The following is a 72,089-nucleotide window of genomic DNA, read 5'->3' on the forward strand; positions in this document are numbered from 1 at the left end:
GAATAATATGGATAAAATAATCCAATTACTCGAAGCGTATGAGAGAAGTTATCGTAATCAAGTGAAATGGAGAATAGAGATGCGTCTTATCTCTTGATGTAGTAACGATTGATTTCCAGATTTTAAGGAATAGAAAATCATCATAATTTAAATAAGATTTGATTTTTTGGAATTTGCGAAAATTAGGATTTTCTTTGATTAAATGCGTAATCTGCCTATATTGCTGCGTCCGATATTTTGCTATAAATTGACCTCTTCCGTTTCATTATTCTCATCACTCCTACATCTTCTTCCTCATTTCATACTTTCAAAAGATTGTGAAATGCTTCATCCAGTTCTGATTCTTGATATACTCCTAACTTTCATATCTGTCATTCTTCTTTTTCATCTACCACCAGAGAAAATTACTTTCTTCTACCATTACCTTGGGGTTATAGTGTTTTTCATTCTCATGTGTCTTTACATTGCTGTATGTATTGATATACACGGTTTGTAAATTTCGGAGTTGTTATCGGGCCTATATTCATCTTTATATTACGGAGCTTCATGCTTTCGTTTTCTCTTCCCGACTTTAAGTCAAGCGAATAATGGTCCAGAATTCGGAGGTATGAATCTGAATGAACATAATTAATGTTCTAAGAAAGAAATGGTAATGGCATAATCTGACTTGTCAAATTACCAGAATACCTCGAAAAAGACCGAATCATCAAGAAAAATATTTTCTTCATATGTTTGGAGGTTAGATAGAATGAAAGAGTTATGTAACATGGTTCATGATGAGGTATGATCTGTGAACCTTTATCACGTTCCATTAGAAACTCAACATGACTTACTGTAATATAATCACGTTGATCAAGTGTCATTATATTATACTAATTCGTGCTTCAGTTCCCAACACTACTTCAAAACATTCATATTTTAAACTTGAAGGTTTCAGAATTTAGAAACTAAAATAATTTCTTTTATGATGTAACACAGATAGCACGAAAAGGTAATGATTTCAGATAAGAATGGTTTTGAAAATATCTTCAGAAATATAGAGGATATTTATAATGAGGGATACGATGATATCTTAGAATATTTAAGATAAGATGATGATGAAGAATATTGTCCACAAAGGTTTTAGAGTAAGGAGCAAGGTATTTGCTAAGGATTTCAGTCGACACTGAATCATTTGGATTCTTTGAAGACAGGTTCAGTCTTTATGATTTATCCACAGCCTCCTTCATACTTTGCTCAATCCGTTATCTAGTTCCAAACCTTCTCTTTTTTTCAGTTTTACCACCATACTATTCTTTATCATCAAACATTTGACTGTTAAGATCGTTTACAGTTTTTGCTGCTTCATCAGCATTGTTCTAATTTCAGAGAACTAGTTCATAGTTTGGGATGTTTTTCAGAAACTTCACATTCGAAGTATGTAAGTCTTGAAGATAGACATTATATATATATATATATATAACTATTGGCGTAGAATTGCTGCAAAATTCGAGATATTGATTGCTAATTTCCGGTAGTCGGTATGGCAATTATTGTTACAAGATGTGGATGCGTACATGATAGGGTTTCAATGAGTATAATGATTTTTCGGAAGGTCAAAGATCAATGAAGTTGTTGGTAAATTTACTGCTAATGTGGTGGAACACGAAAGATTCCCCGATAACAAAAACGTATATGTCAAAGTTATAATAAGGCTAATCTGAAAAGTCAAAGTTGACTGGTTGGAGTGTGGTAAAACTGGATACTTTGAAAAGGGATTGCAAGGTTTATTTTCAGTAATAACAATGCTGAAGGATCTTTCACATTTTTGAAGTCAAAGTATAGCTTTGAAAGATGTAGAGATCTAAGAATGATGTCATCCGTTAAATCTTGACTTGGATTCTGATCCGTCAATATCAGAATATGTAATTGAATTTGTATGAAAACGATTGTATATCACTGTGAGCATAGTTAATAATTTTTGAATCAAAGTTGAAGAATGTACAATATAACATATTAATTGTGAACTTATATATTTCCCGGGAATTACCTACCCGTTAAAGATTTCACGAGTAATAATTTGTACAAAAGAATTTTTATTACCGTCTTTATGAAAATATATGTATGTATATTTTCTTCAGATGTAATACAGATTTGATGAGTTAATATCATATTAAGCTCATTTGATTTTTGACTTGAATTAGAAATGAATAATCTCTAAAACATTAAAGATTTAATAATCTTTACAGAGTATTTCACTAATGTAATCAATACTCAGTTTTATTGATATTTTCTCAGTGAATCATGTTGGTGCTCATGGAACTCTTGCTAACTTCGCAAGGTACGAATGATGTTTTCTAGAAAGTTTCGAATACATCGAAGATGAAAGTATAAAATCAACCATATAATTGAATAATATACTTATTTTATTATGAAATAGAATTCATTGAGTTGGAAACAGAGATTGTAGTTAACGATGGTTAAGTCATTAACGAAGGATGTACATCATAGCATATTAGTAATATGAATTAACCGAGTAGTACCTACCAGTTAAGATTCACACGTAATAACTTGGTACGAAAAGATTTATTTTGATTTCAAAATTCATATATATTAAATATACATAAAATTTCTTCAAGGGAAATGAGTTAATACTTCATCGGTTATTATTGCTGGTATTTCTTGGTAACTACGGTGCGTATGACGTTGATGCTCGTGGAACAGATTGTGAAGTTGAGGTTTGCGATGCGGATGTTGTTGGTGGTGGTAATGGTACTGTTGGTGTTGTTGTCGGTGGTACTGTTGATGCCGGTGATGCTGCTGGTGCTTGTAACCTTTGCACCATATTCTCCAAAGCCACTACCCGAGCACGAAGCTCGTTGAATTCTTCTACTACACCAGGATGATTGGTGGTTCGGACGAGCGGATGAATAAGATCCAGAATTTGAGAGAGTATATGATCATGATGAGATATTCTGGAGATGAGAGAAAAAATGGTATTACGAACAGGTTCGCCGGTAAGTGCTTCAGGTTCTTCGCCAAGAGGGCAATGTGGTGGATGGAAGGGATCGCCTTCTTCTTGTCTCCAATAATTAAGAAGGCTACGAACCCATCCCCAATTCATCCAGAATAGGTGATGGCTGATTGGTTGATCCATTCCGGTTACACTGTCTTCGGAATTCAGGTGAATATCCATATCGGAATAGCTGTCGGAGTTTAAGGAATTTGAACTAGATACGGGATCCATCTTGTATAATTAGGGAGATGATTTTTGATATGAATTAGATTATAGAATTTAGTTTGGTATTCTTCAATACATAATTTACATATGTATATATAATACCAAATTCCATAAATCACGGATAAATTTTCGGAAGATGTCTGGAAAAGTTTACAGTAACAGATACACTAAGATATGAATTTTTGTCTATACACTATTTATGCAATAAATGCAAGAAAACGTGTCTAGACTTAAGAATGATAAACATGTAATTTCCGACAAGAAATGATAAGCAAAACTTTTAACATGCAGACACGGTCGAAGTCCAGACTTACTAATGCATCTCAACAACTATCATTTAGACACACTAATGCAAGACCTGGTTCGCTAGGACCAATGCTCTGATACCAACTGTGACGATCGCTCCAAATACATATGGACGAACACGTCATTCATCGATTTCATTGCGAGTTATTTGACCTCTATATGATACGTTTTGTAAACATTGCATTCTTTTGAAAAGGCACACCATAAATGAATATTTAAATCAAAGGTTTTCGACATCTGATGATTTCTACATAAAGACAATCATCATAAATAATAGTTTACAATAGTACTTCCGTTGACAATGCAGTCAAAATAAGATACATGGTGATGATTTGGTGAATGCAACGTTTCCTTGAAAAATATGCCATGTAAGACTCCATGCACATAGCTTGTCTAACATATAAGCAAACAGCGGAAGACTTCTAGGGAACCTGAGAATAAACATGCTAACAAGTGTCAACATAAAGGTTGGTGAGTTCATAGTTTTAATGTTTTGCATAATCTGTACATAAAGGTAGATCACAAGATTTCAGTTGTTTCATCCAGAAACGTTTATCAAAATATTCTACGAAATTGAGCACCCTGGTAACTAAACTTAACGTATATATAATTTATACCCTTTGTATAATCATCTTAATAATACACGCAAACCAACGTGTACGCTTCTCAAATAGCATACGTCCGTTAAAAGGCTAGTGCTCTAGCTCGGACGGGGATATCAAGCCCTATGGATCCATATACTACTACTCGCGCCCACCAGTTCTTATAACTGGCAGTTACTAGTTACCAAAGCTAAGGGATTTTCGGTTCAAACTCAGTGTAGAATTTAGTATGTACTTGTATCCATTGTGTTTAAAATAAAGTGCATGTATTCTCAGCCCAAAAATATATATTGCAAAAGCATTTAAAAAGGGAGTAAATGAAACTCACGCATATAAATATTGTAAAACAGTTAATAAAGCATTTGCATGTATTCTCAGCCCAAAAATGTAATGAGTAAAAAGGGGTAAATGAAACTCACGCATATAAATATTGTATAACAGTTAATAAAGCATTTGCATGTATTCTCAGCCCAAAAATGTAATGAGTAAAAAGGGAGCAAATGAACTCACCTTAGCAGCATATAAAGTCGTTCACCAAAATGTGATCGAAACTCGAATTACCAAATAATCGTAGATCTCAACGTATCAATATTGAGATTCAATATTGTAGGAAAGTACGTAGACGTAATGGAGATGATAAACACTAGGTTTGACTTGTGAATATTACCCACGAATATTACCCATAACCTCCATAGCTATAACCCATAGTTTCCTTAGCTTTATCCCGCTCGAAAACCATTTTTGAAATCGTTTGAACATAACCTCGTCGTAGTATTTTATGTATAATACTAATAATAATAATAATAAGATTAATAATAATATTAACCTTAATAATAATAATAATAATAATAATAATAATAATAATAATAATAATAATAATAATAATAATAATATAAATAATAATATAAATATATATATCAGAGAGAAAGAAAGAAATAAATATGAAGGTGTAAGAATTCGGACAGAACTCGTGGCCTTTTATAGACTTGGCCAGATTTTTTGCCTCCATGAGATCGCATGGATTTCTAGGCTTGTGGCCATGCGATCGCATGGCATCAGATTCCAGCCCACATATGATTTTGTCCTAACTCTTGTCGACATATTAAATAAATATAAATATAATGTATATAATTTATATAATTAATTATATATTATATTAAATTCACGTGCATAGTTGACTTGTACTTTTTATTCCGATAAGTCGTACGTCATCACTCGACTTATGTCCTGGTTCCCGTTTTTTTGAATGTATTTTCGTACACTTAGAAAACTTGCATTTTACATTTTGTGACACGTACCTTTGTCAAAATATAAACTTAATCATTGATAACTATGTCACTCTAAGTGTAGCTTTAATCAATTAAGTGTTTTGGTTATTTGCTTCTATAAATCATCGTCTCGTAGTATATACATATACACATATATATATTTTTTATTTATTTATTTTGAAATAGTGTTTTACTGTAGCAATTCACTGTAGCAATTCACTGTAGCAATTCACTGTAGTAAATAGTGATTTTTGAAAAACCTGTAGCATTTTGGGTACTGTAGCAAATTAGTGTTTTACTTGTTCATCTTAAACGTTTTAGTTCACTTATCTAAATATCCATCGAATTAACAAACGAATATTACTATCGTTTACTAAATAACTTGAAATCATATATATTCAAATAGATATATAAACCAATAAGTTTAATGTATGGTATCATGCAATTAAAACTTTGTTACGTTTTCAAGTTATAGTAAATATATATGTATCTATTTACATATAACGGTTCGCGAATCGTTGAGAACAACCGAAGGGTATTTAAATATATAAAAGTAGTTCAAAAATTTTGAGATTCAGTTTTACAGACTTTGCTTATCGTGTCGGAAATGTTAATCATACAAAGATTAAGTTTAAATTTAGTCAGAAATTTCCGGGTCATCACATGTAGACCGCGAGTTATCGTATTCAAAATAGTATGAAAAGTATATGCTTATCCGTGGGCACCCGGTAACTAACTTAACGTAATAGTAATACCCCCTAAAAGTACACTTGGCGAGTGCGTATGTCCTCGAAGTATCAAACACCCTTTAAAAATGCTAGCGCGACTAGCCCGAGTGGGGATGTCAAACCCTATGGATCCATATCTAATATTCGCGTTCACCGGTTCAAAACCAATGATTAAATGTTACCGTGCTAAGGGGAATGTTTATGCTGTTATATAAACCACACATACAATAAGTTTAAGTTCTCGTGTCAAGTAAGTAAAACATAAAAAAAAACGCATGTATTCTCAGTCCAAAAATAGTATAAGTAAAAAGGGAAGCTATAACTCACAGTGAATAAGCAGTAAAAGTCGATACGAAACGTATGCAGGTAGTAAGTCGGTCCGAAAGGTCGTAAACCTAAGTCAAAGGTCACTAGGTCAGTATGTTGTCCCAAAAGGTTAAAAGTGAATAAATTAAGTTTAAGTGTCATCATCATCATCATTCATCAACATAAAAGCTAAGTAAGTTTGACAAGAATAGAGATCGAAACAATAGGCTGACTTCGGTCAGCTGCTACGACCTCTATACAAAACGAAAAGATGCTTAGTCAGTGGCTACGGCTCCGTATATGAGTCCACTAACCGCTGACCAATTTTCAGAACCTAACTCATATTCGTTTGACCGTGGCGACGGTTTAAGTGTGAGTAGGTCAGAAATTTCAGCACAACGTTACAAAGGCGTAGTGACTTTCGGAAGGCCATAAATCCTAAACCGTATATCGGATTAAGACGAGGCCTAAACGAAAAGTCATCTAATCGAAACGAACTAACTGAAAAACAATTTTCCAGAAGTCCAGAAATCTAATCAGATCCTGAAAAACAGTAAACAAGTGCTCCGGTGGGGTTCTTGGTGCTTGATGCTCATCACGGTTCTCATCCTTGATGCTTGTAAGCTTCAAGTGTACAACTCTTTGATGGGTTAGCATCACCTTGACCAAGTATCAACCATCAACACACAATATGTTAAGACCAAGTAAGAACACAACTCATTTAAGAGTCTTAGATGGATGATGAACCAAGGTTACATCATATCATTAGTCTTAACATAAATACAAGTTCTATTTACAACTAAAGCTACAAATTTTACTTCAATCAAACAAATATGAACACAATCTTAATCAAATGAAGTGATGGAACCCTAAGCTAGAGAGCTTGGATCCTTTTCACACAAGTTATAAGATTACAAAGCTAGAAAGCTTGAATCTTTGGTGTTCTTGAAGACCTTGAAGCATAAAGCTTAGATCTTCAAGTTACATGAAGACCACAAACACAAGTTTTGATCTTTATAACATAGTAATGAGAACATAAGTGCAAAAGAAATGAAGATTCAAAGCTAGAAAGCTTGAATCTTGGTTGTTCTTGAAGATCTTGAAGCATAAAGCTTGGATCTCACTACTACATTCCGGCACTTTTAGACGTGTGGAAAAAGTATTTTGACGTGTTCTGTAACACGTCTATATGTGAGGGCTCCAAATGAGTGTACTCATTTAGTGCGGTTCAAGGAACTGCTCTAAAAACCAGTATTTAGACGTGTTGTAAAATCGTTAGATTAGGCTATTCCGTTTTTGTCTTTTAGACGTGTTCCGTTATCTTCAATTAGACGTGGTCTGTTAGTTTCATTTAGACGTGTTCCATTAGTTGCAATTTAACGTGTTCCGTTACCTACTATTAGACGTGTTCTGTATTTTTCGTTAGTCACTATTAGACGTGTTCATCTAGATGTAATAAGACGTGTTCATCTAGTTGCAATTAGACGTGTTATTGTAGTTGCAATTAGACGTGTTGATCTATTTGCAATTAGACGTGTTCCGGGATATTTTTTTAAACCCGCCAAAAATTTTAAAATATTTAAAATTTTAAATTTTTAAAAATTTAAAAATTAAATATTTCAAATTGCCACCAAATATAACAGACTTCTGCATGTAGACGTGTTGTATTGTAACAGAAATTTAAAAATTAATTAGACGTGTTGAATTGGTTGTGCTAGTAGACGTGTTGAATTGCAGAATTGCGGAACTGGTAAATACTGGTAAATGTAACAGATTAACAAGAATAAAACATTAATTAATTTTATTAATAAAGAAAACCCAAATATACATATAAATTATCTTCATAACATTCACAAATGAAAAATGTCATAAATCTAAATCATCTAGGTATTACAAATGAAAAAAGCTGACTACTAATCCATTTCAAAACAAAGCATCCTTTAGCTCAAAAAATCCACCTGCTCTTCAAAAAATCCATTGATTTGCTTTACCTGTTTTGAAAGAAAAGTAGTTTGAACATGCATGAATATATGGACTTTAACAATAATACCAAATCTCCAAGACCGTTGACACGCAATATCAGATCACATAAAGGTTACACATACCAGACATCAAAAAGGAGACCACAAATGCCATTTTTCCATAATATTGTCGAGATCGATTGTAGATAAACAACGTTCATCCCATGATAGCTGTAAATTTTATATATGTATATAAATATACATATATACATATATACATATATAATATAAGCTTTTTGTAACATATACCTAAAGATAAAGTTTAATAATTCATAACTTAAAATACTTACTTCATCAATATTAATAACTTCCTTTTTTATACGACTATGTACGATCGAATGCATCCAATTGAGCACATAATATCCACACTCCCAACTGCTGGGTTGTTGATTGCACTACATTATAACCACACATTTATACACATGTATTAATTTAACATGTAACACGTAATGAACATGAAAATATGGATGAACAACTTGGAGGACTGTTTGTAGACAGCTAGGATGACTAACCTTAACTACATTCCATTGTAAAGGTCCCCAAGCCCTATTCAAAATTAGACAAATAAAAGACCAAATGATATTGTGTAATGTGACATAATGTAAATGTAATCAAGATTTAGAAATAATTCTAAATCAACAACTATTATTACATGTGTAAATGTAAATGTAAATGTAAATGTAAATATAAATGTAACAACTATTATTAATTTAGAAATAATTCTTACTGCATTATGCAGTCTGTGATCAGATAATCATCTTTCGTCTTCTTATGAGTCCTAGAATCAAGTATGATTCCTTTGTACTCAGTGTGAGATATAAAAACCAACACCCAATGGCCACTGGCAAATTAAAATACACTCGTTAGACGATACAATTTTTGTAAGCAATAATATATAAGGAATGATTACAAACTTCTGATTATATGGTGCGAAGAAAGACTGTTGAGTAGAGTTGAAGGCGGTCCTCAAGTACTTGATTATAAAATCTTTGTCTGAGGTGATAAATGTTCCACATATATAATAAGGGTTCATTAAACCATATGGTTCGGTAAAAGCTACTTTCATAAGCTTGTCTAGACCCCTAATATGCGGAAAAAAATAAAAAAAATAACATGTCAGCTCAAAACCTGAAAACTATAGTCAAACGTGCATATGAATTGTTAAATGCACTTACAGCATGAAGGAAAAAATGATGTTGCAGTCCAGGCAACCCTTTGTCCAAAGTGTGATGATGTCATCAGCACCAATCGTACTTACGCACTCTTCGGGTACGCCAAAACTCCTGGATTTGCTTTAAGAGTGAAACCAGTGGTAGGATCTTCTCGACTCATCCATCTAGTATACGCAGCTTGTACACATGATCTGTTGGGTAGGAGATGTTCCATTGAAAGCAGCTTACTATACAATTGTTCTCTCTTTTTTTGGTGTTGCATTCCTGAATCTCCATTGTTATGTGGATGCACCTGCAACACCACATCAGATAACTTAAATTATATAGGTATATACGTATGATGATGTAACTTAAATTTGATGAGCATATATATACCTGCTTACTACCAGTACCAATAGACACATTGCTTTTATCTATTCTATTTTGTAATCCCACCCTCTTTGATTTCATTGCACTATCCTGATAACAATCGAGGCAAAATTAAATATAACACTTAAAATCAGTTTACCAATACAAGAAATTATGTAAGCAATTATACATGTACCTTGTTTTTCTCTGAAGGACGAAGTTTCAAGAGAGGCCATTGTATCATAGCCCCAATAGCCTCTTTTAGTGTATTAGACTCAAGATTTTTATCTGGTATTGGAAGCAATGTAGATTCAAATCTAGGCAAAACAAAGTTTATGGACACCTTCATGTAGCACGGAAGCACACGCTTTCCATGTATCAAGGTAGTCTCATCGGTTGGATGCATATACCCCTAGCACAAGGTGTAGGTTCTGAAATCGTGGGGTGGAACAAAACGATTTCTGTCTTCACCTATAAAGTTACACACATGAAATTTAAATATATTTATAGTAAAAATTATACAAGTATTCAGAGTATCCAAATATTGGCAGAGTATTCAACTATACAGAGAGTATTACATGAAAAAAAATTATTCAGAATATAAACATTAATAACCTTTTTTTGTTGAAATTCCATTAGTCTTTGTGGTGTCACCACTTGAACTGTGTACTGTTTTTTTTGGGCACTGATGTCATTTACATATGCCTCCAATTCATGAATGAAGATATAATTTATAATACTTAGATTAACACAAGAAATGGGTAAGTAAGCTCTACAGTACATGTACCTTGGTGACGCGAGTCATTTTCATGAGAGGCCATTGTATAAAACTTCCAACCACATCACCTAAAACCTCCTTCACTGTATTTTTAACAAGTCTTTGACTGGTATTGGAAGCCTCAATAACGTGTTGTCCTTAGTAAAGTTGTTTATTTTCACCTTCATGTAAGAAGGAACAACTTTTTCCCCATTTACTTGAGTAAATTCGTTGGCTGGATATAGTGTACCCTGACCACACACAAGAGACTCTAAACGATGTGGGTTAAATAACAAGATTTCAACTTCGTCCTGTAAAAATTAAAAACAACAAATATAATATGTAGAGTATTTAATACTTTAAATGTGTATTGAATTATCCATTTAGCTTTTGAAATAAAAGAAGACCAGTTACCTTTATGTTTTGCAAGTCTGCAAATGGTTGGTTTTTGACCCTTTGCTCTTGAACTCTTGGTTCATGAATCACTTCTTTTTGCATGCCTAGTGCATCCACTTTCTGTTTTTTAGCCACTCTATCTTGTTCCACCTCTATTTGCTGGATCTCCACTTGTTTCTCCACAACTGGGTGATCTTCCATTCCCCGTTTTCTCTCAACAAACTTGTCATTCAACACCACCTGTTCGTTTACCTGTTCCAGTTTGTCTACCTGTAAGACTTCCAGTGTGTCTACCGGTTCGTCGACTTGTTCGTCTACCAGTTGCATATTTCCTGTCTTGTCATGATGTTCTGTCGGGTAATGATGTTCAGGTGTTGTAGCTCTTTCATGTGAAGTTTCATGTGTTCCTGTTTTTTCTCTTTCCAGTACCACCACCCTTTGCACCTCCTGAGCCATAAATTCCTGTACCTTTTCCATTGTTACGAATTGCTCTCCCTTTTGTTTCTTACCAAATTTGCTATATCCTAGCATGCTGCTAACACCTCTGGTTCTACCGCCGTGTTCTTTTCCCACATTCACTAACAAGGCATCATCACCTTTTTTATCTGTATTAACCTGGAACAAAACAAGAAAATTAATCGGTTATAAAACAATTCTAGGTTAATAAGGCTATAAAATCAATTTAAAGTATATTACAATTTTATCTACAAGGGACACATTCGTATCTGGAACTATTGGCCTCTTCGATTCTTTCGTTCGCTTCATCCTTCCGAGTACATAATTCCTTGTAGCAGGATTGGAGATATCGTGGTATACGGTACGCCTTTCAGGATCTTTTTTCTTCGACTCCCATTCTTCTTTATGGCCTCGATAACCTGAATGACCTACACAGGCGTAATTATCTTTTGATTGTTTCAAGGTGTTTGCTCTGCCTTTTTCTCCTAATTCCTTTACAATTTGCATGGGATTAAAAAGCACATTAGTTGCCATCAATTTAAAAATGTAATTCCATACATGTTTAAAAGCAAATGCATAACACTAACCCTTTTTGCTGGTGTGTTTTCAAGTTGACAAAATTCTGTCCATTTTACTGGAGTTATGAAACCGTAATCAGGCACTTCTTGATAAGGAAGCTTGCCTTGAACCTTATACATTCTTAACTTGGCCCTGAATCTCTTAAAAGCCCCGTTGCAATGATGAAGCCTTTGTTTCTTCGCAAAATCATCTTTGATAAAATGATGTTGCTGTAAATGTTGTTACATATATATAATTAAACATTAGTTTAACAAATTCTGATACCTTTATGAAACAAAATTCTTATAAGTTATGATTTGATACCTTTATGTCCAACCATAACGCGTCTTTCTCATCGTCAGATACTACTTTCCAATCATTCTCAAGAAAATCAATCCTACGCCTTGTAAGAACACCTATGTTACTGGCAAACAAAGCTTGATATTTTCCTATAGCATGCCCAAATTCGTCAAATTCAACCACAAATGGAATCACTAATTTTTCTTTAAGTTTGCTAACTCCTCGTTTAGGCCTATTGTTTTGGCTCTGTATACATTAAAAAAATCAATAATAAGTAGCTAACAATAATAACAAGACTAATACCTTAACAATACTAGTAGTTCTAGGTATGCATACAATAGAATTGAAATCATAAACGTACCATGATGTTTGATGTTTCAAGTTCTTGAATTTATCGAATTTAGGGGGTTTCTGCAGTTACCTACAGAGTTCGTGGGAGTATGGATCACTGCTAGGGTTTGTGAAAATAATAAAACAGTGAATGAGATTGGCGGTTTGTTTCAATTATGATCGGGTTGTTTTGTGTCAATTAGTGGTGTTAATTAGGTTGGCGGTTAATTTAAAATTTTCGAGACCAAATTGTGGGATTTGTCCATTAAGCTGATCTGATGATGAAGAAGTTTAGGTATTTTACCTATAGTAAAATATTTGGTATTTTTAATACACCGTACTACGCTACTTGACCCGGCCCAGGCAAAAATGATCCGGTATTTTTAAAAAATATCTGTTTAAAAAAAAAGGCAATACAAAAAATCCCTCACCTTCTCAAGTACCTCATACTGAGTATCTTTTCACCTGCCACCATCTCTGTACTTGCAATAACAATCAACTACAACCATCTCCGGCCATGTCGAGATCAGGTTAATGTGTTTTCTAAAACCAAATTTTGTTGTTTATTAACTGTAAGCACATGGTTTTCCGAATTGAAAACCTAAAAAATTTTGAACAAAGTTTATCATCACATTTGTTTATTGTAAATCATTAAAATCAAACAACAGATCTACACTTCACATGTATTTATGCTTTTTTATTTAAACCTGAATCCATTTTATCTCACATTTATGTGGATATATAATATCAGTGTTTTTTTTTTGGAATTACACTCATGCAGGTGTGAGTCTGTAAATTTATTGTGTTATACCTTTAAGTTCATACCAAATGTTCATTTATGATATTGCACATGTATATATTATTTGCTAATTATCTGCAGATTCCCAACAGGTTACTTAGGGATTGATTTATGTTAAAGCAATATGTATTGTGAACTTTCAAGCTACAATACCAATATAGTTTGCTTAGGTTTCAAAATGACAGCTTATACATTTTATCTAACCATTTTAAATCTAACAATTGATCTGTGATGTAATTGAGTATTTTGTTCTTTGTTTTCATATTAATGAATTGAATCACAAATACAGCTGGAAACAATGATGCCTCTACTAGTCAAACACGTGCACTCGCCCTTGACCAGCTAAATAGAGCTGAAAGGTACAACATATGGAGCACCATTGATGTTACATACATCTTCTTCGACATACCAAGGGGAACTTTTTGGGTGAGTTAGATACTTTTTTAGAGAAACAGTTAAACGTATTTGTGTATATAGCAATGACAAATAATTATGAAATCATTAACAAATAATATGTCAATGTCATTTAGGAACTACCCGAGGACTTTAACCACATTCGAGAACTTGAGGCTGGCTGAACCTATATATGCTTGGATTTGGAAGGGATATTTCATTGGTGGGACATAAAACAGGCCACAGATGTAACCAAAAAAAAGCTTTTTGTTTCGAAAGGTTGGGAGTAATTTGTGGCTTTGAATGGGTACAAAGTGGGTGATAGGTGTATGATTGGGTTCTCACGTCGGTACAAGAGTTTTTTCATGGTCATGGATGGACGCCACCCACTTTAACAATCTCATTAGGGTCAATAGTCTTTTGATAGTGCAGATTTAATAACTCTAATTTGTGGAGTAGTTGTAGTCTATGTACGATTTGCACATGTACATGTTTTGATAACTTTTTTAGTTCCTCACCGGAGTACAATTTATGTTTTAGATTTACTAATGTATGTAAGAATTTTATATTATGATATGTAAATTATGTTCGTATTTAATAGTCGATGTTGATGTTTGGTAAATTACTATCGTAATCGCATACAATTATTGTTCAATGTGTAGGTTCTTTAATCTTGTTTACTAATGGAACATTGTAGTGCACAATAAACTATTTTGTCTAATTCAAGTTTGATCATATTTGAAGTTGCGCGTCACAAGTAACAACCTTAAAAGCTGGTTCACTTGTCATGGTAAATTGTATGTATTTGGCTTTTTCAATGTAGTAAATGTAGAATATTTTCTAATGAAATGTATGTTTTAAATGAGTCTATTGTTCCATCATTGGTAAATGCTTAAAATTGCATTGAGTTGCAAATTTGTAATCAAAAGTAATGCAAGAAGTAATTATTACTAAACTGCATGCATCATTGGAAAACATTACCGTATCCAAAAGTTTACAACAAACACACTTAAATACATGGTACAAGTGCAACAAAAAATATGTAACCTAACAACATCCAGAATGTACAACACTTATACACCAATAGTAAGTACAATTGTTTAAATCAACCAACTAAAGATAAAAGTTTTGTTGCTCCAGATTGTACGTTAGTTCATAATATTGACCAGGAATCAGGCCATTGATTGATCGGTACTCTGGAAAACCGTAAGTAACTGCCAGATTTGGTTTCTTTTTCCTTGTCTCCTGCTTCAAACGCCACTGGAATTCATCACCATCATGATTAAAGCAACTCACATAACACCCACTCCTCAGTCCTGGGAGTCCAATAAACTCCGTTGGAAGACGCTAACGAAAAAGAAAATACATATTTAGCCAACAGTTTAACCAAATTATTATTCTATAATGATGAAGCATAAAACGTTGATATGTAAAAAGATAAGACAAGTAGTGTACCACCATTTATCAGTTGATGAATGTTAAACTTTAAATAGATAAGAAGCGTACAAACAAGTTACCAGACGGTATTTTGATAATCACAACACGATTAGGATGTTGATGTTGTTGAGGCATTGGTTCATCTTCTGAGGTATCACTTTCAGTATCACTGTCTGAACTGTCATCATTGTAAATGATTTCAGGAATGGATTGGGAAGTTGATCCTCTTTCCCAGTTAGTAGAAACATCATCGTCCATCAGCTGAAAAGTCAATAAACAACCCTTTTCTACACCACGATGGTCATAAAGTACCAGCTCAAGATTTTCCGAATCAGTTGCATAAAAGACCATACAATCACCAGACGCCACTTTAAGGTCTGTAAGCAACTCAGACCATCCTTCCTACAAAACAACATCGTCTTCAACTAAGATTACCACCACCCTTTTGTTGTACCATCTTTGAAAGTGAACAATCATTTGTTGTTTGGGTCCAGAGTTTCCGAAAGTAGTTGTTAACCATTCCTTTGGCAGTATCTACATCCAATAAAAAATAATGCTATTTTTGTTAAAGAAATATAAAACTAATTTGTTAAGATAATAATCATGTACACATACTAAATGTGTGTTACATATGCGAGAGAGAAAAATGAACATACCAATCCTGGTTCATTTGGATTGTTGACGAATTTCATGAATGAAGGGAAACGTCTGTATGGAGCATTTGCATACACTTTTTCCTGAATTCGAGTCAATACTTTGAAAGATGTGAATGGACCATAAAAATTCTTTTGAAACAGGTCAGGTGAGTAAATAGCCAACTCGTAGTTTCTTTTGTCAATTCCAGTCATTAGTAGGATATCACCTTCTCCAATATCAAGATCATTCATGATCTTCAACCAGCCATCGCCAAGTATCATACGGCTACGATCATTCATCGAAAATGTAACTTCAGATTTATATCCTAGCAGGGTGTGGATGATAACAGAATGTCTTGGAAACATGGTATCATAATGGTCAACATACCATTCATGCCCCAAAGCCTATAACAAAACATAATAACCTGATATGTCTTACAATGGTTTTGCTGTATAAAATATATAATTTTAAGGTTAAAACAGCAATGAAACAATACCAGTTCAAGCTTATCTGCTAATCGTATTATGTGGATGAACGATGGTGGACGATTGTAGGTAGCCATAAATGAAAACTTTAGAGATTATTTATGCTTCTGTAAAATCAACATATATGTACATATCAGTTATGTAGGTAACAATAATAATTATGGTCAAATTAACACAACTAGATTTAGGTATAATAGTCTGATATTTAGGGCACTTCGTCTTTAACACAAAATATATTAGACTCTTTCCGCAGCATCTATTAACCACTTTTAAACCCTATTGTGTCCATTTTCTGAATAATCTAAGACAAAATGTGCATGTATATAACCTAATTTTCAATTATTGTTTCCTAATAACACAACTCGATTCAAGTATAATAGTATGATTTTATGGTCATTACGTCAATAGTAAGAATATTCGAGTAAAGAACAATTAGATAACTAAAAAAACCATCAATACCTGTATTTGAGACGATCCTTCAGCCGTGAGGACGAAATCAATTTCGTTCGTCAAATAATTGCCGTTCTATGATGATGGAGTAGGGTGTTTCCGGTGGTTTGATGATGAAGTGGGATGGTTTAGGGTATACAAAGAAGTTGGATGGTCTGGTGATCGCGGTTTGTTCCCGGTATTAATACTGAAAAATGTGCATATACACACACACACACACACACACACACACACACACACATATATATATATATATATATATATATATATATATATATATATATATATATATATATATATATATATATATATATATATATATATATATATATATATATATATATATATATATATATATATATATATATATATATATATATATATATATGTGTGTGTGTGTGTGTGTGTGTGTGTGTGTGTGCTTGTTTTAGAATTATTTGTATATGTATTGTATAGATTGGTATTATTAATTTAAAAGGTAATAACATAAAGTAAATTTTTCATGGTAAAAAAAATTAACAAAAGACATAAAAGACATGTTGCATAAGTCATTAAAAAATATACTCGTGTGTGTACAAAAAAAGGTAATCAATCATAGGTTTTAACAATTTTTATGTGTCTGTAACCTCGTCTCCTTCCTGATGGTCTTCTCTAAAGTAGATTGTATTATTTCCAACAACAACTTCATTCGTAGGTTGAACACCGACTGAAAATGGCAGTAACTCATCAAATTGGTCGTACTCATCCTCATCAACAATGTTCTCGACACCAATAATCCGTCATTTTCCATACTGAACCACATGCCATCTAGGATCCTTTGGGTCTTCTATAAAGAATACTTGAGTAACTAGTTTTGCTAGAATGAATGGTTCTTCTTTATATCTATTGGTGGAAAGATTAACAGTTGTAAAACCATCTTCATCAACTTGAACACCGCGGTCATTATCAACCCACTTACACTTGAACAAGGGTATAGTGTACGAATCACCATAACCTAATTCCCATATTTCTTGAATGACACCATAATAAGATTTTTTAGCGATCCTTGATCTTTCTTCACGATTGACCATGGTGAATTCCGTCGACGAGGCTATCACCGTGACACCGCCATTTTGTGTTTTACTCTTCTTGTCTTGAGCTTTAGTGTAAAAGGTGTACCCATTTATGTCATATCCTTGATATTGGAACACATGTTTAGGGGCGAATCCCAAAGCTTCGACTGTTTTATCAATATTTGGAAGTGTCCTCCTAACTTTGTCTTTCAACCATTCTGAAAAAGTTATTTTATGTTGATTTGCCAACCACTTTGCACTCTTTTTAGGGTTTTGTTGTCTCAAGAACGCCATGGGTTCTTGTATGAACGGATCAATAGATGTAGTGTGTTGTAAGACATTAAAATGAGCCTCTTGATAATCGGCAACATTTGAATAGCCTGTCTTACGCCCAAGTGTCCCTTGACCTGCTAGTCTTCCTTCATGACGACTTTGTGGAATCCTGACACTTTTAAACCCATCCATATAGCTTGTGCAGAATCCGATCACCTCTTCGGATGCATATCCTTCAATGATACTGCCTTCTGGTCGATTAAGGTTCCTTACATAACCTTTCAAGATACCCATATATCTTTCAAATGGATACATATACCGTAAGAAAACTGGACCACATGCCTTTATTTCTCCTACAATATGAGATACCAAATGAACCATGACATCAAAGAAAGAAGGTGGAAAGTACATATCGAGTTCGCAAAGAGTAAGTATGATATCTCTTTGATATTCATCCAGCACATCAGGATCAATCACCTTTGAATGAATCATGTTGAAAAATAAGCATAGTTTTGTTATTGTGTGTCGAATACGGTTGGGAAGAATTCCACGAATTGCGATAGGAATCATCTGGATCATTAGTACATGACAATCATGTGACTTCATACCAAGTAACTTCAAATCTTTCATCGAAACCAACTTCCTAATGTTAGCAGAGTATCCTGATGAAACCTTAATACCATGTAAACATTGACAAAATTTAGTTTTCTCGACCTTCGACATAGTATAACAGGCCGGAGGAAGAAACTTGGTGGGCCTTCCATCAATATCTTTAGGTTGTAGCTCTGGTCTGATATTCATTAATTCCATGTCCCTTCTAACTTTAATTCCATCTTTTGTTTTTTCAGGAATGTTCAACAGTAACCCTATCAAACTTTCACACACATTTTTGTCAATATGCATAACATCAATACAATGTCGGACTCGTAAATGCTTCCAGTAGGGTAATTTCCAAAAAATAGACTTTTTCTTCCAAATACCTTTTGGAGGACCAAAACCTTTCTTTCCCAACACAACTTTTATATTAGCAACTTTGGAGAGTGTAATTTCTCCATCCAACGGTGCTGGTAGTTTTCTATCCTCTATAGTACCATCAAATAAATCCACCTTTTTACGATACGGGTGATTCTCAGCAAGCTCTCTCCGATGCCCCATAAATGCCGGTTTCTTACAATTTGTGAGCCATATCGAGTGAGTATTTTCCTCACAAATAGGACATGCCTTTTTCCCCTTCGTACTATATCCAGACAAATTACCATAAGCAGGAAAATCATTAATGGTGCAAAAAAGCATTGCCCGTAGTTGGAAGTATTATTTCTTGTATGCATTATAAACGTGTATGCCGGTACTCCATAATTCCATCATTTCATCAACTAATGGTTGCAAATAAACATCAATGTCGTTTCCAGGTTGCTTTAGGCCTTGAATCAAAAGAGACATCATTATGTATTTTTTTTTCATACATAGCCAAGGCGGTAGGTTATAAATGCATAGAAGAATAGGCCACGTGCTGTGACGGCTACTCAAATCTCCGAACGGATTAATTCCATCTGAACTGAGTCCGAACCTTATATTACGTATCTCATCCCCAAATTCTTTAAAATCTTTATCAAAATTTTTCCACTGAAGTGAATCGGCCACATGTCGCATTTTACCATCATTTTTACGATCTTCAGCATGCCAATGTAATAATTTTGCATCTTTCTCATTCGCAAATAATCTCTTTAATCTTGGTATGATAGGCAAGTACCACAATAATTTTGCAGGAGGTCCATTTTCCGACACATCACTATCAACATTATCAGTCGGTTTTCCACGTTTATACCTAGATGTACCACATACCTTACATTGATGAAGGTCTTTGACTTCATTCCTGTATAACATACAATCATTTGGACAAGAATGTATTCTCTGTATTTCCAATCCCATTGGGCACATTAATTTCTTTGCTTGGTATGTTGAAACCGGCAACTCATTACCTTCTGGTAGCATTTTGTTCAACAACTCTAACAGGCTAGTGAAACTTGTGTCACTCCAACCATTGTTTGATTTTAAATTAACCAGTTGTATCACGGCCGAGAGTTTTGAAAAATTCATACAACCGGTATATAAAGGTTTTTCAGCGTCAACAAATAGTTGTTGTAATCTGTCATGATACTTATCAGCAACATTATCCTCCATATCCAAATCGTCAAACATGTCATCAAAATTAACATTATTGTCACTATTGTATGAATCGTCTTCATTATCGGTATCGTTATCCAAAACAGACGGGTTAAGGTCAGCTAGTGACTCACCATGAAAAGACCAACATGTGTATCCTCTCATAAATCTGCGTGCAATTAGATGACTTTTGATATCGGTTGAATCAGCATACCACCGTGCATTTTTGCATTTCTTACAAGGACAACTAATTGCAGTCTTTCCTTTTTCTAGTTGATCAGTCTCGGCAACTGTAATAAATTCATCTACACTATCCATAAACTCAGAGGTAGCGCGACCTATCTCGTACATCCAAGTATTCTGATCCATCTACAAGCAACATTGAAAAAGTTAATACATTATTAATAATTAAGAATGTAAAAAGTTGGAAAAGGGACTAGAACCTACGACCTCCTCTCTACCAAGCAACATCCTAACCATCTAAGCAATTGTGTTAACCTGACTGATTTACATTTATTTTCTATAAAAATATCACGTATCGTCTACTGTTAAAAAAAACCCCAAATCAAAATCAATTGAGTTTTTATCGATCATAATCCCGTTACCTCATTATCATTTCTCTTTTGTTACCTCAATTGAGTTTTTATCTGTCTGTGTTCTAAAAAAAACCGCGAAGTAACCCAAATCACTTGAATCTGTAAACCCTAATTGTTCGATACCCTATTCGATTTCTATTCCATTATAGATTCGGTCTCAGCACGATTCTACTTTGCTACCATGCCTTACACGAAGCAACTTATCACAAGAGAAAAAGAGTGTATTTCAAAGGTTAATTCCTATCAGTAATTATAATTAATAATTAATTTTGTATATTTGATAATCTAAATTTATTACTTTTTTTGGTTCAGAAAAAAACGTGAATATTATTGTCGCGCATTTAGTCTTTGAAATGGGTTTGGTTATGAGTTCGGTCAATTTCCTTGTTATTGCATTTTGTGTATGTGTGATATGTTTGCTGTGTTATTCATAACACAATAATAAGACTGCATGTGTTTGAAATGATATTAAGGTGTATAAGCCTGTGTATAAGCCTGTGTTTGTTGTACTATTATCTTAATTTGTATATGCAGGTGCTTAGATGTGTATCTTTTCTATTGCATTTGATGTGTATCTTTTCTATTGCATTTTGTGTACAGATGCAACAAAAAAATAAAAAAAGAAGTGTAAATAAACTGAAAAAGAAGTCAGTGGCTGTTAAGTTGAAGATTGAATTTGACGAGTTTGGCCAAGCTATTGGAAAAACCCAAGCTATTTTTTCGAGCAAGATTGGCGTCTTAACTAGGATTGGAAGCATGTGTCTCCTGATCAAAAACAAACTTTATGGAACAAAATAAAGGTATTAAAATCTAAGATTTTGTTTAATTACTTTTTATTTATATATGTTACAACATTCAACACTTACATTAGATTACGTTATACAGGAACTTCATAATATCGAAGGCGATTTTGCACGAAAAACAACACTGCAAAAATGCAACACAGCGTTTACGAGATTCAAGCACAAGTTAAGAACGTATATGGATGAAGGCAAGCTTCCTTATGTGGAAGTAAAAGATTACGATTTCATAACTCCAGAAAAATGAGAAAAATTTTGTGAACTCGAAGATACGCCTGCTAGACGAGTAAGTGCTATTCAACCTGATTTGTATCAGGTTTGGAGGTACATTGTGATATTGTAACGCTTTGAAAAAGGCATTTAATCGCATTAAAACTGTGTAGGAACTAAGAGAAAAAGGCAGGAAAAATGCTTTACAAAAAGAAAAAGAAAAGTATGCTCGAGTTGGTCGTTCGGGATATCGTGGGAAAAAAACACAATGGGATACAGAAGCAAATGATCCTCATAAACGTACACCATACCACAATATCAAAGATCCTGCAGCGAGGTATTACGTGCTGGGCAGGATGAAGCCGGATGACAAAGGGAAGACGACAGTAGAAACATTTGCGCCGCTTATAGAGAAAATTGTAATATATTTATATTTGAATTTTTAGACTAACCAACTTATCATTTTTCTATAATTGATTACTTGTGTTTTTTTTTCCAGGTTAGGACAGATAAAGAAGGCGGGAATGCCTTGTTAACTCATGTGGGGAAGGAACACGGTGGTCGAAAAAGGGGTATAAGTAGCACAATAGGATACAGCAAAATCATAAAGAAATAGAAATCAGACTATAATGGAATGAGGGTAACTGATTTAACTGATGTTATGTTTCTTACAATATTTAAATGCTTACTTACTACATTTTATATTTCATGTTTGCTAATCAGAAGTCTCACGAAAACCAAAAGCATGATGATGAAGAGAATGTTGTTGATGAAGATAATGATGATGAAGAAGAGAATGATGATGAAGAAGAAGATGTAGATGATGAAGAGAAAGAAGATGATGAAGAGGATGTTGATGAGAATTCTGATCATGAAGATGATTTTGATGATGAAGAGAAGTCTGATGATGAAGATGATAGTGATAATGGAGTGGAAGGTGCTAATGAGAAGTCTCAGGAAAAGGAAAAGCTTGATGATGAAGAGGATGAAGAGAATGATGATGATGATGAAGAAGATGTTGATGATGAAGAGAATGATGAAGATGAAAAGGATGTTGATGAGAAGGCTGATAATGAAGATGAAGGTGATAATGAAGTGGAAGGTGCTGATGAATGGGCTCAGGAAAATGAAAAGAGTGATGATGGTGAGGATGTTAATGATGAAGATAATGATGATAATGATGAAAAAGATGTTGATGATGAAGAGAATGATGAAGATGAAAAAGATGTTGATGAGAGGGCTGATGATGAAGATGAAGTGGAATGTGCTGATGAATGGAAAGTTGATAATTTAGTGAAAGGTGCTGATGAAGGGGAAGGTGAAAATGAAAAGGATGTTGATGATGATGAGGATGTTGAACATCAGAAATTCACCAAAAAAATAGTGAAACAATCGAAACACATAAAGATAACTGATTTAACTAAATGTTGTTTTTTTTCTAGACTTTTAAATTACTTACCACATTTAGTTATTCATGTTTGTTAATGAACAGGATGTTGAAAAAGAAATGCCTGATGAAAATTTAAATGTTCATGACAACATCAATGAAAAAGAAGATGCAGTGATTGAAGAAGATGCAGAGTATGTTTCATATGATGATGTCCAGATGGTGATGAACGAAGACGAAGAAGAAAATGTGGATAAAGAAGAAGATTTTGTGGTTCAAGAAATAAAAGATGGAGTGTCTAAAAAGGTTAATCAAGCAGAAAAAGTTGCAGAGTTTTCTGATTATATTGATGAAGAAATGTTGATGGAAGAAGTTAATACAGAGAAAGATCCACTGATTAGACATATTGATGCAGAGCTAACAAATTTCAGAATGAAACCCAGTCCTCCACCAAGAAGAAGGAAGTCTGAAAGAATCTTATTACAGAAGCTTTCAAAAAATGTTTTCGTCAAAGATGGCACAGGTATGAGTGAGAACAATCCAATAAAATTGTAATTTGTGATGAATATTATTGATGCTAATATAACTATGTTTTAAATGTATATTTGTGATTCTACTTTATATTGGATCTAATGAATATTTGTGATGCTCCTTTTGTATGAAGTTTTGATCTGCTAATATAATTGTCTTTGTTTATGGTAATTTGCCAATGCAACTGTACTTAGGGTTATGATTAGGGTAAAGATTGTACTTTGGGTTATGATTGCCACTGAAGGTGGTTATAAGGTCAACATTGCTTATCATATTGGTTACTGGGTCTGATATGACATGTATACTACCTCATGGGTTTTTTTCTAAATTGGTTTCTGAATTAGGCATATATATATTAGAATAGGTTTATATGTTTGGTTTTCTTTTGGTTGCCATATTGTGCAGCAGGTAAATAATCAGGTTATCCAGGTTTTGTTATCCAGGTTTTGAGTTGTTATTACTTCACCAAACATAGCGTTGAGTTGTTATCCAGGTTTTGTTTAAGCTGACCCGGTTGGTTCTGCTACTACTATCAGGTTGTGTTTGCCTATTATACCTTATATCTAAAAGGTATCGTCCAAATGAATAGTAACCCCAAAATTTTCACAAACTACCCCCACTCTTTTACTTACTTACATTTTAGACCCAAAAAAACATATAATAGTTAACTTTATGGTTTTTTACAACCTTATCCCAAACTTTTAAGATTTTATACTTTAACCATTAAACTTCTCATTCATTATAAATCGACTACATACTTTATATACTACCTAATAGACAAAAACGATTAACAGTCACCAGGGGTGCTTTCTTTCTTTCACTTTTTTCCCCCTTTTCCACCTTTTTTTTAAAAAAGCCCCCATAGTTTGTTCAAATATTAAAATCGACCCCCAAACAGGGGGTAAAGTGTCAAATACTCATTTTCATAAAAAAATTTAAAAAAACTACACCCAAATATTCAACGGGCCATATCTTCTCGCTCGCACCGAGTTAAATTTTTCTGACACCATCGTTAAACTCGAAACAATTTTAGGAGCACACTGTCACTAACTATACGCAAATCGGACGCTTTTTAAAAAATGCTAAATATTTGAGGTACTTCTCATACACGTCAATTTTGCGTTAAATTTTTAAAAGTCGACAATTCCATAGTGAAACGCGGAGATGTACATATATTGTTAATTTAAAATAACATTTAAATCTTTCACGGATTATACCTTTTAGTTCGACTCGAGTTACGCTTCAACGATATCATCTTTAGCCACGAAATAATTTTACAAACTAAACGCAATACAATATATTGAAAACCGAACCCCGGCGCGAAGCGAGGGTTCGAACACTAGTTGTTACTATATAGTATAACTTTCTTTCATTGAATAATAAGGGTTTATATGTTATAGGTTACATATAGTGTGTTTATATAATGTTAATAAAGTTTATATGTTGTTAATATAGTGTTGTATGATGTTTAGAATCGTGTTGTGTAATCTGGCGTGTTAAAACAGTTAGATGGTTGTGTGTCGTTTGTTTGTCCAGTTCTGCACTACATGACTACAATCGTGTTGGGTAATCGTGTGAATCATGGTGTGTTATATAGTCAAATTCTAGTGCTATAGATCCAATGAAACATGTGTTATAAACCTGATTTATAAGCCTGATTAAAACATGTGTGAATCATGTGATATATTTGTACAAACTTTCAGAACAAATGCCCAAGTGTATAAAGTAAAAGCAATATTCAATTACCTCTGATATTTTGAAGTCTCCATTATCTTTGAATCCTGCGACGAAGCTAAACAAGCAAACAAGAGCAAGCCGAAAAAAAAAACTAAAAAAACGTGTGTTTTTATATTCATGAAAAGATTTTTTATATTTTATATTATTTATAACTTCAATATAAATCTTATTTATTTAAGGTATATAAAATTTTATAATATTATAATTATATTATATATACTTATCAAAATCCATTCCTAGTTATCAAATTATTTCCTAACTCTTCTGTAACTAACTAACTTCATATTAATTAGACGTGCTTGTTTATTAACCCGTTCAATATGAAACCCTAAATAACTCGTTACATTGTTTGTTTAATTAGACGTGTTTGGTAATTTAGGTAGACTAATTAACAGAACTTTAAGGGTTAGGTTGATTAAACGGAGATCGTTAACATATATATCACGTTAACTTATTTAGACGTGTCACAGTTAAAGGCGTTAGTTACAAACTAATTAGACGTGTGTTTTGAAACTTATTAGACGTGTTAAGCATTTAGACGTGTTCCCGGCAAATCTAATTAGACGTGTTGTCAATTAGACGTGTTGTTGTTTCATATAGACGTGTTCCTGGTAGACATAATTAGATGTGTTGTTAATTAGACGTGTTAGTTGGAATACTTTTTAGACGTGTTGTCAATTAGAGGTGTTCCCGGTAAAAGTAATTAGACGTGGTTACCAATTAGAGGTGTTAAACTTATTTAGACGTGTTGAAGATAACCAATTAGACGTGTTGTGAATCTTAATTAGACGTGTTCCGTGTTTTTTTAGGTAGAAATATTAATTAGACGTGTTCCGTGTGATAAATTAGACGTGTTATATAGTGAACACGTCTAAATGACGGGCTCTAAATGAGCCGGAATGTAGTAGTGTCTTTAAGTTATATGAAGATTACAAACACAAGTTTGAATCTTTATAACAAAATAACAAGATTAAAGCTAAAAGATTTAGATCTACAAAATAGGTGAATATTCAAAGCTAGAAAGCTTGAATCTTCCATGTTCTTGAAGAATTCAAATCCATGTTTGAATCTACAAGATGTAATCAAGATCAAAAGCTAAAAAAAGCTAGACCCTTTGATGATGATGATGATTTCGTGAGAGAGAAAGGAAGAAGAAGAAGAAGAAAAATCAAATACTTACACTTTTTAGAGAGAGAAGAACTAGAAAGAGAATTAGAGAGTAAGTGTGTGTAAATTACGATTGAAATCAAGTGTGAAATGGGTGAAGTAAGGCTTGTATTTATAGGTGGTGAGGAGGTGGGAGGGTGGTGATGGTCGTGGGTTTCAAGGGGGGACAAGGGGGACACCTTTTTGCTTTTTGGTTAATGGTTGTCTAAAGTTGGTGCTTATGTTAGGATCCCATGCAACATTAAGGATAATACTTGACAAAAATGCTAGTATGTTCCCTCTAATAAATGGGCATTTGTCTTACTTATTAATGGGTCACTAGTTATTTATAATTGGACTAATTAAATAGTCCACTAGCTAGTGTAGGGTGGGCTAAGGTCCAACAAGGTAGAAATTCCAACAAGACTAACTAGTGTGCTCTAGTGAATTACTAAGCGTAATTAAGCATCCAAAAACCCAAGTAATTGTTATTATAAAATAACAATTAGTATTTTGTAGTCATAATATTCCGATTACGACAAAAGTTAAACGTGTACGCAATACGTAGTTCGTTAAAAATGTCAAGTAACACTAACGGTCATAAAGTCTTCCGGGGGTTAAGTTAAGTAACCTACGTACTTAAAGGCACGTTTTAATATATAAACAAAAGTAATCCACACGTAGTAAGATCCCAGAGTAAAATATAGTTCAGTACGCACAAATAAAAGTTTTGTGAAAGCACAAAGCACAAAAGCAAGTCGAAAATGTCGGGTCGTTACTTTACCCACATGTTAATGAAAATTTCGTCCCAAAATTTTAAGCTGAGGTAGATGGTAGAGTTATGAAGAGGTGAGGATACTTCTGCATCATTTGATCCTCTCGTTCCCAAGTAAACTCAGGTCCTCGTTTTGCATTCCATCGGACTCGGACAATCGGAATCTTGTTGCGTTTCAAGGTCTTGACCTCACGGTCCATAATTTCGACAGGTTCTTCCACGAAATGAAGTTTGTCATCAATTGTAAGCTCCTCAAGTGGTATGACGAGTTCTGGTTCCGCAAGACACTTCTTCAGATTCAACACGTGAAAAGTAGGATGAACATCGCTCAACTGAGTCTGGAGATCCAAACGGTAAGCAACGAGTCCAATACGCTCTAAGATCTCGAAAGGACCAATATATCGCGGATTTAACTTCTCACGCTTTTCGAAACGAATTACACCTTTCCAAGGTGCGACTTTCAACATAACGCGGTCACCCACGTTGAATTCGAAGTCTTTTTGTTTAAGGTCGGCATAACTCTTTTGACGATCACGGGCCGTCTTGAGCCTTGCTTGGATTTGGACAATCTTCTTCGTTGTCTCATGGACTAACTCGGGTCCGGTGATTTGCTTCTCACCTACTTCGGCCCAGAAAATAGGAGAACGACACTTGCGGCCATACAACGCTTTGAAAGGTGCGGCATTAATGCTTGCATGATAGCTGTTGTTGTAAGAGAATTCGGCTAGCGGTAAATGCTTCTCCCAAGTTTTTTCGAAATCTATAACACAAGCACGCAGCATGTCCTCTAAAGTCTGAATCGTGCTTTCGCTCTGTCCGTCGGTCTGCGGATGATATGCGGTACTCATGTCAAGACGTGTTCCCAAGGCTTCTTGTAAAGAACGCTAAAACCTAGAAGCAAAATGGGTATCACGATCTGAGATAATCGATAAGGGTACACCGTGTCGAGATACAACTTCCTTTATGTATAATTGCGCCAGTTTCTCCATCGTATCAGTTTCCTTCATGGCTAGGAAGTGAGCAGATTTGGTAAGACGGTTAACAATAACCCATATGGTATCATAACCTCCTACCGTCTTCGGTAGTTTCGTGATGAAATCCATTGTTATTCCTTCCCACTTCCATTGCGGGATTTCAGGTTGTTGGAGTAATCCAGATGGCTTCTGATGTTCTACTTTGATCTTGAAACAAGTCAAACACTTTCCAACATAAGCTGCAACATCCCTTTTGAGGTTCGACCACCAATATTGAACCTTGAGGTCGTGGTACATCTTACCAGCTCCTGGATGAATCGAATACCTTGACTTGTGGGCTTCGTCTAGAATAAGGCTCCGTAGATCCCCATAACTAGGTACCCAAATTCTTCCGGCAAAGTATCGGAGTCCAGTCCCCTTAACCCCAAATCGAGAAACGAGAATGTTCAAGTGCTCTTGAGAAATATTCTCCTCATTGAGTGTAACATCCCATTTTTCCCGTACATATTTAAAGGTACAAACTTAATCGTAGTATGCTTGTAACTCGTTCGTTTATGTGATTAAATAAATTGTTGTGTTAGTTGTTGTATAAACGTATATGTATAAATACTTGGGAATGTGTGCATGCATGAGTTTGTACATGAGTTTTAATGGTGATAAGTTATGTGAGACCTAAATATGAAGTTTAGACGTGCATAGAAAGCGTGAACAAGGTGTACAAGTGGAATAAATCGTTAAGTTGTGTAATTTGTCGAATGGGCCAGTTGAAGGCCATTGCCGCGCCGCAGAAGCCTTTGTCACGCTGCGACATTGAACTCAAACCAGAGTCAGGAGGCATGATAAGAAGGGTCGAGTTTTCTTTTAAATGTCGTGCCGCGGAGTAGAAGGCCGCGCCGCGACAAATAACTATAATCTGAGTCAGGAATGATTTAAGACATCTCGTAAAATATGTTAACTGTCGCGCCGCGACAATTGGGGTCGCGCCGTGACCCACTGGGTGAACTGGTTCCGGATTTTTGTTTTAAAATAAGTGGTTCAAGGGCAAATTCGTCTTTTTACATGTAGATCCGATTAGAGCATTAAATCTCCATCACTTATCCATTTAATTCATTTCCTTTTCTCTTTTCTTTCTCCAATTTCTCTCAAAACATAAAAACCCATTTGATTTCAAGTGAGATTAGTGAGTGAAGGATTGAGAGTTGATCTTTGGAGCAAGAATTAAAGTTGTTCTCCTTGTTCTTAGCTATAAGTGGATAGTGTTGGTAAGTTTTAACTCTATGTTTGAGTTTTAATTGGTTTATGCTAGGGTTTGGTTCATTTGGAACTTGTAAGACCCATTTGGGGGTAATATGGGTGAATTTAGGTTATGTTGATGAAAGGGAACCCTAAATAGCTATAATCTAGGGTTTAGTCTTATGATTTGAGGTTGTAAGTGTTAAATGGTGTTTTTAGTCACTAATGCACTAGTAATTGAAGGAAGAATTGTAAATGGGTCATGTTTGACTAAAATTGTAAGTTTAAGTATTAAAATGGGTCAAAAGAGTAATGTTGACCTAGTTTGGGCGAAATGGGTATGAATTACCCTAAGTTTGTGTTAGTTAAAGTTAGTAGACTTTAAATCACTAGCTTTAGTGATTTAATATGTGTCTTGGCCATTTATGGGCGGTTTTTGTATAGTTGGGTTATTTAATGCGAATTGGGTCATTAAATGCTCAAGTGTAAGTAATGTGGTTAGCTCCACTAGTTGTGTATTGAAAGTGTACTTAATGTATTAGGTACATTGCTTTGAAGTTCAGAAGTGCATAATCATCATCCTTGTATTAAGGTGAGTGGAATAATTATGCGTGTACGTATATAATGTATTTATTTGTGTAGTATGAATGTGGCATTGTCGCGGTGTTCAAGACACCACATTCTATGTAACGAGTAGTATTGTCGCGTTGTTCAAGACACTGCTCATTGTTTGATTGACATGTAGTATTGTCGCGGTGTTTAAGACACCACATTGTCATGGGAGTAGATGTCGCAGTGTTCAAGGCACCACTCATTGTTTGGATTGACATGTGGAATCATCGCGGTGTTCAAGACGCCACATTGTCATGGGGGTGAGTTAGTCGCGGTGATCACGCGGTGTTTAAGTAACACTAATGGATGTTATGAACTCCGACGGTCTTTTACGAGTACCGTTCCCTTGTATGATTGGTTAACCATGGGTGTATGAATTTGTATTTAGCATATTAAATTGTGAACCATATGCTACTATGGTTGCTAGCTTATTGTGAATTGCGGATAGTAGTTTATGCATTATGTTTGCATGATTGTCGAATTGCTAGCTTGTATGCGGTATGGTGTAAGTGATTGCAAGTAAGTAGATTATATATGAACATGTATAATTATTGCATTCACTAAGCAATTAGCTTACCCCTCTCGTTGTTTATATTTTTAGATGCAGGTGCGGATAGGAGAAAAGGGGTTGTTGGGCATTAGGTGTCCTTTGATGGTGTTTCGTTGGAGCTTTTGGAAGTTGGCCTAATGTTTTGGGTAGTTTAGTCCCAAACCATGCTCGAAGTGTCGTTTGGATTATAAACTATCATTTGTAGTGGGTCGAACTTGTATTAAACTTAATTAATGGCCTTCGTGCCTTGTAAACATTTAAATTGTGGTACGTTTTAAATGGAACTTATGGAATGGTTTACATATTTAATTGGCGCGTAAATGTGTATTATTTAAAAAAAAAAAATTTATCGTATGGAATACGGGTTGAGTTGTTTCAAGTGGTATCAGAGCATGGTCTAAGGGATTTAGGCGACTTGAGATAGGTGCCTAGACTTAGACTTTATTGTGTATGCGCTTTTATGCAGGACTTATAGGACTTCGGGTCGGATAGGAAATTGTTAGTGCTTAGGTTTATGTGATCTAACCTTGCACTAATTGTTTTGTGTTGTAGTGGTAATCATCAAGCGAGATAGACGTTGTACTAACGAGTTAATGCGACGTGCTCGCGTAGCAATGACTAGCTACCATTGTTACGGGTGCAAATCGTGTCAAACAAGCGATGTACGATGATTGTTGAGCAAGATGGGGCGGTAAGGTATATATGTATATATATGCGTGTCATGTCTTTTCATTCGTTGTTTAACCTCTTTCGTTTTATAGAATGAAGATGAGAAATGGACACGACACCGATAATGGGGGCACGAGCGAGGACCCCGAGTTCACGGCCAAAGTTGAGGCCATCTTTAAACGTCAAAAAGCGGAGTTTCTCGAAGACGTTAAGAAGATGTTTCTAGATACGATCGACGAGCAACTAGTTAATGTGGTTAGGGAACAAGTTAAGCTTGTTCTACAGGGGGATAATGTGGGGAGACGGGACTTCTTCTATAAGAATTTCAAGGACTCTCAACCTCCCACCTTCGATGGTGAACGGGACCCACTTAAGAGTGCTCGTTGGATCTCCGATATGGAGGGGGCCTTTCGTACATGTGAATGCCCTCTCGATAAAAAGACGAGATATGGTTGTAGCATGTTAAGAGGCGATGCTAAATTGTGGTGGGAAGCGAAAATCCAAGTCTATGGTGAAGAACAATGCATGGATTTTACTTGGGACGAGTTCAAGGCGGAGTTTTTCGACGAATACCGAACTTCGGTCAATCTTACTAGGCTTAAGGACGAGTTACATTCCTTGAGGCAAGGGTCGATGGATTTGAACACTCTCAAATCCGTGTTTTTGTCCAAGACCCAATTTTTCCCGGAGTATGTCGGGAATGATAAAATGTTGAAAGAGGATTTCTATCGAATCTTGAATGATAGTTATCAAGAGAAGATTAGTGTGAAAGTGGTGAAGAGTTTCGATGAGTTATTTAATATGGCCAAAGGTTTTGAGGCGCTCGTGTTAAGAAAGAGTGGCTTTACTTTTGGCAAGAGGAAGTTCGAAGCTACAAGTCATTCGAACAAGAAGAGTAAGGGTGCAACCGGGAGTGTCGGTAGTGTGAAGAAAAGTGTTCCCTGAGAGTTCCGTTATTCTTGTCACAATTGTGGACGAAAGGAACATATGGCCCGTGATTGCACCAACCCTCCTTCTACAACCAAACTCACTTGTTATAATTGTGGTAAAGAAGGGCATAAGGGGCCGAAATGTCCCAATTTGAACAATGATCATGTTAAGAAATTGGAGAAAGCGGCGGGTACGGCTAGGGGTCGCAACTACTTCATGGTTAACTCTAGTCCGGCACGTATCCTTTTTGATAGTGGTGCTAACTTGTCGTTTGTGTCTCCAAGATTTGTGCCTAAGTTGAATAAACTGCTAGCTAAGTTAAGTCATCCAGTAGAAGTCAAAATAGCGGATGGTAAAACGGTGCTAAGGGTTGATGTTTGTAAAAATTGTAATGTTGTGTTTGGTACCGAAACTTTTGAAATCAATCTCATTCCGATGACTTTGGGTGATTTTGATATTGTTGTTGGTATGGATTGGCTCGATCGTAATAGAGCCGATATTGCATGCCATGATAAATTCATCTGTGTGAAGACCCCAAGTGGGGGAGAGTTAATTATTCATGGCGATAAGCGAAGAAGACTTGTGCCGATATGCACTTTTGCACGGGCACGTCGTTTCCTTGTTAGTGGTGGCATGGCTTTTCTTGCCCATGTAGTTGATACTCGTGATGAGCCACCACCCATTCGTGAAATTCTGGTGGTTAACGAATTTGAAGATGTTTTTCCGGATGAGTTACCGGGTGTTTCGGCGGAAAGACAAGTTGAATTTTGCATCGAGTTGGTTCCGGGGGCTACCCCCATTGCTAAAAATCCTTATCGTTTAGCGCCGACGGAAATGCAAGAGTTGTTAAATCAAACTCAAGAGTTGCTTAAAAAGGGTTTTATTCGACCGAGCTCCTCGCCATGGGGTGCTCCAATTTTGTTTGTGAAAAAGAAAGATGGAAGTATGCGGATGTGCATCGATTATCGGGAGTTGAACAAAGTGACGATCAAGAATCGTTATCCATTACCTCAGATTGACGATTTGTTTGACCAACTCCAAGGTGCAACGTATTTCTCTAAGATTGACTTACGGTCCGGCTATCATCAAGTACGGGTCAGTGAGGAAGACATAGAGAAAATGGATTTTTGAACGCGTTATGGGCATTTTGAGTTCGTAGTTATGCCTTTTGGTCTTACGAATGCACCGGCGGCATTCATGGATCTTATGAACCGAGTGTGCCAACCTATGTTGGACAAGTCGGTAATTGTGTTCATTGATGACATACTTGTTTATTCTAAGAGTATGAAGGAACATGAACACCACTTGCGTGAAGTGTTGAAGACATTGCGGAAGGAGAAGTTGTATGCTAAATTCTCTAAATGTGAATTTTGGATAAGGGAAGTTCAATTTCTTGGTCATATTGTGAATAAGGAAGGTATTCAAGTAGATCCGGGAAAGATTGAAACGGTGAAGAGTTGGGGACGACCGACTACGTCTACGGAAATCCGAAGTTTTCTCGGATTGGTCGGTTATTATCGTTGGTTTATCCAAGACTTTTCTAAGATTTCTTCTCCTTTGACGAAGTTGACAAGGAAGAACGTAAGGTTCAATTGGGGAAATGAGCAAGAAATTGCTTTTCAATTGTTAAAAGAAAAGTTGTGTCAAGCTCCGGTGTTAGTGTTGCCGGAAGGGGTAGAAGACATGACGGTTTATTGTGATGCTTCTTTAAATGGGCTCGGGTGTGTCCTAATGCAAAGGGGTAAAGTCATCGCTTACGCCTCTCGACAATTAAAGGAACACGAAAAGAGATACTTGACTCATGATCTTGAATTGGCAGCGGTAGTTCATGCATTGAAAATTTGGCGCCACTACTTGTATGGTGTCAAGTGTACGATTTATTCGGATCATAAGAGTTTGAAACATCTCTTTGATCAACTAGATTTGAATTATCATCAACGTAGGTGGATGGATGTGGTAAAGGATTATGATTGTGAAATACTTTATCATCCGGGGAAGGCGAACGTGGTCGCGGATGCGTTAAGTAGAAAGAGTCAACATCCGGCGATACGAGTAGGATCGTTACGCATGATTATTACTAACAATTTTCTTGTAAAGCTTGGTGAGATTCAAATTGAAGCTTTTGTTCACAACAAGCATGAAGAGCGGATTGTGGGGCAAATGGAGTCTATTACTTTAGGCCCGCATGGTTTGTTGTCTTTTCAAGGAAGAGTGTGGGTGCCTAAGATGGGTAGTTATCGACAAGTGCTCCTTGATGAAGCACATAAGTCAAAGTATTCCATTCATCTGGGTGCAACGAAAATGTACCTTGATTTAAAGAAGGAGTATTGGTGGCCGGGCATGAAAAGTGATGTTGTTAAGTATGTTAAACAATGCATCACATGTTTGCAAGTTAAAGCCGAACACCAAAAGCCGTACGGTAAGTTGCAACCATTGGAAGTCCCGAAATAGAAATGGGAGCACATTACCATGGACTTCATTACCAAGTTACCAAAGACGACGAGAACCCAATATGATATGATTTGGGTGATAGTTGATCGATTGACGAAGAGTGCTTTGTTTCTTCCCATTCGGGAAGCGATATCGTCGGAGACTTTGTCCAAGTTGTTTATCAAAGAGGTGATATCGAGACATGGGGTTCCGATATCAATTGTTTCGGATCGAGATACTCGTTTCACGTCTCGGTTTTGGAATAAGTTTCATGAAGATATGAGTACTCAATTGAAAATGAGCACGACGTATCATCCTCAAACGGACGGTCAAACCGAGCGTACGAACTAAACGCTGGAGGATATGTTAAGGGTGTGTATTATTGATTTTGGTGGTAGTTGGGATGAGCACTTACCATTGGTGGAATTCTCGTACAATAATAGTTATCACACAAGTATTGGAATGCCACCTTATGAGATGCTTTATGGGCGTAGGTGTCGAACTCCTATTTGTTGGGGTGAAGTGGGACAATGAGAAATCGGGAGTACCGATTTGGTCCTAGAGACGAATAGTAAGATTGAGATGATTCGGGTTCGACTTAAAGCGGCGCAAGATAGACAAAAATCTTATGCCAATAAAGGTAGACGAACGATCGAATTTCAAGAAGGTGACATGGTGATGCTTAAGGTTTCTCCATGGAAAGGTGTTATTCGGTTTCGAAAGCGAGGAAAGTTAGCTCCTCGATTTATTGGTCCTTTAAAGGTTTTGGAATGTGTTGGTGAGGTTGCTTATAGAATAGTGTTGCCCGAAGAGCTTGCGGGGATCCATAACACATTTCATGTTTCCCATCTTCGTAGGTGTCTTGCGGATGACTCGACTTGGGTGCCGTTAGATGAAATTACGTTGAATAATAAGCTAGAATACGTTGAAGAGCCGATAGCCATTCTTGATGAAAAGGTTAAATTGTTGCGTAACAAAGAAGTTAGAACTTACAAGGTGTAATGGCGACATCGAAAGGGTTCCGAGTTTACGTGGGAATCCGAAGAGTTTGTCTTGGTTTATCTTCCGGCTTATCATGTGGCTTGGATCGCGAGGACGCGCTCCGATTCAAGTGGGGGAGAGTTGTAACATCCCGTTTTTCCCGTACATATTTAAAGGTACAAACTTAATCATAGTACGCTTGTAACTCGTTCGTTTATGTGATTAAATAAATTGTTGTGTTAGTTGTTGTATAAACGTATATGTATAAATACTTGGGAATGTGTGCATGCATGAGTTTGTACATGAGTTTTAATGGCGTTAAGTTATGTGAGACCTAAATATGAAGTTTAGACGTGCATAGGAAGCGTGAACAAGGTGTACAAGTGGAATAAATCGTTAAGTTGTGTAAGTTGTCGAATGGGCCAGTTGAAGGCCATTGCCGCGCCGCGGAAGCCTTTGTCGCGCCGCGACATTGAACTCAAACCAGAGTCAGGAGGCATGATAAGAAGGGTCGAGTTTTCCTTTAAATGTCGCGTCGCGGAGTAGAAGGCCGCGCCGCGACAAATAACTAGAATCTGAGTCAGGAATGATTTAAGACAGCTCGTAAAATATGTTAACTGTCGCGCCGCAACAATTGGGGTCGTGCCGCGATGCACTGGGTGAACTGGTTCCGGATTTTTGTTTTAAAATAAGTGGTTGAAGGGCAAATTCATCTTTTTACATGTAGATCTTATTGGAGCATTAAATGTCCACCACTTATCCATTTAATTCATTTCCTTTTCTCTTTTCTTTCTCCAATTTCTCTCAAAACATAAAAACCCATTTGATTTCAAGTGAGATTGGTGAGTGAAGGATTGAGAGTTGATCTTTGGAGCAAGAATTAAAGTTGTTCTCCTTGTTCTTAGCTACAAGTGGATAGTGTTGGTAAGTTTTAACTCTATGTTTGAGTTTTAATTGGTTTATGCTAGGGTTTGGTTCATTTGGAACTTGTAAGACCCATTTGGGGGTAATATGGGTGAATTTGGGTTATGTTGATGAAAGGGAACCCTAAATAGCTATAATCTAGGGTTTAGTCTTATGATTTGAGGTTGTAAGTGTTAAATGGTGTTTTTAGGTTCTAATGCACTAGTAATTGAAGGAAGAATTGTAAATGGGTCATGTTTGACTAAAATTGTAAGTTTAAGTATTAAAATGGGTCAAAAGAGTAATGTTGACCTAGTTTGGGTGAAATGGGTATGAATTACCCTAAGTTTGCATTAGTTAAAGTTAGTAGACTTTAAATCACTAGCTTTAGTGATTTAATATGTGTCTTGGCCATTTATGAGCGGTTTTTGTGTAGTTGGTTATTTAATGCAAATTGGGTCATTAAATGTTCAAGTGTAAGTGATGTGGTTAGCTCCACTAGTTGTGTATTGAAAGTGTACTTAATGTATTAGGTACATTGCTTTGAAGTTCGGAAGTGCATAATCATCATCCTTGTATTAAGGTGAGTGGAATAATTATGCGTGTACATATATAATGTATTTATTTGTGTAGTATGAATGTGGCATTATCGCGGTGTTCAAGACACCACATTCTATGTAACGAGTAGTATTGTTGCGGTGTTCAAGACACTGCTCATTGTTTGATTGACATGTGGTATTGTCGCGGTGTTTAAGACACCACATTGTCATGGGAGTGGATGCCGCGGTGTTCAACGCACCACTCATTGTTTGGATTGACATGTGGAATCGTCACGGTGTTCAAGACGTCACATTGTCATGGGGGTGAGTTAGTCGCGGTGTTCAAGACATCACCCGGGGGATTGGTGATTACGCGGTGTTTAAGTAACACTAATGGATGTTATGAACTCCGACGGTCTTTTACGAGTACCGTCCCCTTGTACGATTAGTTAACCATTGTTGTATGAATTTGTATTTAGCATATTAAATTGTGAACCATATGCTATTGTGGTTGCTAGCTTATTGTGAATTGTGGATAGTAGTTTATGCATTATGTTTGCATGATTGTCGAATTGCTAGCTTGTATGCGGTATGGTGTAAGTGATTGCAAGTAAGTAGATTATATATGAACATGTATAATTATTGCATTCACTAAGCAATTAGCTTACCCCTCTCGTTGTTTATCTTTTTAGATGCAGGTGCGGATAGGGGAAAAGGGGTTGTTGGGCACTAGGTGTCCTTTGATGATGTTTCGTTGGAGCTTTTGGAAGTTGGCCTAACGTTTTGGGTAGTTTAGTCCCAAACCATGCTCGAAGTGTCATTTGGATTATAAACTATCATTTGTAGTGGGTCGAACTTTTATTAAACTTAATTAATGGCCTTCGTGCCTTGTAAACATTTAAATTGTGGTACGTTTTAAATGGAACTTGTGGAATGGTTTACATATTTAATTGGTGAGTAAATGTGTATTATTTTAAAAAAAAAATTTATCGTATGGAATACGGGTTGGGTTGTTTCATTGAGAGCCTCATCTTGAGCTACGCGGATCTGGTTATTGAGATTCATCTGAATGGTGATGTTCAAGGCACGGACACGAAGTGGTACCGTTCTCTCCTTTCGGCTCAAGGCATCGGCTACAACATTTGCCTTGCCAGGGTGGTAGCGAAGTTCACTATTATAGTCGTTCAACGTCTCAATCCATCGACGTTGTCTCATATTCAGCTGCGTCTGGTCGAATATGTGTTGGAGGCTTTTGTGATCGGTGAAGATAGTACTCTTGGTTCCATAAAGATAGTGTCTCCACAGTTTTAGTGTAAAGACAACGGCTCTAAGCTCAAGATCGTGCGTTGTGTAATTTCACTCGTGTATCTTCAGTTGTCGAGAGGCATAAGCAATAACTTTCGTTCGTTGCATTACTACACAACCAAAACCATTTTTCAAGGCATCGCAATAAACAACAAAATCATCACTGCTTTCGGGAAGAGATAGGATAGGTGAGGTGGTCAACTTCTGCTTCAAGGTTTGAAATGCTGACTCTTGCTCGGTTGCCCAAACGAACTTCTTCCCTTTGTGAGTCAGTGCGGTTAATGGGCGTGCAATCAGAGAGAAACCTTCAATGAATCTTCGGTAATAACTGGCGAGGCCTAAAAATTGGCGGATATGAGTAGGAGTAGTGGGAGTTTCCCACTTGCTGATAGCTTCGATCTTTGCGGGATCAACTTTGATACCCTGGTCGCTCACAATATGATCGAGAAATTGGACTTCCTTCCACTACTACATTCCGGCACTTTTAGACGTGTGGAAAAAGTCTTTTAGACGTGTTCTGTAATACGTTAGATTAGGCTGTTCCGTTAGTGTCTTTTAGACGTGTTCCGTTATCTTCAATTAGACGTGGTCTGTTAGTTTCATTTAGACGTGTTCCGTTAGTTGCAATTTAACGTGTTCCGTTACCTACTATTAGACGTGTTCTGTATTTTCCGTTAGTCACTATTAGACGTGTTCATCTAGATGTAATAAGATGTGTTCACCTAGTTGCAATTAGACGTGTTATTGTAGTTGCAATTAGACGTGTTGATCTATTTGCAATTAGACGTGTTCCAGGATATTTTTTTAAACCCGCCAAAAATTTTAAAATATTTAAAATTTTAAATTTTAAAAATTTAAAAATTAAATATTTCAAATTGTCACCAAATATAACAGACTTCTGCAAGTAGACGTGTTGTATTGTAACAGAAATTTAAAAATCAATTAGACGTGTTGAATTGGTTGTGCTAGTAGACGTGTTGAATTGCAGAATTGCGGAACTGGTAAATACTGGTAAATGTAACAGATTAATAAGAATAAGACATTAATTAATTTTATTAATAAAGAAAACCCAAATATACATAGAAATTATCTTCATAACATTCACAAATGAAAAATGTCATAAATCTAAATCATCTAGGTATTATAAATGAAAAAAGTTGACTACTAATCCATTTCAAAGCAAAGCATCCTTTAGCTAAAAAAATCCACCTGCTCTTCAAAAAATCCATTGATTTGCTTTACCTGTTTTGAAAGAAAAGTAGTTTGAACATGCATGAATATATGGACTTTAACAATAATACCAAATATCCAAGACCGTTGACACGCAATATCAGATCACATAAAGGTTACACATACCAGACATAAAAAAGGAGACCACAAATGCCATTTTTCCATAATATTGTCGAGATCGATTGTAGATAAACAACGTTCATCCCATGATAGCTGTAAATTTTATATATGTATATAAATATACATATATACATATATACATATATAATATAAGCTTTTTGTAACATATACCTAAAGATAAAGTTTAATAATTCATAACTTAAAATACTTAGTTCGTCAATATTAATAACTTCTTTTTTATACAACTGTATACAATTGAATGCATCCAATTGAGTACATAATATCCACACTCCCAACTGCCGGGTTGTTGATTGCACTGCATTATAACCACACGTTTATACACATGTATTAATTTAACATGTAACACGTAATGAACATGAAAACATGGATGAACATCTTGGAGGACTGTTTGTAGACAGCTAGGATGACTAACCTTAACTACATTTCATTGCAAAGGTCCCCAAGCCCTATTCAAAATTAGGCTAATAAAAGACCAAATGATATTGTGTAATGTGACATAATGTAAATGTAATCAAGATTTAGAAATATTTCTAAATCAACAACTATTATTACATGTGTAAATGTAAATGTAAATGTAAATGTAAATGTAAATGTAAATGTAACAACTATTATTAATTTAGAAATAATTCTTACTGTGTTATGCAGTCTGTGATCAGATAATCATCTTTCGTCTTTTTATGAGTCCTATTTACTGAATCAAGTATGATTCCTTTGTACTCAGTGTGAGATATAAAAACCTACACCCAATGGCCACTGGCAAATTAAAATACACTCGTTAGATGATAAAATTTTTGTAAGCAATAATATATAAGGAATGATTACATACTTCTGATTATATGGTGCGAAGAAAGACTGTTGAGTAGAGTTGAAGGCGGTCCTCAAGTACTTGATTACAAAATCTTTGTCTGAGGTGATAAATGTCTCACATATATAATAAGGGTTCATTAACCCATATGGTTCGGTAAAAGCTACTTTCATAAGCTTGTCTAGACCCCTAATATGCGGAAAAAAAAATAACATGTCAGCTCAAAACCTGAAAACTATAGTCAAACGTGCATATGAATTGTTAAATGCACTTACAGCATGAAGGAAAAAATGATACTGCAGTCCAGGCAACCCTTTGTCCAAAGTGTGATGATGTCATCAGCACCAATCGTACTTACGCACTCTTCGGGTACGCCAAAAACTCATGGATTTGCTTTAAGAGTGAAACCAGTGGTAGGATCTTCTCGACTCATCCATCTAGTATACGCAGCTTGTACACATGATCTGTTGGGTAGGAGATGTTCCATTGAAAGCAGCTTACTATACAATTGTTCTCTCTTTTTTTGGTGTTGCATTCCTGAATCTCCATTGTTACGTGGATGCACCTACAACACCACATCAGATAACTTAAATTATATAGGTATATACGTATGATGATGTATCTTAAATTTGATGAGCATATATATACCTGCTTACTACCAGTACCAATAGATACATTGCTTTTATCTATTCTATTTTGTAATCCCACCCTCTTTGATTTCATTGCACTATCCTGATAACAATCGAGGCAAAATTAAATATAACACTTAAATTCAGTTTACCAATACAAGAAATTATGTAAGCAATTATACATGTACCTTGTTTTTCTCTGAAGGACGAAGTTTCAAGAGAGGCCATTGTATCATAGCCCCAATAGCCTCTTTTAGTGTATTAGACTCAAGATTTTTATCTGGTATTGGAAGCAATGTAGATTCAAATCTAGGCAAAACAAAGTTTATGGACACCTTCATGTAGCACGGAAGCACACGCTTTCCATGTATCAAGGTAGTCTCATCGGTTGGATGCATATGCCCCCTAGCACAAGGTGTAGGTTCTGAAATCGTGGGGTGGAACAAAACAATTTCTGTCTTCACCTATAAAGTTACACACATGAAATTTAAATATATTTATAGTAAAAATTATACAAGTATTCAGAGTATCCAAATATTGGCAGAGTATTCAACTATACAGAGAGTATTACATGAAAAAAATTATTCAAAATATAAACATTAATAACCTTTTTTGTTGAAATTCCATTAGTCTTTGTGGTGTCACCACTTGAACTGTGTACTGTTTTTTTTGGGCACTGATGTCATTTACATATGCCTCCAATTCATGAATGAAGATATAATTTATAATACTTAGATTAACACAAGAAACGGGTAAGTAAGCTCTACAGTACATGTACTTTGTGACGCGAGTCATTTTCATGAGAGGCCATTGTACAAAACTTCCAACCACATCACCTAAAACCTCCTTCACTGTATTTTTTGACAAGTCTTTGACTGGTATTGGAAGCCTCAATGACGTGTTGTCCTTAGTAAAGTTGTTTATTTTCACCTTCATGTAAGAAGGAACAACTTTTTCCCCATTTACTTGAGTAAATTCGTTGGTTGGATATAGTGTACCCTGACCACACACAAGAGACTATATACGATGTGGGTTAAATAACAAGATTTCAACTTCGTCCTGTAAAAATTAAAAATAACAAATATAATATGTAGAGTATTTAATACTTTAAATATGTATTGAATTATCCATTTAGCTTTTGAAATAAAAGAAGACCAGTTACCTTTATGTTTTGCAAGTCTGCAAATGGTTGGTTCTTGACCCTTTGCTCTTGAACCCTTAGTTCATGAATCACTTCTTTTCGCATGCCTAGTGCATCCACTTTCTGTTTTTAGCCACTATATCTTGTTCCACCTCTATTTGCTGGATCTCCACTTGTTTCTCTACAACTGGGTGATCTTCCATTCCCCGTTTTCTCTCAACAAACTTGTCATTCAACACCACCTGTTCGTTTACCTGTTCCAGTTCGTCTACCTGTAAGACTTCCAGTGGTTCGTCGACTTGTTCGTCTAGCAGTTGCATATTTCCTGTCGCGTCGTGATGTTCTATCGGGTAATGATGTTCAGGTGTTGTAGCTCTTTCATGTGAAGTTGATGTGTTCCTGTTTTTTCTCTTTCCAGTACCACCACCCTTTGCACCTCCTGAGCAACAAATTCCTGTACCTTTTCCATTGTTACGAATTGCTCTCTCTTTTGTTTCTTACTGAATTTGCTATATCCTAGCATGCTGCTAACACCTCTGGTTCTAATACTGTGTTCTTTCCCCACATTCACTAACAAGGCATCATCACCTTTTTTATCTGTATTAACCTAGAACAAAACAAGAAAATTAATCGGTTATAAAACAATTCTAGGTTAATAAGGCTATAAAATCAATTTAAAGTATATTACAATTTTATCTACAAGGGACACATTCATATCTGGAACTATTGGACTCTTCGATTCTTTCGTTCGCTTCATCCTTTCGAGTACATAATTCCTTGCAGCAGGATTGGAGATATCGTGGTATACGGTACGCCTTTCAGGATCTTTTTTCTCCGACTCCCATTCTTCTTTATGGCCTCGATAACCTGAACGACCTATATGGGAGTAATTATCTTTTGATTGTTTCAAGGCGTTTGCTCTGCCTTTTTCTCGTAATTCCTTTACAATTTGCATGGGATTAAAAAGCACATTAGTTGCCATCAATTTAAAAATGTAATTCCATACATGTTTAAAAGCAAATGCATAACACTAACCCTTTTTGCTGGTGTTTTTTCAAGTTGACAAAATTCTGTCCATTTTACTGGAGTTATGAAACCGTAATCAGGCACTTCTTGATAAGGAAGCTTGCCTTGAACCATATACATTCTTAACTTGGCCCTGAATCTCTTAAAAGCCCCGTTGAAATGATGAAGCGTTTGTTTCTTCGCAAAATCATCTTTGATAAAATGATGTTGCTGTAAATGTTGTTACATATATATAATTAAACATTAGTTTAACAAATTCTGATACCTTTATGAAACAAAATTCTTATAAGTTATGATTTGATACCTTTATGTCCAACCATAACGCGTCTTTCTCATCGTCAGATACTACTTTCCAATCATCCTCAAGAAAATCAATCCTACGCCTTGTAAGAACACCTATGTTACTGGCAAACAAAGCTTGATATTTTCCTATAGCATGCCTAAATTCGTTAAATTCAACCACAAATGGAATCACTGATTTTTCTTTAAGTTTGCTAACTCCTCGTTTAGGCCTATTGTTTTGGATCTGTATACATTAAAAAAATCAATAATAAGAAGCTAACAATAATAACAAGACTAATACCTTAACAATACTAGTAGTTCCAGGTATGCATACAATAGAATTGAAATCATAAACGTACCATGATGTTTGATGTATCAAGTTCTTGAATTTATCGAATTTAGGGGGTTTCTGCAGTTACCTACAGAGTTCGTGGGAGTATGGATCACTGCTAGGGTTTGTGAAAATAATAAAACAGTGAATGAGACTGGCGGTTTGTTTCAATTATGATCGGGTTGTTTTGTGTCAATTAGTGGTGTTAATTAGGTTGGCGGTTAATTTGAAATTTTCGAGACCAAATGGTGGGATTTGGGCATTAAGCTGATCTGATGATGAAGAAGTTTAGGTATTTTACCTATAGTAAAATATTTGGTATTTTTTAATACACCGTAATACGCTACTTGACCCGGCCCAGGCAAAAATGATCCGGTATTTTTAAAAAATATCTGTTTAAAAAAAAAGGCAATACAAAAAATCCCTCACCTTCTCAAGTACCTCATACTGAGTATCTTTTCACCTGCTACCATCTCTGTACTTGCATTAGCGATCAACTACAACCATCTCCGGCCATGTCGAGCTCAGGTTAATGTGTTTTCTAAAACCAAATTTTGTTGTTTATTAACTGTAAGCACAGGGTTTTCCGAATTGAAAACCTAAAAAATTTAGAACAAAGTTTATCATCACATTTGTTTATTGTAATTCATTAAAATCAAACAACAGATCTACACTTCACATGTATTTATGCTTTTTTATTTGAACCTGAATCGATTTTATCTCACAGTTATGTGGATATATAATATCAGTGTTTTTTTTTTGGAATTACACTCATGCAGGTGTGAGTCTGTAAATTTATTGTGTTATACCTTTAAGTTCATACCAAATGTTCATTTATGATATTGCACATGTATATATTATTTGCTAATTATCTGCAGATTCCTAACAGGTTACTTAGGGTTTGATTTATGTTAAAGCAATATGTATTGTGAACTTTCAAGCTACAATACCAATATAGTTTGCTTAGGTTTCAAAATGACAGCTTATACATTTTATCTAACCATTTTAAATCTAACAATTGATCTGTGATGTAATTGAGTATTTTGTTCTTTGTTTTCATATTAATGAATTGAATCACAAATACAGCTGGAAACAATGATGCCTCTACTAGTCAAACACGTGCACTCGCCCTTGACCAGCTGAATAGAGCTGAAAGGTACAACATATGGAGCACCGTTGATGTCACATACATCTTCTTCGACATACCAAGGGGAACTTTTTGGGTGAGTTAGATACTTTTTTAGAGAAACAGTTAAATGTATTTGTGTATATAGCAATGACAAATAATTATGAAATCATTAACAAATAATATTTCAATGTCATTTAGGAACTACCTGAGGACTTTAACCGCATTCGAGAACTCGAGGCTGGATGCACCTATATATGCTTGGATATGGAAGGGATATTCCATTGGTGGGACATAAAACAGGCCACATATGTAACCAAAAAAAGATTTTTGTTTCGAAAGGATGGGAGTACTTTGTGGCTTTGAATGGGTACAAAGTGGGTGATAGGTGTATGATTGGGTTCTCACGTCGGTACAAGAGTTTTTTCATGGTCATGGATGGACGCCACCCACTTTAACAATCTCATTAGGGTCAATAGTCTTTTGATAGTGTAGCTTTAATAACTCTAATTTGTGGAGTAGTTATAGTCTATTTACGATTTGCACGTGTACATGTTTTGATAACTTTTTTTAGTTCCTCACCGGAGTACAATTTATGTTTTAGATTTACTAATGTATGTAAGAATTCTATATTATGATATGTAAATTATGTTCGTATTTAATAGTCGATGTTGATGTTTGGTAAATTACTACCGTAATCGCATACAATTATTGTTCAATGTGTAGGTTCTTTAATCTTGTTTACTAATGGAACATTGTAGTGCACAATAAACTATTTTGTCTAATTCAAGTTTGATCATATTTGAAGTTGCGCGTCACAAGTAACAACCTTAAAAGCTGGTTCACTTGTCATGGTAAATTGTATGTATTTGGCTTTTTCAATGTAGTAAATGTAGAAGATTTTCTAATGAAATGTATGTTTTAAATGAGTCTATTGTTCCATCATTGGTAAATGCTTAAAATTGCATTGAGTTGCAGATTTGTAATCAAAAGTAATGCAAGAAGTAAATATTACTAAACTGCATGCATCATTGGAAAACATTACCGTATCCAAAAGTTTACAACAAACACACTTAAATACATGGTACAAGTGCAACAAAAAATATGTAACCTAACAACATCCAGAATGTACAGCACTTATACACCAATAGTAAGTACAATTGTTTAAATCAACCAACTAAAGATAAAAGTTTTGTTGCTCCAGATTGTACGTTAGTTCATAATATTGACCAGGAATCAGCCCATTGATTGATCGGTACTCTGGAAAACCGTAAGTAACTGCCAGATTTGGTTTCTTTTTCCCTGTCTCCTGCTTCAAACGCCACTGGAATTCATCACCATCATGATTAAAGCAACTCACATAACACCCACTCCTCAGTCCTGGGAGTCCAATAAACTCCGTTGGAAGACGCTTACGAAAAAGAAAATACATATTTAGCCAACGGTTTAACCAAATTGTTATTCTATAATGATGAAGCATAAAACGTTGATATGTAAAAAGATAAGACAAGTAGTGTACCACCATTTATCAGTTGATGAATGTTAAACTTTAAATAGATAAGAAGCATACCAACAAGTTACCAGACGGTATTTTGATAATCACAACACGATCAGGATGTTGATGTTGTTGAGGCATTGGTTCATCTTCTGAGGTATCACTTTCGGTATCACTTTCTGAACTGTCATCAATGTAAATGATTTCAGGAATGGATTGGGAAGTTGATCCTCTTTCCCAGTTAGTAGAAACATCATCGTCCATCAGCTGAAAAGTCAATAAAGAACCCTTTTTTACACCACGGTGGTCATAAAGCACCAGTTCAAGATTTTTCGAATTAGTTGCATAAAAGACCATACAATCACCAGACGCCACTTTAAGGTCTTTAAGCAACTCAGACCATCCTTCCCACAAAACAACATCGTCTTCAACTGAGATTACCACCAACCTTTTGTTGTACCATCTTTGAAAGTGAACAATCATTTGTTGTTTGGGTCCAGAGTTTCCGAAAGTAGTTGTTAACCATTCCTTTGGCAGTATCTACATCCAATCAAAAATAATGCTATTTTTGTTAAAGAAATATAAAACTAATTTGTTAAGATAATAATCATGTACACATACTAAATGTGTGTTACATATGCGAGAGCGAAAAATGAACATACCAATCCTGGTTCATTTGGATTGTTGACGAATTTCATGAATGAAGGGAAACGTCTGTATGGAGCATTTGCATACACTTTTTCCTGAATTCGAGTCAATACTTTGAAAGATGTGAATGGATCATAAAAATTCTATTGAAACAGGTCAGGTGAGTAAATAGCCAACTCGTAGTTTCTTTTGTCGATTCCAGTTATTAGTAGGATATCACCTTCTCCAATATCAAGATCATTCATGATCTTCAACCAGCCATCGCCAAGTATCATATAGCTACGATCATTCATCGAAAATGTATCTTCAGATTTATATCCTAGCAGGGTGTGGATGATAACAGAATGTCTTGGAAACATGGTATCATAATGGTCAACATACCATTCATGTGGCAAAGCCTGTAACAAAACATAATAACCTGATATGTCTTACAATGGTTTTGCTGTATAAAATATATAATTTTAAGGTTAAAACAGCAATGAAACAATACCAGTTCAAGCTTATCTGCTAATCGTATTATGTGGATGAACGATGGTGGACGATTGTAGGTAGCCATAAATGAAAACTTCGGAGATTATTTATGCTTCTGTAAAATCAACATATATGTACATATCAGTTATGTAGGTAACAATAATAATTATGGTCAAATTAACACAACTAGATTTAGGTATAATAGTCTGATATTTAGGGCACTTCGTCTTTAACACAAAATAAATTAGACTCTTTCCGCAGCATCTATTAACCATTTTTAAACCCTATTGTGTCCATTTTCTGAATAATCTAAGACAAAATGTGCATGTATATAACCTAATTTTCGATTATTGTTTCCTAATAACACAACTCGATTCAAGTATAATAGTATGATTTTATGGTCATTACGTCAATAGCAAGAATATTCGAGTAAAGAACAATTAGATAACTAAAAAAACCATCAATACCTGTATTTGAGACAATCCTTCAGCCGTGAGGACGAAATCGATTTCGTTCGTCAAATAATCGCCGTTCTATGATGATGGAGTAGGGTGTTTCCGGTGGTTTGATGATGAAGTGGGATGGTTTAGGGTATACGAAGAAGTTGGATGGTCTGGTGATCGCGGTTTGTTCCCTGTATTAATATTGAAAAATGTGCATATATATATATATATATATATATATATATATATATATATATATATATATATATATATATATATATGTGTGTGTGTGTGTGTGTGTGTGTGTGTATGTGTTTTAGAATTGTTTGTATATGTATTGTATAGATTGGTATTATTAATTTAAAAGGTAATAACATAAAGTAAATTTTTCATGGTAAAAAAAATTAACAAAAGACATAAAAAACATGTTGCATAAGTCATTAAAAAATATACTAGTGTGTGTACAAAAAAAAGGTAATCAATCATAGGTTTTAATAATTTTTATGTGTCTGCAACCTCGTCTCCTTCCTGATGCTCTTCTCTAAAGTAGATTGTATTATTTCCAACAACAACTTCATTCATAGGTTGAACACCGACTAAAAATGGTGGTAACTCGTCAAATTAGTCGTACTCATCCTCATCAACAACGTTCTCGACACCAACAATCCGTCGTTTTCCATACTGAACCACATGCCATCTAGGATCCTTTGGGTCTTCGATAAAGAATACTTGAGTAACTAGTTTTTGCTAGAATGAATGGTTCTTCTTTATATCCATTGGTGGAAAGATTAACAGTTGTAAAACCATCTTCATCAACTTGAACACCGCGGTCATTATCAACCCACTTACACTTGAACAAGGGTATAGTGTACGAATCACCATAATCTAATTCCCATATTTCTTGAATGACACCATAATAAGATTTTTTAGCGATCCTTGATCTTTCTTCACGATTGACCATGGTGAATTCCGTCGACGAGGCTATCACCGTGACACCACTATTTTGCATTTTACTCTTCTTGTCTTGAGCTTTAGTGTAAAAGGTATACCCATTTATGTCATATCCTTGATATTAGAACACATGTTTAGGGGCGAATCCCAAAGCTTCGATCGTTTTATCAATATTTGGAAGTGTCCTCCTAACTTTGTCTTTCAACCATTCTGAAAAAGTTATTTTATGTTGATTTGCCAACCACTTTGCACTCTTTTTAGGGTTTTGTTGTCTCAAGAACGCCATGTGTTCTTGTATGAATGGATCAATAGATGTAGTGTGTTGTAAGACATTAAAATGAGCCTCTTGATAATCGGCAACATTTGAATAGCCCGTCTTGCGCCCAAGTGTCCCTTGACCTGCTAGTCTTCCTTCATGATGACTTTGTGGAATCCTGACACTTTTAAACCCATCCATATAGTTTGTGCAGAATTCAATCACCTCTTCGGATGCATATCCTTCAACGATACTGCCTTCTGGTCAATTAAGGTTCCTTACATAACCTTTCAAGATACCCATATATCTTTCAAATGGATACATATACCGTAAGAAAACTGGACCACATGCCTTTATTTCTCCTACAATATGAGATACCAAATGAACCATGACATCAAAGAAAGAAGGTGGAAAGTACATCTCGAGTTCGCAAAGAGTAAGTATGATATCTCTTTGATATTCATCCAGCACATCAGGATCAATCACCTTTGAATGAATCATGTTGAAAAATAAGCATAGTTTTGTTATTGTGTGTCGAATACGGTTGGGTAGAATTCCACGAATTGCGATAGGAATCATCTGGGTCATTAGTACATGACAATCATGTGACTTCATACCAAGTAACTTCAAATCTTTCATCGAAACCAACTTCCTAATGTTAGCAGAGTATCTCGATGGAACCTTAATACCATGTAAACATTGACAAAATTTAGTTTTCTCAACCTTCGACATAGTATAACAGGCCGGAGGAAGAAACTTGGTGGACCTTCCATCAATATCTTTAGGTTGTAGCTCCGGTCTGATATTCATTAATTCCATGTCCCTTCTAACTTTAATTCCATCTTTTGTTTTTCCAGGAATGTTCAACAGTAATCCTATCAAACTTTCACACACATTTTTCTCAATATGCATAACATCAATACAATGTCGGACTCGTAAATGCTTCCAGTAGGGTAATTTCCAAAAAATAGACTTTTTTTTCTAAATACCTTTTGGAGGACCAAAACCTTTCTTTCCCAACACAACTTTTATATTAGCAACTTTGGAGAGTGTAGTTTCTCCATCCAACGGTGCTGGTAGTTTTCTATCCTCTATAGTACCATCAAATAAATCCGCCTTTTTACGATATGGGTAATTCTCAGCAAGCTCTCTCCGATGCCCCATAAATGCCGGTTTCTTACAATTTGTGAGCCATATCGAGTGAGTATTTTTCTCACAAATAGGACATGCCTTTTTCCCCTTCGTACTATATCCAGACAAATTACCATAAGCAGGAAAATCATTAATGGTGCAAAAAAGCATTGCCCATAGTTGGAAGTATTCTTTCTTGTATGAATCATAAACGTGTATGCCGGTACTCCATATTTCCATCATTTCATCAACTAATGGTTGCAAATAAACATCAATGTCGTTTCTAGGTTGCTTTGGGCCTTGAATCAAAAGAGACATCATTATGTATTTTCTTTTCATACATAGCCAAGGCGGTAGGTTATAAATGCATAGAAGAACATGCCACGTGTTGTGATGGCTACTCAAATCTCCGAACGGATTAATTCCATCTGAACTGAGTCCGAACCTTATATTACGTATCTCATCCCCAAATTCTTCAAAATCTTTATCAAAATTTTTCCATTGAAGTGAATCGGCCACAAGTTGCATTTTACCATCATTTTTACGATCTTCAGCATGCCAACGTAATAATTTTGCATCTTTCTCATTCGCAAATAATCTCTTTAATCTTGGTATGATAGGCAAGTACCACAATAATTTTGCAGGAGGTCCATTTTCTGACACATCACTATCAACATTATCAGTCGGTTTTCCACGTTTATACCTAGATGTACCACATACCTTACATTGATGAAGGTCTTTGTCTTCATTCCTGTATAACATATAATCATTTGGACAAGCATGTATTCTCTGTATTTCCAATCCCATTGGGCACATTAATTTCTTTGCTTGGTATGTTGAAAGCGGCAACTCATTACCTTCTGGTAGCATTTTGTTCAACAACTCTAACAGGCTAGTGAAACTTGTGTCGCTCCAACCATTGTTTGATTTTAAATTAACAGTTGTATCACGGCCGAAAGTTTTGAAAAATTCATACAACCGGTATATAAAGGTTTTTCAGCGTCAACAAATAGTTGTTGTAATTTGTCATGATACTTATCAGCAACATTATCCTCCATATCCAAATCGTCAAACATGTCATCAAAATTAACATTATTGTCACTATTGTTTGAATCGTCTTCATTATCGGTATCGTTATCCGAAACAGACGGGTAAAGGTCAGCTAATGACTCACCATGAAAAGACCAACATGTATACCCTCTCATAAATCCGTGTGCAATTAGATGACTTTTGATATCGGTTGAATCAGCATACCACCGTGAATTTTTGCATTTCTTACAAGGACAACTAATTGAGGTGTTTCCTTTTTCTAGTTGATCAGTCTCGGCAACTGTAATAAATTCATCTACACTATCCATAAACTCAGAGGTAGCGTGACCTATCTCGTACATCCAAGTATTTCGATCCATCTACAAGCAACATTGAAAAAGTTAATACGTTATTAATAATTAAGAATGTAAAAAGTTGGAAAAGGGACTAGAACCCACGACCTCCTCTCTACCAAGCAACATCCTAACCATCTAAGCAATTGTGTTAACCTGACTGATTTACATTTATTTTCTATAAAAATATCACGTATCGTATACTGTTAAAAAAAACCCCAAATCAAAATCAATTGAGTTTTTATCGATCATAATCCCATTACCTCATTATCATTTCTCTTTTGTTACCTCAATTGAGTTTTTATCTGTCTGTGTTCTAAAAAAAACCGCGAAGTAACCCAAATCACTTGAATCTGTAAACCCTAATTGTTCGATACCCTATTCGATTTCTGTTCTATTATAGATTTGGTCTCAGCACGATTCTACTTTGCTACCATGCCTTACACGAAGCAACTTATCACAAGATAAAAAGAGTGTATTTCAAAGGTTAATTCCTATCAGTAATTATAATTAATAATTTATTTTGTATATTTGATAATCTAAATTTATTACTTTTTTTGGTTCAGGAAAAAACGTGAATATTATAGTCGCGCATTTAGTCTTTGAAATGGGTTTGGTTATGAGTTCGGTCAATTTCCTTGTTATTGCATTTTGTGTATGTGTGATATGTTTGCTGTGTTATTCATAACACAATAATAAGACTGCATGTGTTTGAAATGATATATTAAGGTGTATAAGCCTGTGTTTGTTGTACTATTATCTTAATTTGTATATGCAGGTGCTTAGATGTGTATCTTTTCTATTGCATTTGATGTGTATCTTTTCTATTGCATTTTGTGTACAGATGCAACAAAAAAATAAAAAAAGAAGTTTAAATAAACTGAAAAAGAAGTCAGCGGTTGTTAAGTTAAAGATTGAATTTGACGAGTTTGGCCAAGCTATTGGAAAAACCCAAGCTATTTTTTCGAGCAACATTGGCGTCTTAACTAGGATTGGAAGCATGTGTCTCCTGATCAAAAACAAACTTTATGGAACAAAATAAAGGTATTAAAATCTAAGATTTTGTTTAATTACTTTTTATTTATATATGTTACAACATTCAACACTTACATTAGATTACGTTATACAGGAACTTCATAATATTGAAGACGATTTTGCACGAAAAACAACACTGCAAAAATGCAACACAGCGTTTACGAGATTCAAGCACAAGTTAAGAACGTATATGAGCTTCCTTATGTGGAAGTAAAAGATTACGATTTCATAACTCCAGAAAAATGGGAAAAATTTTGTGAACTCGAAGATACGCCTGCTAGACGAGTAAGTGCTATTCAACCTGATTTGTATCAGGTTTAGAGGTAAATTGTGATATTGTAACGCTTTGAAAAAGGCATTTAATCGCATTAAAACTGTGTAGGAACTAAGAGAAAAAGGCAGGAAAAAGGCTTTACAAAAAGAAAAAGAAAAGTATGCTCGAGTTGGTCGTTCGGGATATCATGGGAAAAAAGCACAATGGGATACAGAAGCAAATGATCCTCATAAACGTACACCATACCATAATATCAAAGATCCTGCAGCGAGGTATTACGTGCTGGGCAGGATAAAGCCGGATAACAAAGGGAAGATGGCAGTAGAAACATTTGCGCCGCTTATAGAGAAAATTGTAATATATTTATATTTGAATTTTTAGACTAACCAACTTATAATTTTTCTATAATTGATTACTTATGTTTTTTTCCCAGGTTAGGACAGATAAATAAGGCGGGAATGCCTTGTTAACTCATGTGGGGAAGGAACACGGTGGTCGAAAAAGGGGTATAAGTAGCACAATAGGATACAGCAAAATCACAAAGAAACAGAAATCATACGATAAAGGAACGAGGGTAACTGATTTAACTGATGTTATGTTTCTTACAATATTTAAATGCTTACTTTCTACATTTTATATTTCATGTTTGCTAATCAGAAGTCTCAGGAAAACCAAAAGCATGATGATGAAGAGAATGTTGTTGATGAAGATAATGCAACTGTACTTAGGGTTATGATTAGGGTAAAGATTGTACTTTGGGTTACGATTGCCACTGAAGGTGGTTATAAGGTCAACATTGCTTATCATATTGGTTATTGGGTCTGATATGACATGTATACTACCTCATGGGTTTTTTTCTAAATTGGTTTCTGAATTAGGCATATATATATTAGAATAGGTTTATATGTTTGGTTTTCTTTTGGTTGCCATATTTTGCAGCACGTAAATAATCAGGTTATCAAGGTTTTGTTATCTAGGTTTTGAGTTGTTATTACTTTACCAAACATAGCGTTGAGTTGTTATCCAGGTTTTGTTTAAGCTGACCCGGTTAGTTCTGCTACTACTATCAGGTTGTGTTTGCCTATTGTTACTATATAGTATAACTTTCTTTCATTGCATAATAAGGGTTTATATGTTATAGGTTACATATAGTGTGTTTATATGATGTAAGTTTATATGTTGTTAATATAGTGTTGTATGATGTTTAGAATCGTGTTGTGTAATCTGGCGTGTTAAAACAGTTAGATGGTTGTGTGTCGTTTGTTTGTCCAGTTCTGCTCCAGGTCTGCACTACATGTCTACAATCGTGTTGGGTAATCGTGTGAATCATGGTGTATTATATAGTCAAATTCTAGTGCTATAGATCCAATGAAACATGTGTTATAAACCTGATTTATAAGCCTGATTAAAACATGTGTGAATCATGTGATATATTTGTACAAACTTTCAGAATAAACGCCCAAGTGTATAAAGTAAAAGCAATATTCAATTACCTCTGATGATTTTGAAGTCTCCATTATCTTTGAATCCTGTGACGAAGCTAAACAAGCAAACAAGAGCAAGCCGAAAAAAAACTAAAAAACGTGTGTTTTTATATTTATGAAAAGATTTTTTATATTTTATATTATTTATAACTTCAATATAAATCTTATTTATTTAAGGTATAATAAATTTTAAATTATTATAATTATATTATATATACTTATCAAAATCCATTCCTAGTTATCAAATTATTTCCTAACTCTTCTGTAACTAACCAACTTCCTATTAATTAGACGTGCTTGTTTATTAACCCGTTCATTATGGAACCCTAAATAACCCGTTACATTGTTTGTTTAATTAGACGTGTTTGGTAATTTAGGTAGACTAATTAACAGAACTTTAAGGGTTAGGTTGATTAAAAGGAGATCGTTAACTTATATATCACGTTAACTTATTTAGACGTGTCACAGTTAAAGGCGTTAGTTACAAACTAATTAGACGTGTGTTTTGAAACTTATTAGATGTGTTAAGCATTTAGACGTGTTCCTGGCAAATCTAATTAGACGTGTTGTCAATTAGACGTGTTGTTGTTTCATATAGACGTGTTCCTGGTAGACATAATTAGACGTGTTGTTAATTAGACGTGTTAGTTGGAATACTTTTTAGATGTGTTGTCAATTAGAGGTGTTCCCGGTAAAAGTAATTAGACGTGGTTACCAATTAGAGGTGTTAAACTTATTTAGACGTGTTGAAGATAACCAATTAGACGTGTTGCGAATCTTAATTAGACGTGTTCCGTGTTTTTTTAGGTAGAAATCTTAATTAGACGTGTTCCGTGTGATAAATTAGACGTGTTATATAGTGAACACGTCTAAATGACGGGATCTAAATGAGCCGGAATGTAGTAGTGTTCAACCAAAACTCACACTTGGAGAATTTGGCATAAAGCTGCTCTTGTCTCAAAAGTTCCAACACTAGTCGAAGATGTTGTTCATGTCCTTCTTCATTTTTGGAGTAGATGAGGATATCATCTATGAAGGCGATAACGAACTTGTCCAGGTATGGTTTGCATACTCGATTCATGAGATCCATGAATACAGCAGGTGCGTTGGTTAAACCGAATGGCATCACGAGAAACTCATAATGACTATAAAGGGTTCTGAACGCAGTCTTCATCACATCGCTCTCCTTCACCCTCAACTGGTGATAACCGGATCGCAAATCGATCTTAGAGTAAACGTTTGATCCTTGCAGCTGATCGAAAATATCGTCAATTCTAGGAATGGGATATCGATTCTTAATCGTCAACTTGTTCAGCTCACGATAATCGATACACATGCGGAAAGATCCGTCCTTCTTCTTCACAAACAAAACAGGAGCGCCCCAAGGCGAAGATCTTGGTTGGATAAATCCACGGTCTAACAATTCTTGTAGTTGACTCTGCAACTCTTGCAGTTCGGAAGGTGCTAGTCGATAAGGTGCGCGGGCTACGGGTGCAGCTCCTGACACTAGATCGATCTGGAACTCTACTGATCGCGACGACGGTAATCCAGGCAATTCTTCTGAAAAGTCATCGGAAAATTCGTTCACAATTCGTACATCACCTACGCTTTTCTCCTCAGTTTCTAGCTTCTTCACATGTGCCAAAACAGCAAATTGCCCTTTTCTCATGACCTTCTATGCCTTCATGCAACTAATAAGGTTCAACTTTGGGCTACCTTTTTCTCCGTGTACAATCAATGGCACACCGTCTTCACGAGGTATACGGATAATCTTCTCTCCACAAACAACTTCTGCACTTACTTTGGACAACCAGTCCATACCAACTATCACATCGAAACTTCCCAAATTGATGGGTATCAAATCAATCTCAAAGTCCACACCGGCTAGGTTTATTATACCTCCTCGGCCAATTTGGTCAGCCTTCTCAAGCTTCCCATTGGCTACTTCAACCAGAATACTCTCGTCTAAAGGCATTAACGACCAGTCTATCTTAGAACAAAAATGCCTACATACGTAACTCCTATCGGCGCCAGTATCAAATAAGACAAAAGCAAGTAGATTATTGACAGTGAATGTACCTATGACCAAATCAGGATCCTCACGGGCATCCCTGGCATTCATGTTGCAAACTCTCCCACTTGCTGGTCCGGCATCCTTCTTCTTGTTCGGGCACTCATTCTTGAAGTGGCCCTGTTGATCGCACTCAAAACACTTTCTTGGTCCAGTAGGGTTTGTCTTCACAGCTGGGGTGGTGATCTTGAAGTCCTTACCAATGTGCCCAGTCCTCTTGCACTTTTCACATACCACATTGCAGTACTCTGTATGATGCTTGTAGCATCTCTTGCACTGCGGGAGACTACCCTTGTAGTTAGGGTTCGAGCTAGGGTTCGGGTTGGGGTTCCTCCAGTCGTTGTTTCCCTTGAAACCCTCATGCCTCTTAGCTGGGTTCTGATCAAAGACCTTCCCTTTGTTGCTTTCCCACTTACGCTTCTCATAACTAGCTCCTGATTTTGAGTTCGCTTTCTCTGGTTCCTTGCGGACGATCTGGTTCATCATGGTGTGCGCCATGCGCATAGCTTCCGGGACATCTGCTGGTTTCTAAGAGGTAACATTTCCCTGAATGGTCTTGGGAAGTCCCCACAGTATCGTTCCATTCGCTTAAATTCAGGGGTAACCATCGTGGGGTACATCAAAGCTAACTCTAAATACCTTCGGTTATAGCTATCAAGGTCGGTTCCCACAACCTTCAGCTCCCAAAACTCAGCTTCTATTTTCTGAATCTCCGTTCTGGGGCAGTTATCCTAGATCATAGCCCCTTTGAATTCCTCCCACGGGGTAGCATAAGCCTCGTCAATTCTTTTAGCCTGATCAAGCGTGTTTCACCAGGTTAAAGCGCCGTCCGATAGAGTACAGGAGGCGTACTTAGTTTTGTTCACTTCCGAGTAGTTGCTCACACGGAACACAGCTTCCAACTTCTCAAACCATCTTGTCAGTCCAACTGGCCCTTCAATACCACTAAAATTGTGGGGCTTGTAGCTTTGGAATTCCTTATAGGTACACCCGTTCTGAACAGCTGGGTTGGCCGGTGGAGATGGAGCAGGGTTGGCATTCGCCATAGCTGCGACTACTCGAGCAGCAATCATTTCCTCAATCTGTGCCGCTGTGGGCGTTTTCCTTGGGACTCTTCCGTTTGCCATTGTTCCTCCGAACAAAAGTTTCGACTCAAGTCAAAATCCAGCATCCAATAATATTATGGCATAAGGCACCCAGTATGGAATCAACACAACACACAATTAATTAAGTAAAGCAACCAGATTCAGATACCACAAAATCATCATACAGTAGCGTCAATAGAACACCGTATAATAATTAAACAACATTAAGTTCTATTCACTAATAAGAAAGTTGCATACATAAGGTTCGTACAATACATGAGTAAAACATGAAACTACCAACGAGATTACATAAAGAAATCTAATACAATAGCCCTATGGTGATGGAGGGTAAATGATGTCCATCAGGTGGGACATCTGATCCTCGAACTCAGTCACCTGAGCACGGAGTATATGCACTTCCCTCATCAGTTCCTTGATGACGGGGGATGCTGGTGGGGCAGGTGGTACAGTTGGTGCGAATGGTGCCGATGTGGACGGCATAGTGCGGGTGGTCTTACGCACGAATGGATCGGCGAGATACGGTATGACCCTCTTACGGGCTGTGACCCTAACCAACTGTCCATTTGCATCCACGAACGGTCTTCCTCCGTTAATCCCTGGGATAACGATACCATCGAAACAATACCACTTCTTCAGCGGGGTAGAGGGTGGCTGCACGGGCTCCTCCTCAGGGTCCTCCTCAGAATCCTCCTCGGGATCCTCCTCGCTGGAGTCATCAGATAATGAATCGTCTGAATCATCTGAAGGTGGATCTGCCTGGCCGGTGGTCATAAGTCGATATCTGCTAGGTGGGATTGGCACGACACGTCTATCAGCAAGGCGTCTGACCTAATGTCCTCGCTCATTACGGAAAGGACCGTCCCCATTTCTCCCAGGAATCACTGTACCACTGGGATGGTGCTGTGGCCCCTGGAGTCTAGGGCTAGGTGGAGCTGGAATCTCCTCCAGATCCTCGTCTCCGTCCGAGATGTCCATAAGGTCAAGCACGATTCAACTAGAAGGTGAATCGCCAGAGTCGTCGAATGGTAGCAGTGAATCAGCAACAATCATAGGCGAGGCAACAGTCGTCTCCGAGTCACTCTCAAAGTCAAAGGTCATGGGCAGCATGTCTGACATACGAACAAGGAAAAAAAACTTTTTCCATGTCAGTAAGACATATAGCAAGCACGTAATTAGGCACTACATCATCCTAGCAGTACATATCATGGCAATATTAACAAAATCCTAGAAAAGTATCAGGCAATCGAAAGCAGATAGTAGCATGCAGTAGCGAGAATAAGCAGTAGCATACAACAAGTACACATAGTAGTAAAAGTAAGCAGTAGCATGCAGCAAGATCATACGGCAGTATAAGTAAGCAGTAACATGCAGCAGTAGTAAGCAGTAACAAGTAAACGGGCAAGTTGTAGATTAGTCCTATTAGTGAATCCTACTTAGCTCGGTCAAGACTCACTAATGCAACCTAATTCGCTACAACCAATACTTTGATACCAAATGTGACGCCCCGTACAAAACCATCGTGTACGATTCATCAACAACAGGATCTTTACACGGTCAAATACTACATGCTGTTTGAAAACCAGTTTTGCATTCATAAAAAGATAGCGTTTACAAAAGATTACGTGACACAAAGGTCGTTACAAAGTCATTATTTGAAAATAACATAAGTTACGAATGCAAGATAAAAGTTTTATGATTGAGACATCTCTAAGTAATACAGTGGAAATCTAACACAGCAGGTCCATAACAGCAAGTCTATAACACCAAGACAGAAAGTCTAACAGCGGAAGCAACATCGTCTAAGCACCTGAGAAATACACGCTTAAAAGTCAACACGAATGTTGGTGAGCTATAGTTTGTAAACAGTAAAGTAATGTAGACCACGAGTTATCGTATTCAAAATAGTATGAAAAGTATATGCTTATCCGTGGGCACCCGGTAACTAACTTAAAGTAATAGTAATACCCCCTAAAAGTACACTTGGCGAGTGCGTATGTCCTCGAAGTATCAAACACCCGTTAAATGCTAGCGCGACTAGCCTGAGTGGGGATGTCAAACCTTATGGATCCATATCTAATATTCGTGTTCACCAGTTCAAAACCAATGATTAAACGTTACCGTGCTAAGGGGAATGTTTATGCCGTTATATAACTCACACATACAATAAGTTTAAGTTCTCGTGTCAAGTAAGTAAAACATAACAAAAAAAGCGCATGTATTCTCAGTCCCAAAAATAGTATAAGTAAAAAGGGAAGTTATAACTCACAGTGAATAAGCAGTAAAAGTCGATACGAAACGTATGCAGGTAGTAAGTCGGTCCGAAAGGTCGTCAACCTAAGTCAAAGGTCACTAGGTCAGTATGTTGTCCCAAAAGGTTAAAAGTGAATAAATTAAGTTTAAGTGTCATCATCATCATCATTCATCAACATAATAGCTAAGTAAGTTTGACAAGAATAGAGATCAATACAATAGGCTGACTTCGGTCAGCTGCTACGACCTCTATACAAAATGAAAAGATGCGTAGTCAGTGGAAATGGTTCCATATATGAGTCCACTAACTGCTGACCAATTTTCAGAACCTAACTCGTCTTCGTTTGACCGTGGCGACGGTTGAAGTGCGAGTAGGTCAGAAATTTCAGCACAACGTTACAAAGGCGTAGTGACTTTCGGAAGGCCATAAATCCTAAACCGTATATCGGATTAAGACGAGGCCTAAACGAAAAGTCATATAATCGAAACGAACTAACTGAAAATCAATTTTCCAGAAGTCCAGGTATCTGATAAGATCCTAAAAAACAGTAAACAAGTGCTCCGGTGGGGTTCTTGGTGCTTGATGCTCATCACGGTTCTCATCCTTGATGCTTGTAAGCTTCAAGTGTACAACTCTTTGATGGGTTAGCATCACCTTGACCAAGATTCAACCATCAACACACAATATGTTAAGACCAAGTAAGAACACAACTCATTTAAGAGTCTTAGATGGATGATGAACCAAGGTTACATCATATCCTTAGTCTTAACACAAATACAAGTTCTATTTACAACTAAAGCTAAAAACTTTACTTCAATCAAACAAATATGAACACAATCTTAATTAAATGAAGTGATGGAACCCTAAGCTAGAGAGCTTGGATCCTTTTCACACAAGTTATAAGATTACAAAGCTAGAAAGCTTGAATCTTTGGTGTTCTTGAAGACCTTGAAGCATAAAGCTTAGATCTTCAAGTTACATGAAGACCACAAACACAAGTTTTGATCTTTATAACATAATAATGAGATCATAAGTTAGAAAACTTAGATTCAACAAAAGAAATGAAGATTCAAAGCTAGAAAGCTTGAATCTTGGTTGTTCTTGAAGATCTTGAAGCATAAAGCTTGGATCTTTAAGTTACATGAAGATTACAAACACAAGTTTGAATATTTATAACAAAATAACTAGATTAAAGCTAAAAGATTTAGATCTATAAAATAGGTGAAGATTCAAAGCTAAAAAGCTTGAATCTTCCATGTTCTTGAAGGGTTCAAATCCATGTTTGAATCTACAAGATGTAATCAAGATCAAAAGCTAAAAAAAGCTAGACCCTTTGATGATGATGGTGGTTTCGTGAGAGAGAAGGGAAGAAGAAGAAGAAAAATCAAATACTTATACTTTTTAGAGAGAGAAGAACTAGAGAGAGAATTAGAGAGTAAGTGTGTGTAAATTACAATTGAAATCAAGTGTGAAATGGGTGAAGTAAGGCTTGTATTTATAGGTGGTGAGGAGGTGGGAGGGTGGTGATGGCCGTGGGTTTCAAGGGGGGACAAGGGGGACACCTTTTTGCTTTTTGGTTAATGATTGTCTAAAGTTGGTGCTTATGTTAGGATCTCATGCAACATTAAGGATAATACTTGACAAAAATGCTAGTATGTTCCCTCTAATAAATGTGAATTTGTCTTACTTATTAATGGATCACTAGTTATTTATAATTGGGCTAATTAAATAGTCCACTAGCTAGTATAGGGTGGGCTAAGGTCCAACAAGGTAGAAAGTCCAACAAGACTAACTAGTGTGCTCTAGTGAATTACTAAGCGTAATTAAGCATCCAAAAACCCAAATAATTGTTATTATAAAATAAAAATTAGTATTTCATAGTCATAATATTCCGATTACAACAAAAGTTAAACGTGTACGCAGTACGCAGTTCGTTAAAAACGTCAAGTAACACTAACGGTCATAAAGGCTTCCGGGGGTTAAGTTAAGTAACCTACGTACTTAAGTAACCTACGTACTTAAAGGCACATTTTAATATATAAACGAAAGTAATCCACACGTAGTAAGATCCCAGAGTATAATATAGTTCAGTACGCACAGATACGCAGTTTCGTGAAAGCACAAAGCACAAAGCACAAAAGCAAGTTAAAAAAGTCGGGTCGTTACAAATCACAACAACTTTATGGTTTGTAGGCTTCTGTTAAGCTAATAACTAATTAAATCAAAATGTTCCAAACTTCCAACAGACCACCAGTAAGATCAGTATGTCATAATTCATAAATTCATAATTCGTTTAAAATTAACAAATAAAATTATCAAAATTCTAAATCAATAAAAATTCAAAATCAATAAGACAATATCACAATAAAATAAGATAGTAAAAAATAGAATTACCAATTGCAGTACGTATAGGATCGGACTTCGGAGTTCGCTGTTGACGGGATCCTAGTACACGAATAGTTTTCATGCTAATACTAGGAAGCCGTAGTGTATGGATGTGTTGTAGGATTTAAGGGAGAAACCCTGTGTCGAGTGTTGATGTTTTACCTAGTTCGTGGTGTATTATTGTCGTCCTGGATTAATCCAGAGACTGGTGGTCGTGTGCGGATCGATTGATGGGAAAGTTTGTGTTCCCTAGAGTGATTATTTTGATGATACCGAAATTTCTTCATTGAAGGAATAATCCGATTGCGGAGACGAGGAAAGTTGGTTCTTGAAATAGAGAACATACTTGATTGGCCAGTTGAGTGGTGCGTTATGGACTCTTAAAGTACAGAGTTTTAATGGGGGATTAATGTAAGACTTAGTTCATGGCGTAGTGGATTTAGTAAATCACGCTGGGTGATACAGTTATGGATGTAGCTTGTTGCGAGTTGTAGCCGAGAGAACTTGAAGGAATAAATGGTGTTTTCTGTATTTCCTAAGTGGGCAGTTTGAACGTTGAGCGCGTGAAATATCGCTTGTTGCGGTAATGCATGCTAGTGATTAATAACGTGCGGTGAAAACTTCGGATTAATGGAAATTGTTTTTGGAACTGTTGCGGACATCGAGTTTGGATGTGTGTCGGAGGACTATAGAGTGTAGGTTCGGATTGGTTAAGTGACTTGGATCACGAGGACATGATCGAAATAAGTGGGGAAGAGTTGTAAGACCCATTTATTCGTACGATGTATATATGAAGAGCACGTACGACATATAACGAATATATATATATATATATATATATATATATATATATATATATAAAGAATGTATATATGTGTATCGAGTATGTATATATGTTGTATATATATAGTGTACAAAGGTTGAACGAAGGGTTGTATAATTGTATAAAGATGATTGTACGATGCGTGTATGAAGTGTACCAAGCATGTACGTGTTGCTTGTTCGAATGTCGAAGAAAACTGGACGTTGTTTGAGTTACAGGGTGTGTACGTATCTTTTCGACCCCAAATAAAGTTTGAGTTGATGTTTTAAAACCTTACCATTAGAAAGGAAATCTTATTACATTTCCAACGATATTTGATTCATCGAAAACGGTGTTACGGTCAAAAAGTTATGGCCAAAACAAGTTGCTGAAGTTCGGATGAAACAGGTTAACTCCGCGGCATGATCAGAAACTCCGCGGTGCGGCTTTTGCCTATTTTGAGCATCAGAAGGCTTGGAAATGTGAACTAAAATCACCCTTTGGGCCACGGTGCGGAGGGTTTACTCCGCGGCGCGACAATATGCACGATCTGATGCTTTTCAGCCTTTTAATGAGTTAAATGAAGGGTAAAGTTGTATTTTTGCTTGTGGACGGTTTGAGGGCCACATATCTGGCCAAAATCTTATCCCCGCCTCATTTTCTTCATTCTCCTTCCCTCCCACTCACACACCAAACCCTAGAGAGAGAGAGAAAGCTCGAATCGGGGAAGAAGAAGAGTGTTTTGGGTCGGGTCACAATAGTTAAAGTTATTCTCCTCGTTCACGGCTACGTTGTGGTAGTGATGGTATGTTCTAACTCCGAAATCCATCTTTGATATTCAAGTTAGGGTTTTGAGCTTTTTAGTTGTAAAACCCATTTAGATGATGAAGTGGGTTTATGGAAACTAGTTATTTTTGATACATGGCGGGTTTTGAGTTGATTGACGTTTTGGCCATGATTACGCTTTGGTTTTGGGTGTAATCACTTAGTTTAGTGATTTTGGAAGTGTTGAAACCCTTTTGGGTGTATTTGGGTTGACTAATTTTGAAATGGGTAAAAATTAGGGTTTATGTGTCAAATTGGGTAAGTTAAGGGTTTAACACTTGTGATTTGGTTTAATTGATGTATTAGGGTCATTTTCACTTGTGTTAGTGATTTTTGATTAGTTTGGACATTTTTGGGACTTATGTCAAAATGGGTGAATTGAATTAGGTCAAATTTGGTAATGACACTAATTTTGGATTAAATGGATGTTAAACGCGGTTGTTAAGTGTTAAATGGCATTTTTGTATGAATGTAATCGTGGGAAGTGTTTTTGGGTTAAAATGACATTTTAACAAAAGTCAAACGTGGTCAAAAGCAATATGGGTCAATATTGCACGTGTTGGGGTTTTTGGTGTAAGTGGCGTTTGAAATGATTACTACCTAAGTATTAATTTAGTGTTAAGACCTATGTTTGGTCTAATTGGTGTAAAGTATGATTTGGGTTTAATTGTACTTTGTTGTGTGAGCTTGAATTACCACCCGAAGTGGTAATTGGTTTGTGTCCATTAGGTGTTAAATGAGCGGGTTTTGGTGAGCTAGGTGTAATACCTCGGTTAAGGGATGTTTGTGTCGGATTCTCTTTTAGAGAATGGCTATTTATGTGTATATTGTACCTATGTGTGATATAGGTGGTTACTTGCTCGAATTTGAGGACGGAGATCATGTTATACATGACTTGTGCTGGCATTCCAAAGTGAGTGGGATATTTATGCATGTACTTATATAGTATATTTATTTGTATGCTATGGCATGACCCACGGAGCCGGGAGTGCCATAGTGTATGAGAGTGTGCTATGATGTGAACCACGGAGCCGGTAGCATCATGGTGCATGTGTTGTGATGTGAACCACGGAGCCAGTAGCATCAAAGTGTGAACCAAGGAGCCGGTAGCACTATAAAATAAGGTGTGAACCACGGAGCCGGTAACACCGAAGTGTGAACCACGGAGCCGGTAGCACTATAAAGGAGTATGACTCGAATGCGTAGTGACGTGAACCACGGAGCCGGTAGCGTCATAGCATTACGTATAGTGTGAACCACGGAGCCGGTAGCACCATGACGTGTGTATGGTTAACCATATAGTATGTGTATGTATTGTAGTGTAGCATATTACATTTTGGAGTATATGCTATTGTTTATGCTAGTTGCGGTAATGGAGGTTATTAGCTTTATACTTGGAGTTCGTATGCTAGTATTATGTTGCTAGCATGTTTGCGGTATGTGTGTAGGTGGTTGCAAGTAGGTATATTATATATGCATGTGTACATTTATTGCACTCACTAAGTGTTAGCTTACCCCTCTCGTTGTTTACATTTTTACAGGTATCGTGATTGTAAGGCTAGCTAGTCGTTAGACTAGATTTGTAGGAGCGTTTGGGCTCGATGGGGTAGCTTTCGGAGATTTGGACGCGGATTGGGGATTTGGTAGTCCTTGGGATTATGCTCTTGGTATTGGGTTGGGTTATCGAGTATTAACCCGTGTTTTGTGTGATTGGGTTGTGTCATTTGTGTACCAAGGGTTATATTAAGTTGTTAAACGTAACGTTAAGATATTATGTTTTTGGTTAAAACAGAGTTAAAAATGTTATGTATTATTAACGGGATATTGGGACCTAACTATATATATATAAAAAAATGTGCTTCGTTTTTGGTAAACGGATTTGGGGTTGTTACAGACCGGCTCTATAAAGGAGTAAGATAAGTATCTAGAGTATGAAGTCATTGAGGATGTAATAGATAATGAAAATCTAATAAAGAAACAATTTGCAGTTTGGTTTAAAAAGGGTGATTCGGTTGAAGAATGTGATATTAGGTGTATATGTCGTTTGTTTGAGTTTAGAGGAATGTTGTGTAGGCATGCACTTACGGTACTCACTAATGAAAATGTTGACTTGGTTCCAAATAAATACATCTTAAAAAGATGGAGAAAAGATGTTAAAAGAAGACATACTAAGATGAAAGTAAATTACAGCGATTGGGTTGTCTCCAATGTTGGGCGTCGTTATGATAAAATGTATCATGCTTTTTCCGAAGTTGCAGATTTGGCGTCCGAGTTAGACGAAAAATGTAGTCTTGTACTTGATCGAGTTACTCAATTAAATAGTGAAATTCAGGGGGGGGGGGGGATTGGCACTAGTGCGCCACATATTAGTGCTTGTAACAAGGATAAAGATAAGATTCGTAATCCTCCTATAGTGCGCAGAAAAGGTCATCCCTCGACTAAGAGAATGAAGTCTAAGTCTGAAATCCTTACAAGCATCCAGAAAAAGAAAAAGGTATTTAAGTATATAGTTTATTTCAATTGAATTGTCACTGAATCCACCTTACCTTTTCATTTTCTACTTAAATGTAATTGTAGAGTTTGCAAGAAAATGATGTGAATGAACTTGGATGTGGAGCTGCAGAAAATGAAACAACGAAGAAACGATCTAAAAAGGATGAAGAGGTAATTTAGAAGCAACGTCTAAAAGTGTGAGGTGTTATTGGGTCGGGAAAAGTTGTGTCTATCATTAGTATTTTATGTGTTTGACACTTTAACCACGTATATTTAAGTTTTGTAAATTTGATTGCAGGCAAATCAGATTAACAATTATGTTTCAAGTGATATAAATCATAATGGGTATGCTAATTTTCCTTTTCACTATGGTGGATTCATTCCGAGTTATGATATGCAACAACCGCTCTATTCTTCTCAAACTGGTCATGTTATTCAACCACTATATTCAAATGTGCAACATTTACATGTTCAAATGGGACCGTCATCACATATCAACCCTTTTGGTGCAGCATGTAACTCTCAAAATATGCCATTTCGCCCTCCATCTAATGGATTTTATCCTCCATAAATAATCTATGGCAGTTTACTTTATCAAAATTTCATTTTATGACATTATTGTATGTTTAACTACTTGCAAGGATGAAATGGTGGACTTTTTTTTTTTTTTTTGGTTGTTGTTGTCAAAGATTCATTTTGAGATTAATCATTGTACTTTTGTTATTGGGTTTGTTGATTGAAATGTTATTTCTTTTATACAAGTAGTTATCATGAGTTTAAGTTTAGTAATTTATTTGAGTGAGTAACCCAGAATTTATGGTTGATTTATTAATTAATATACTATGAGTTTAATTTTATCATTTGTCTTGTTTAGCTTAGATGCAGTGACCTTAATGTTGGCATAGTAGCATTTTATAAAGAATAAAGAATTATTCAAAAAATATAATATAATATACATATGATATAATCAAACGTGCATGTAGAGAAACAATTATCAAATAAAAAGATAAAAAAATAATTAACCAAAAATATAGGATGACAGTTAAGGGTGAATCAAACGTGGATGTACAGCTCATATTGCCAACTAAGTATGTAAATTAATTTGCGTAAAAGTGTATGTGAAGGTAGCATTTCTCCTTGATTTGTAGCATGTCAAATTCATTTTTGAATTTTATTTCTTGTATAATTTTACTTGGTTTAGGGTTTGACTAAAGTGCCCATATTTCTTTTTATTTCCTTTAACTAATGTATTAACTAATTTATAACCCGTGAATTTGCAGGGCTATAAAAAAAAAATTGCTGATACATTACATGTACAAAATGTTTATATTATAAATTTCATTCATTATCATTATTGTCACCTAATCATCATCTTTAGTTAACACATTTATCATCTTACCCACTATATATTGAGTATATACGGTTGAAAAAACCCGCGTTTCTAATTTCAATCTTTTTTTTTTTTTTAAACACCAACTTTGATTAATCATGAAATCCCTCAAAACGTCTTTTATAACCTCAAAACCAGCTATCACTTGAAGAAATACTCTTCCACCTTTCCTTGGCTATTTTAGTGATTAAAAATGTAATTAAAGTTTAGAAGTTATGCCCATATTAGAGCTGGATCTAATCATACAGGTTTAGGCTATATATCCATGAAATTATAGAAAAGAAACCCAACCATACAGGAAACCTTCTGAAAATGAAAGAACAAAATGGAAAATTTAGGCTATATATCCATGAAATTATAGAAAAGAAGTTTTAGAGTTGTTGAAACACTACCCAAAGTTCCATTCAGCAAAAGCAAGTAGTCCAATTCTGAGATGAAGATAAAGTCCAAAGTTCCATTCAGCACAAGCAAAGTATCCAACTCTGAGATTTACTTAAAGTCTATCTTTCTTAATTACCTTATTAATGAACTTCACAAGATTATATCTATCTTCAAAATAGTACTTGGAAACAAAATGCAGGTTACATTACTTTTGGAAAACAAAATGCAAGTTAAAATATTTTTACAGTTAAAATATTTTTTAAAAAATAAAACTTTTTCTATGCAAATAGACAATCAAATATACCATATAGTATACTGTTTTATCAAAATGTATGAATTAAATACAGTTGAAAAAACAGGGAAACAAAGTGAGTACTACCTGATATACAATAATTTCACCATCTTGATTCTCATACAACCCTTCTGATTTAAACATACTATCTTTCTTGTGAAGATTCAAGATTGAGAAATGAGACCTTAAAAAGAGATTATCTGTTATAAAAATATCTCCAGGCACAAATTTCAACCTTTTGAAAATGAAAGAACAAAAAATGACAAATTTAGACTATTAATCCTTGAAATTATAGGAAAGAAGTCTCAGAGTTGTTGAAACACTACCCAAAATTACCCAAAATTCCATTCAGCAAAAGCAAATAGTCCAATTTTAAGATGTACATAAAGTCCAAAGTTTCATTCAGCACAAGCATCTGTTCCAATTCTGAGATTTATCTTCAAAATAGTACTTGGAAACAAAATGCAGGTTACATTACTTTTGGAAAACAAAAAGTAAGTTAAAATATTTACAAAAAATAAAACTTCTACTATACAAATAGACATACATTGTAACAAAATAAACTTACTTAGCCAGGTTGTGGTTCATGTGCTTTCCGAAAACATAAGGCTGAATCACATCCAAACCTCCTTCTGTTGCTTTCTGAATAACTATTAACTCAATTTTTTTTTGAAATTCATGTATATCTAACAATTATAAACAACGATAGATATATACAACTTAACAAAGTTTTCAAAATAACCGATTGTTACATGGTGCAGTGAGTAACGAAAAAGAAAAAGATACAACCAAATTATGAGTATATATAGAGCTTGTGTATGACTATCAAACAGTTATACTCCATAACATACAGTATACAGTATATATTCATCATAAGCATACATAAATTTGATATTATTTAGCTGCTTGAAGGTAGATTTTCAAATATCAAATTTAAGAAAATATCAGATGTAAAGAATGAATTCAGAAAACCTCATAAAACCATGATTAGAAAAGGAAAAAAAAAAAAAAAAAAAAGTAATTACCTTGACTCCCCTAATTTCATGAATGTTATGACAACTTGCCCAACGCTCCTACACCAGCGGAAGCGAGGATATAATTGTTTGAGACAAACTTGCGAAAAATAATAATTAGCAAAATAAAGTAACTGATAACACGACGATTTAACGTGATTCGGCAAAACCCTGCCTACATTCACCCCCAAGAGTTCCCTTTATTCTTATAATATAAAAGATCTCGGTACAAGAAAAAGTACACTATAAGTTAACCCTAACCCAAGCCCCTTAGATTTTAGGATAAAATCTAAGTTTCCCGTACACTCTTTTACACTCCTTACAAGAATAAACTCTCGACCTCACAAAAAACACACTCTGTTGATATTATCGCTCAACTATGTTTTTCCTTTTTGTGATACTTGATCCTCCCTTGGATTTGATCCATTTGGATGCCTTCTATCCTTTCCAGTCCATCTATTTATAGATGCACATATACATGTGAAAACCTAGCTTGCAAACTTCAATTTGGCAACTATTGCTAAACACCACATGTATACATTGTATCTTGACTTTTGAGCAAGGCAAATCAAACTTTTCTAAAATGACTTCTCACATGGAGAAGACAATTTCATTTTGATGTCTTCACCATGCAAAAGACAATTTCAATTTGTTTACTAAATTTGAGCCATTATATTGGACAACCGTGCAACAATCTCCACCTTGGCGAACATTCCATCTTCTCCGTTACCAAAAATACTAACGCCTAGTGCTTTTACCATTGGCCTCCGTATCACCGCTGCACACACCTTGAATCACCTCGGTCCTGAACCTGATTCAAATAAACTGGCCAATAATCATGTGCAGCTAACCCTGTCAACTTACCTAGTTGACACCGAAGAGGAGTTTCGAATCACCTCTTCCACCACAGTAGGATTTTCCTTCTCACCATCGTCTACCTTGGTCAAACATGTCCCAACATGTTCCCGACCTGTGTCCCGCGTGCACGCTTTCAAAACCTTCAAGACACGAGTACATTTTGTAGTCGCCACAAGATAATGTAAACCATCATACTTCTCTCCCTTCATCAGGACCTTCATGCCACGTGTGATTTTCATAACTCCACCTACGGCCGAATAGCCGTATCCTTGAGAATGCAACTGGCTTAAGGATATTAGATTTTTGCACATCTTTGGTGCGTACGCCACACCACCAAGCGTGTAAGCAGCTCCGTGAAATAATTTTATTTTCACCATGCCAACACCCTCAACATCACAAGTTGATCCACCATCTAAAGTCAGCACCCCAGCCTTCTTTAATATTAGCTTAACAAAATAAGCTTTCTTGGAGCACATATGCATCGTACAACCCGAATCTAAAATCCATTCATCTTGAGCAGAAGTAGAACTTTCGGAGACTGTGAGAACATCTCCTAAATTAACCGATTCATTAACTGCTTTATTAACTGTTACTACAACTAATGAACCCCCAGATTTATCTTCACCATTCTTCCAGAGTGAGCAACCCTTCTTGTAGTGACCCCATTCTTGACATTTGAAGCACTGGACACCCTTCACGCCATCTCCAGATCTAGACCTACTATTATCACTCGATCTCTTCTCGGCAAAACTTCCCCTTCCATGACCAACCATAGCAAACCCATGCTCAAAACAGCCACTGGATCTTCGTCTCTTATCATGTGATAAGAACATGTACTATATCCTCCATCTTTACAGTAGCCTTACCATAAAGAACAGTAGTGACCATAATATCATACGAACTGGGAAGAGAGGTAAGAAGAATAAGGGTCTTATCTTCTTCCTCAATATACACATCAACTTTTGCAAGTTAATCAACTAGACCATTAAACACGTTCATGTATTCAATGATATTCCAATTGTCATCCGTCATCTACTCTGGCTTACCGTCCTTTTTACCCTTCAACGGCTTTGCCAAGCCTTGTTGAACCAGAACATCCTTCACCCTTACTTTCCACAAAGTGAAATTTACAGTTCCATCAAAAGGCTCCACCTTAAAATGCATACCGCTATTTCCC

At 35.8% G+C, this 72,089-nt stretch overlaps 3 protein-coding genes across 3 annotated transcripts; all 3 read right to left on the reverse strand.

The window, feature by feature from the left end:
* Positions 1 to 17,747: 17,747 nt before the first annotated feature.
* LOC139864182 (uncharacterized) lies at positions 17,748 to 19,586 on the reverse strand. Its single transcript, XM_071852767.1, has one exon. The coding sequence runs from the start codon at positions 19,584 to 19,586 to the stop codon at positions 17,748 to 17,750; it is 1,839 nt and encodes a 612-aa protein (XP_071708868.1).
* An 18-nt stretch (positions 19,587 to 19,604) lies between these two features.
* Positions 19,605 to 20,825, reverse strand: LOC139864184 (uncharacterized). Its single transcript, XM_071852768.1, has one exon. It carries the CDS (start codon positions 20,823 to 20,825, stop codon positions 19,605 to 19,607), a length of 1,221 nt encoding a protein of 406 aa, XP_071708869.1.
* A 28,779-nt stretch (positions 20,826 to 49,604) lies between these two features.
* On the reverse strand, positions 49,605 to 51,740 carry LOC139864185 (uncharacterized). Its single transcript, XM_071852769.1, has 4 exons — positions 50,729 to 51,740; positions 50,334 to 50,614; positions 50,068 to 50,225; positions 49,605 to 49,917 (listed from the first exon to the last, which is right to left on the reverse strand). Exons 1-4 carry the CDS (start codon positions 51,738 to 51,740, stop codon positions 49,605 to 49,607), a joined length of 1,764 nt encoding a protein of 587 aa, XP_071708870.1.
* Positions 51,741 to 72,089: the final 20,349 nt, after the last annotated feature.

The sequence above is a fragment of the Rutidosis leptorrhynchoides genome, chromosome 8 (assembly GCF_046630445.1).
Source record: "Rutidosis leptorrhynchoides isolate AG116_Rl617_1_P2 chromosome 8, CSIRO_AGI_Rlap_v1, whole genome shotgun sequence".
In the NCBI taxonomy this organism is placed as follows: domain Eukaryota; kingdom Viridiplantae; phylum Streptophyta; class Magnoliopsida; order Asterales; family Asteraceae; genus Rutidosis; species Rutidosis leptorrhynchoides.

Coding starts and splice junctions, on each gene's coding strand:
- LOC139864185 (XM_071852769.1), bottom strand. CDS start 51,740: ATGCTACCAGAAGGTAATGAGTTGCCGCTTTCAACATACCAAGCAAAG. Junction 50,615..50,728: donor AGGTTTTGGTCCTCCAAAAG/GTATTTAGAAAA, acceptor AAAGTTTGATAG/GATTACTGTTGAACATTCCT. Junction 49,918..50,067: donor TGTGGTCCAGTTTTCTTACG/GTATATGTATCC, acceptor TAAAAGTGTCAG/GATTCCACAAAGTCATCATG.
- LOC139864184 (XM_071852768.1), bottom strand. CDS start 20,825: ATGGATCAGAATACTTGGATGTACGAGATAGGTCGCGCTACCTCTGAG.
- LOC139864182 (XM_071852767.1), bottom strand. CDS start 19,586: ATGCTTTTTTGCACCATTAATGATTTTCCTGCTTATGGTAATTTGTCT.